The sequence below is a fragment of the Electrophorus electricus genome, chromosome 23, assembly GCF_041902795.1.
Source record: "Electrophorus electricus isolate QZ-2024a chromosome 23, ASM4190279v1, whole genome shotgun sequence".
NCBI classification, from domain to species: domain Eukaryota; kingdom Metazoa; phylum Chordata; class Actinopteri; order Gymnotiformes; family Gymnotidae; genus Electrophorus; species Electrophorus electricus.
The window spans coordinates 5208101-5269048 of record NC_137519.1 but is presented as its reverse complement, the minus strand read 5'-3'; the positions used below and the strand labels follow the sequence as shown (position 1 = coordinate 5269048).

Here is a 60948-nt window from a genome sequence, read left to right as displayed (position 1 = left end):
AATGCACATTGTGTGAATACTTGTTCTTAGTTTAAGAAAAAGTAGTAAACATTTTTACTTTTAAGTGAGTTTTTTTAAGTATCCACTTGTGCTCGTTTCGTTTGTGGTTTACATCATGTTATGGCCAAGTAAAAAAAGCCACTTTGCGGTTATACATTTAGCGAGAGGTTTATTGTCGAGGTAATCCAGACATCAAATGTCGAAGCCTTCGGGGCACTGTTTTTACTCTTAGGGCCGGGGGACGCTAGGACCCTGCGGTGTTCGCGGCTTTTCCCGCATCCATAGGATATGAGTCCTTGCGCCCAGTGAATAGAACGAGATACAGCGAACTGCACCTCACATTAACTGACGTTTAGTTTTTGCGTTCAGAGGGGACACTCTGTTAACTAGCACAAAAAATGGTAAGAAGTGAGAGGCACCGACGAGACGTGAAGGCTGAAGATGTGTTCTTGGACTCTGAAGCATCTGTGGATCCGCAAGATTTTGATGTGTCTAGTTGTCCTTTCAATGACGTCTTCAACTCCAGAGACTCTCCCATGGACCAGATAGGCACTTTTCTCAAAAATGTGCAAGTTTTGCTGGAGGCAGCGAGTTACCTGGAAAGCACTGAAAGGAAGGATGGAAGTAAGTAAATTGGTGCGCCGCAATGAGTTTTGTATTTCTGTGGTCCACTGAAGCAGTTTCATTGTCAACAGACAACAAAGGATCGAGTTCACCCGACGATCAGCTAAGAAGACAAGGAGCAAGCACTGTCACAGTATGCGCCTTGCGTGCTGTTAACTTGCCGTTAAGAGATCTAGTTTCTGATCACTCCAGGCTAACGCAGTTTATGGTATTTCTACTTTAAATTAATTTTTATAGATATAAAATATCCTACTCAATTGGGTAGCATTCATATATGTGACGCTTTGTGGAGGATTAATCTTATCAGCCCTTGGTCCGTAATTTAAATGCAGCTGGCTGGTTATTTAGGTGGAGGCTGACGGGCTGTTTTTTTCTAGGCATGCTGCTGCATTTTATCCTGCAACCTACTTCTTAGGCCGCCCTCGTCCCTCGCTGTTGCCCCGGTTCACTGGCTGTCCCGTCGGGCTGGCACACGTTCGTTTCCAAGTCTGAAGCCTATTGTGTTGTTCAATGATGCTACACTCCGAGTTTGGTCCCTCGTCACAGACTGATCAGCATTTGATAGCAGGCGATTAACTTATTGAGTAGCTAGCCAGCCATTTAGAGACGTCTGGTTGAGTCGGCTACATCTGATTGAGAGTTTGGCTTCAGAAATAGCAAGTGGTTATAAAGTTGGGCGGCAGTTATATTGTCTGTAGTTTACACTTCGGGGCCCCTTGGAAGCCTAAACTTTAATACACGTCAAACTTAAATGTTACAAACAAATATAAGTTGTATATATTTAAGGTATTTTAAGCTGTTAAATGAGTTTTAACCATGTAGTAACTATCTTGAGGTGTATATTATATGAGGTGCACAAATGGTTTATCCCACAGACTTTTCTATGTTGTTTCTTTTAAGAAACTTTAAAGTGAATAAAATGCGCGTCAATAGGCTACGCAAAGCTTTCAATAAAAGCACTGAATCATCTTTAGGTGGCTAAAAGAACTTCAAATTAAATTTCACATTAAAAACAATTACCAGTATTACATAAAGTAATTTATAAATAGGCCAAGTGAATGCTGTTGCCGATGCACGCTTTTAAAAGAGCCATAATCTTAATGAATCTATGTAGCATTGGATTCAAGTCCGAATCCCACAGACGACAGTCTATTTAATTTCGCTGTTTTATATTTTCTACTTCCCATGTTTGCTTCCTTGTACCGGGGGCGTGCTCACATGGCCTCCACATGAGAGCTGTTGGCTTCTCGGATTGGTCAAAGCTGACATTACTGGCACCGCCCAGTGGGACTCTCCTCTAATCAAATTTGTATGCAGATGTGATGTCATGTGTTGCTGGGCCTTTGGCTTGACTTGAACGTCACTATTAAAGTCTTCCAAATCGATGGGTTATGGGAGTTGAAGTGGTCATAAAAGAGTAAAGACAACGAATGTAAAAGAAACGAATTCTGTTAATCTTCTCTCCTCGTTTTAAATTGTACTTCAGTTGCGATGTTATATGCAATAGACGCAAAGCGTTAGATGTAATACTGAAAACTTTTGTTGACAAGTTACAATTACATTAACTTGCCCCAGGCCGACATGAGTCTGTAATTTACAGCCTTTTGCAAGTGCCGACGCCGTGCTTCCTTTACGCGTCTACCATTTATATTATCACTGTTTTGTTTTCGGAGAAGCATAAACGTTTGCGATGTAAGTAGAGTTTTGTAAGAAGAACTCCATATCCCATAAGTCTTTGTGTTGGGGCTCGCCTGTGCGCGTCTCCGCCTCTCAGCTGTGAGGCTAGGTAAACAAACTGGGGGAGGAGAGCACATAAGAAGCAAGGAATTTGCAGCCGCTGGGCTTTAGGGGCTTTTGTACAGTTTCTATTCATTTTATACAATTTTTAGTCGCTCATTTCCTAAGTACTTTTAATATTTTAATACTCCTATATTGATGAGGGATTTTTTTAAATTTGTTGGTCCTGACAATTTTCTGTAACTAGCTTGCTAGCTAACCTAACTAGCGCTGGGAAGAAAAATATTTCAGGTCGGCACTCGGTTGTCAGAGCCAGCAAATTTAATATAAAAAATAAATAAGTATTTTTACATTCTGGGAAATATCAAGTAATATATTGTCACAATTTCGCCTAACTTAAGCAATAGTTGTCACCTTGATACCATAAATCCATCTTAACGCTAGCCATTAAAACAGCATGACTGCGGTGCTAAATATCCAGAGATTGTTGGAAGCTGCCGAATATTTAGAGCGGAGAGAAAGAGGTGAGTGCTACTGGGTTTGTAGCTGTGAGTATAGCTAGCAAACGAATTTATTCGCATTGTCCAAATGCCACTTGTCACTTATAATGGTTTTAGAACTAAAAGAGAAACATGTATTTTGTTTATAAACTATGTGCTGTTTATGCATGTTATTTGTGTGATTTAACTTCGGTGAGGGTGTCAGTAGCCTAGAGATATAGCTGAGGTTTGGTAAGTAGATGGGTAACTAGTTATATTATCATTTCTCTTTCGCACAGAGTGCGAACACGGATATGCCTCGACGTTTCCGTCTATTCAAAACTCGAGCTACCAGAGACAAAGGAAACTCCGGAATAAAAAGTACAACAACAACCACAACAGGTAAGCAAATTTCTTAGTTTACCATTTTGTGCCAGCATTAGAGTGGGCCATACGTTTCTTGATGAAGGGTGAAGGATATCGCATTAACCCCCCGTTCTCTTCGACGTAAAAGCATTAATGTAAGCGATGACATCTGTCAGAACCTGCGGTTAACGAAATTAATCTTATTTAGCTATAACTTTGCTGTGCAGATATTTTCAAAACGGCTGCTAGACGTCAACTTGGCTTAATATTTCAATGACAAGTTGGATGGATTTAATAAATCCTGAGTGCCGTTTGTGAACAGATCGTGCAGGTGTTATGTTGGTCAGTTTGTCTTGGTGGAGGGGGGCGTTTGTACAGCTCGCTGCCATCAGCTGATTGTCAAACTGCACTGCTGCAGCATGGCGCTTAGGGACTACGCGAAATTCTTTTATTGTACAGTGCCGAAGAGTACTTGACTGGGGGATTTTTCTCTTCCCGTACTGCTAAGCCACCAAACCAGACCGTTTATTTTGACACTTCATACATTCACGTGACAGGATCATTACATGATATTCTATATTAATTCAATATAACTGTTTTTACCGCTACGGGTAGGATGAGAGTTTTGCACCTAACCCCACTCGACGTTTTATTTACAGCAAGCGTTGTTTTCTAGAACTACAAGGTGAATATACGAAATTATGTGACTGAAAATCGTTGTCCATGCTTAAAATAGGATTTTTGCTTGGTGAGGTGACAGTAAAACAACAACAATCATCGGTCACCCTGTCGAAAAAAAGAAGTGCTTAAAAGTCAATATAGCCAACATGTGCACGAGAATTTGTCATGCCTTTTTGAACAATACGTAGCCACGTACACTAACGTACGCCTCGGCTGAAGATAATCTTTCAATCTAACATGCGAACATGTTGGAGCACAGACTGGCAGTAGACTACTGCAGCCATTTCGTGCTAGCTTGCATCTTCCTCACTGGTTGCGCCGTGTTATATATGCGTGTTTGTGTGCAGGGAGGTTTTCCTAGATTCAGTTGTTTTGCCTTTCTCACTGTCAGACATCTTGATGGCTGATTTCAGTTCCGTATGAGTTGTTCACAAAATAGCCTGCATGTGCGTCTATGAGAGAGAGAGAGAGAGAGAGAGAGAGAGAGATAGAGAGAGAGAGAGAGTGAGTGAGTATGCAGACCTACAGTGTGCTATCTGATCTGTGGGCATACCTGTCAGAGTGTGCTGGAGGAACCTTCATTCACCCTGTCTTACCACAATAGAGCTGTAACTATATAGGTAAACAGAGCGATTATAATGATAACCCCATGATGATATCATTTACTGCAGTCATTCTGGAATTTGTTGTATTCAAATCTAGTTTAGTTTAATTCAGTCTTTTGCATTTACCCATTCAACCCACTCCCTAATCAAACTCCCTGTGTATCTTATGCACATTTTGCATTGCGGTATTAAAACATAAGATGGTTATTGTATGCTAATAATTAATAATTCATAGAACAGTACAGTACCTACAGGTCCAGTGTATATGCATGTTCCTCTGAAGGCGCCAGGCAACAACCCCCCTCCATCTTTTACGTGCATCCGCTCATATGGAAGCGCCAAGGCCATCAGGTCAGCTGTGGGAGGCCAGGAAAAAACAAACAAACAAAAATCAAACATGGCACACTATTAGTAGTTGTCAGTGTATTGACTGCGCGATGTGAACCCCCCAAATGCTGGGCCCATGCTGGGCTTATGTCTTCAGCCACCCAGGACGAGAGGCAGTCCGGACAGCCTCCTCGCCTTCTCAGCGTGGCTACACAAAGAAGCTGATTCGCTTCACATTTATTAACAACACGCTGGCTCGTGCTCCGAGCCAGAGATGTGGAGAGTGGAGGCTGGCCCACCCTGTCGCTCTGGAGTGAGGAGAAACCAACTGTCTCACACTTATACAGGGGACACGTTCTCGCTTTTCCTTCCCTCCTCTTTCTTCCCATCACTCGTGTGCTCGCTCTCGGCATCCTCACAGCAAGACGGACAAAGCGGGTCTGGTTGTGTGTGGAAGGGACTGTACAATGCATGCTAGCGGCATAGAGGTTTGGTTGGTGGGAGGAGGTCATGGGGGAGGTGGAGATGAATGAATACATCTGCGCTTGGCTTCAGCCACGCTGCCATTTGTACAACGGAGATCCTGTGCAGGCCCAGGATCAGCCTCTTTTAGCCCCTGTAGTCCCATTCCTTCTGTGGAGGAACAAATGCTGACTCTAGCTCAGATAATATTGTGCTTAGTCAGAGAAGGTTTTGCACATGTGGCTGGCCCAGAATAGTTAGCACTGTGCACAAGCCAGCCCAATGAGTGTATGGTAAACATCTGGGCTGAGTTTCCTAAAAGCATTGTAACACAAAGATGGTAGTGTGAGTATTATGCTGCAGACACTTTCACTTAGGATGATCTTAACCGTGTGCTGCTTGTGGAGAAACAGGTCCCAGATCTGTGTTTCACATGCTGCTCCTTCGACGCTGTTTAAAATGGTGTCTCTTGTTTCCACAGGTCTACGCACAACGAATTGGAGAAGAATCGGTGAGTAACAGCCATTGTCGCGTCACTCAAGTGCTCCGCGTAAGAGCCAGTGAGCAGGTTGCAGTGCTTCTTAATCTACTGCCTCACATGGGCCTTACAGGAAAGAAATCAGTAGACTTTCTACTCACAGGGAGCTCAAAACCAGACACCCAGGGTCACCCTACTCTTTAAGTTTCATAAAAAGCCCTCCATGAGTAAATCAGTTTACTTTCACTATGGATGGATGTTGGTATAAAGGACCAAGTTCAGCATAGGAAGCTGAAGGACTCGGTTTATCAGAGACACTGAGTTCCTGTTCAATAGCACAAACTGCATGTACTCCTCTGTGAGTGTGGGTGTACTTGTGCTTGTGTGTGTGAGGTGTGTCCAGAAACCTTTATCTGATTTGGGTTAGTGCACCATGGGGTTGGAAGGAGGAGGGGTACACAAATGCAGCATACAGCACTTCAAGGAAACTGGCAAAGCTGTCTAGACCAGGTGGAAACAACCAAGTGCATCTTACTGTCTCCAGACCACAAGTCTGTGAAGTGTCCCTGAGTCATGACCTGGAATTCCTTTCCAAGTGTGCACCCTTATTAGGTTAAGAAAGACAAAACTGATCCTAGATTTCCTGTCTGAGACATGCAAGAGCACTAGTAAGGTGAGGCCTCCCCTTGACCCTGGCGATTATCAGGTGCTGTACTGTACATACTTTCAGTTCAGCTGGTTCTTTCTCTCTTTCCACCAAGTCACATGGTACATTTCATAGTAAGACTTTCGCGTGATACTAGGCGTGTACATGTCTGTGTATGTGTGTGTGTGCACGTGTCTGCTCATCTACTTCATAGCCAACTGGTTTTGCAAGATAGGAGCCAGACGTGTGTGTGTGTGTGTGTGTGTGTGTGTGTGTGTGTGTGTGTGTGTGTGTGTGTGTGTGTCATCAGAACAGCAGCCCGGCGCTGGGTAGATGTGCTGATGTCATGATCGTCCTCGCAAAACACCGAAACCCTCACCCGCTTGGGCTGCTTCGGTCAGACAGGAAGTTGAATATGGTGCTATTGTTTCCTCCCACACATACCACTTCAGAGACAAGAACCTGACCTTTTCTTTAAAGTTTTGCCACATCCTCTGTGAGCCTTTCCTTGCTCCCAATGTGCACTGCATTTGTTTACCTCTCAGGCAGATTCAAATGAGCTGCACATTTGAATGAAACCAGGCTAAAATGCCGTGAGGGCCATGAAGTCACGAACCAATCATGTTTTTGTGGGTGAAGATTGAGTTTGGATTTGGGTTCTGTGTGGCCACTCAGCGAAGTCTGTGAGATGTTTTGGATTTTGGTTTGACATAATAGCACTGAAGTACAAAGTCAGCACCCATGGAGAGAGGAACAGGAAATGGTAGCACAGGAAGTGCACACAGCCCTTCCAGAAGCCAGCCAGCAGGTTTGGAGTGTTTAGAAGCCTTGCTGGTCAGGTGACATGCCCAGCACGGAGGATGAGTGTGTTTGCCCCGGAGCAAGCGCTTTTGGGACGTTTGACACGCGATGTCTGTGTAACTAGGGGGAGTTTCACAGATGAGAGTGGCATTGTTGCACCTTGGCGGGCCGACAGGCGGCCATTTTTGTGTGCGTCTGGGCCTGGAAGTGGCACGTGTGGCTGTGTGTGTGTTTGCGTCCATGTGCGTGTGTGTGAAGGGGAAGATTCCTGCTGGAACGGCTCATTTGAGGGCGCCAGGAGGATGAAAGGCCTTAAACCACATTCCGGTGCCTCACATGTCACCACATGCAAAGATCAAACGCACGCACCCGCTCCCAAACCAGTGTTTGAGCATCCTCACCTTCTGCATTCACAGTTCTGACTCACAGCTGCTTTCTCGGGTTAGATGCCTTAAATATAAACACCACACGGATTAGAGCTCAGCGATGCAATAAATAAATAAATAAATAAAATGTTAAAATTGTCACATGACTGTATCATGAATGTAGAACAGTATACTTCACGAGAGTAGTTTTAACTCGAATGAGGAAAATTCAGTTTATTTGTAGATGTGTGTTGTTCTACTTATTTTGGCTAATTTGCAAGATTTCTGCTGTTTAGCACTGAGCTTTCTGACTCCACGATGTCGCAGCCCAATCAGAGCGTATTGGAGAACGTTCTAGAACGTGGCGCGAAACCCTGCCCAATGGGAGTTTCTCAGAGTGCTGTGCTTCTGAGAGTTAGGGTTCCAGCTCCCAGTAAATGAGGTCCTAGTGCAGAAGCAGTTGGTGCTGAAAGTGTTTTGGTCCCAGGAGGGTTACAGAGTCAACAGCCTGGCACCAGTGCCCCTGATGCAGGCTCTATAACCTTAAAACCTCTGTCATTAACACGCACACTTCACAAAATGTTTTTCAGCGATCCGAAACATGTGCATGTATGTGCATGTTTATGTAAACGTACCAAAAAAATGCATGAAAGACAGCTTAAACTTTTGTGTGTAGACGTATACAAGTGCAGTACCACTGTGTGTGTGTGCGCACGTGTGCGTGTGTTGGTTTTGGTTGTTGTGATGTTGGGCTGGAGTTCTGTTCTGGCACACTTTCCAAGCGCCTGCAGTAGAACTGTGTGTGTGTGTGTGTGTGTGTGTGTGTGTGTGTGTGTGTGTGTGTGTGTGTGTGTGTGTGTGTGTGTGAGAGATGTTTCCCTTGGCTAGGAAAAGCAGCTTAAGGGGTTTGATCTTTACTTCAGCCAGATCTCCCTCACACACACAGCCCCTACTGCTTGTTCATGCTCTTAGCCACCAACCCAAAAGGGATACACACACACTGGAAAATGGTCTCCCAGGCCTGTGTCTCTCCCTGCAGCCTGGGACCAGGGTGAATCGGGCAGACGACACTGGAGAATCAGAGGTCGCTTCTGTGTAGCCTTGCCCTATATCCAATGTGGGTAAGGGAACACCTCGTCCCAGAGCCCCGCCCCCTCAGGATACGATTGCAGGGTCAGCAGCGCACCGGGGCAGGGCCAGAGACGGCAGCTATAGTACAGCTTCCCCCCGTGGTTCACTCGAGTTCCCCGAACACCCGACGCAAACAGTTAACACCACTGATGGGATGGGGCAGCACCTTGGGCTGGCTGGAGTCACTCGTTCCAAATCTAGGCCTAGTTTTTATGACCCTGAATGACAGCTCCAAGCCTCATGACCAAGGAAAAGAGTATTCAGCTAGCACAGCTAAATCTGACCAAAGGGCCTTAAATAGAGGAGCCTGCAAGGGGATTTATGGGCCAGAAACTAGTAAACAAAGGATATGGACACTACTGGAGCCTGAATGACACATTGTTGCAATCCGATCAACTGCATTTTCCAAGATGAAGCTCGTCCATATCAATCAAGTCCATTGATCAGTACTCATCACACACTGCTGGCTTGCCATGATCTTTGCGCTCGTGTGTGTGTGTGTGGGTGTGTTTGGCTGTCTGTTTGTGTGTTAGGGTTAGGTGTTTTTAATAGTAGACTCTCTTGACAGAGAGTTCAGAACCTGCTTATCTCTTATTCTGCGAGCATGCGTGCGTGTGCATGTGTGTGCATGTGTGTGATGCAGTCATTCTGCTGTTTATTAGGTGCTAAACCAGAAGCGTGCTGGTCTCAGGATCACTGTCTTCCAGAATTGGCCAGTAGAGACACGCACGCACGCACGCACACACACACACACACACACGTGATTCATGTTCTCCAAATTCACCATCATCCTCACTCACACACACATACACTGAGGGCATGTGACGTGTGTAGGTTTTGTTGGTCTGTACAGATGAAAGCTCAGCATGGGAATTAATTCATGTGTTACTGATGGTCCTGTATGGGCCACTCTCCATCACAGTGGGTACTGTATACACGTGTACACACACGCACATGCATGTTTGTTGCTCTTCCCGAGTTGCACAGTAACACCTAAGTATCATTTCTGAGACAGGTTTGAGTGCTGTCTAAGTAAGGATGCACCCAGCCATCTCGCCGGTCTGGACCTGCTGGCATGAGTAACATGTGACACATTGTGCGTGTCCATCTGTAAGGTTCACTGCTGTCTTGGGTGTGTGTGCGCCTGGCTGTGTATACAGACATCAAGAATGATTGTTCGTCTGTCAAAAGAACTACTTAATAGTAAATAACACAGCAGAAGCCCATTTTAAAATTCCTGTCTTGGAACTTCTCTCTCTCTCTCTCTCTCTCTCTCTCTCTGTCTTTCCAAATCACGTTTTTTCCTCATTTACTCTTTTTTGTTTGTCTTTCACCCTTTTCTCTCTTGCTCTCTGTGTATAATTCTGTGCTAAATTGAGTGTTCACAGCTTTTTGGCAGCTAACAGCTAAAGGCTTAGCGGACTCGTGCGTGTGTGTATGTGTGTGTGTGTGTGCGTGCGTGCGCGCGCGCGCATGCTGGTTTTGGTTGTTGTGATGTTGGGCTGGAGTTCCGTTCTGGCACAGTTTCCAAGCGCCTGCGGTACAACTGGGGTCGTTTGTGCGTGCGTGCGTGTGTGCACGCACCCGCCTGCCTGCCCGTGTTACAGGACAGGGTGGGGTTTAATCTGTGCATATCTGACCTCAGAAATATGTCCGACGTGTTACTCTCCCGTCGGGCACTGGAGATATCACTGAAGCGTGCGCACACACATTCTAAAAGGCTGCTCAGAGCGGTGTGTGAAGTATAGTGGATCAGCCAGACTGCTGTCCCTCCAGTCCAAACTCATGGTCTCCCTCATTGATCACCTCAGGATCAGCTCAGGAGGCCAAGCCTCATGACCTTCAGTGCCAAAGCCATCACATAAGAGGAAATGTTAGAAGACACACACACACACGTACAGCCTCACAAGCGGCAGGGGGTTTGCTTGCTAAGTGGTTGGAGTTGGGTGGTTGGAGCTGGGACAGTTGGAGCAGGCTCTGTTCCCTCCAGGCCTCTGTGCATTTTACATCTCCACCCTGCCATTAGCCACACCTGCCATACTGCATGCTGCCATGGGGAAGACACACACACATACTTACACACTCACACACAGAGCGAGAGAGAGACCCAGGGGAATAAATACAGAGGGGGAGAGAGGGGGGGGAATACGTACAGAGACAGAGAGAGACGGGGAGAGAGAGGAAGACAGAGAGCGACAGACACACACCAGAACTGAGGAGCACTCTGGAATCAAATGCTGGAATGCACTACATTGGAATGGACCATTCCTGTCCTCCAAGCGGGTGGGCTTGTTCTGTGCTCCTCGCGTGAGTTCAGCGCGTGTGAGGCCCGCACCTGAGAGTCATGAGGTGCTGCCTGCTTTCTCTTCAGCCGCAGATCAGCTGGCAGGAAGCAACTGCATCACCACGTCATTCAGCTGGTGTACTTGTGCGTGCGTGTGTGTGTGTGCGTGCGTGCGAGCGAGCGAGAGAGAGTTTTGCTGTGTGTCAGGCCTCCCACTTTGAGAGACTTCACACTACAGCGCATAGCAACAGAGAGGCACCTCTGCATGTGGGTGTTCCTCTACAACTAGGTCAGGGGAGGGGATCTCTCTGGGAACATACACACACACACACACACACACACACATGCAGTGGCTTGAGAATACATGCACTTCTTTGAATAGAAAACACGCCTTCATCTACTCCGCTTCCCTGAGCCCTGTGTTTGGACTCTTCTTCACTTCTCCACACACCCCATCTCCAGCAGATGTTCTTCCACCCAACATCAGGCTAATTTCTGGATTTTTAGGTTTGTTTATTGTCTTTCTTTCCCCTCTGCCACTCTGTCGGGCAGGGCCTATAGTGATCAAGAGGAGTCCACAGTCGTAGTCTAGGTGAAAAGGCACACCTGAAGAGTGCGACTCTATGGCCAGCTCAAACACACAAGAGGGCAAAACTCTGGATTTGTGTGTGTCAGTCAGAAAATTGATCTTTACTTGTCCTTATGGATCTTTATTGATCTTTATCAGGTCTCACAAAAACACCCAGACACAGCGTAGTAAAATTAGTTTCGTTTTTCCTGTGGGAAGATTTAGAGGAGCAATGGTAAAAGTAAAGGCTCATGAAGTAAGTGTTTGTGGATTCGTGCTTCATTGCATGGGCATCTATATGATCTGTATGCCTGCCTGTGTGCGTGCGTGTATGTGTGTGTATATATGTGAAATATATATAGTATGAAAAAGGAGATCCAGGTAATCTCAGTTCTATCAAGAGAAGTGAGTAGGCTGCAGCAGGAACACAGAGTAACAAAAGAAGCTCATAAGCCTCCTCTCTCCCTCTCTCTCTTTTCCACCTCTCACTCTCCTCTCCCTCTGTGCTCTCACTCTCTCCTCATTCTCCTCTCTCTCTCTCTCTCTCTCTCTCTCTCTCTTATCCTGCATCTATTCATGGTTCTCTGTCTTTAGGGTGAGAGAGTGAGTAAGAGAAGCCGTACAAATTCCCATGAAGATGAGAAACGGTTGAAAGCCAATGCATTATGACCACTGGGCCCCTAATTGACCTCAGAGGTTTGGACTGAGCCGCTTTCAATTGAACTTGCACACAGTGACTCCGGCTAGGTCCGTCAGTATTGCACCTTTTATGCTGTTAATAAGTCTCTCCTAAATCACTGTGTTTTTCTCCTTTCCCAGCTGAAGTAGTACACTATGAAGAACTTGATTTGTTGGAGTTGGGGTGGGGGGTCTCTTGTTTTTTGGGGTTTTTCTAGGTTCCCCAATATTGTTTTACTGGTCTTGTCAGCTAAAACTGTAGGACTTTTGCAAGTGTGTGTGTGTGTGTGTGTGTGTGTGTGTGTGTTGAGTCATTCAAAGGATGTGTGAAGAAACTCACAAGGGTGTGTGCGTGTGTGCGTGCGTGCGTGCGTGTGCGTGCGTGTGCGTGCGTGCGTGCGTAGTCAGTGGAAGGATATTTGAAGGCAGTAAGAAAAAGGACATTTTGCACAACTTTGAGTGAGAGAGTCATTTGAAGGATATAGGTTTTTCTGCCTTTACTCTTTTTCTGCATTGACTTGTTTCGAGGATGCATGAAGGTGTACTGCCTGTCTGAGAAAGGCCTGTTTAAACTGCGTGTGCGCATGATAGAGCGAGAGAGAGCGAGAGAGAGAGAGAACAAGTCCAAACATGACTGGGGAATGGGGTTGTCAGTTCAGGCTCCACCTCCCTCTGTAATATTCTAACATGTCTGTGTTTAACAAGTCCTGTGCTCTCTGCTCCCTCACAAAAAAAGCTACTGTCTGTTCTGTGTGACTGAACCACAGTTAAAGCTACTGTGTGATCTAACGCGAGTTGGCTTGAGCAGTTGAGGGTTAAGGGCCTTGCTCAGTGTCCACTTGGCAGTGGTGGGGCTTGAACCTACAATCTTCCAATTATAAATCAAGTACCTTAACTACTGAGCTACCACTGCACTGTCTCACCCAAAAGTATGCATTAAATTTGTCCAGGAATTGATTTGGTTCAGTGTTATTTTTACCACAATAGAGTTGTTTACCAAACTGAGTGGAGTAAAACAGGATAGATTGTGTATGTAAGCTCCAGGAAAATACATATCATAGCTTTAACACAACAGGGAGAACAGGAGCTTTTCTGAGCACTGAGAAGAATTCAGAACAGAGCACCACACATCACACACAAATACAGAAATACAGGCGTTTGCACCCACGACATCGTGGGTAGTTTCAACAGAACGTGTGTGTGTGTGTGTGTGTGTGTGTGTGTGTGTGTGTGTGTGTGTGTGTGTGTGTGTGTGTGTGTGTGTGTGTTTATGACAAACTGGTGGTTGTGTTGTGTAATCTCTCTACAGATGGCGTGTAGAGGAATGGAGCTATTCTTGGCTCTGACACACACACACACACACACACACACACACACAATTGTATTGATTGTTTGTTTGTATGTTTGAAGAGAACTGCTTAACTCTCACACTCGTGGAATTGACACTTAGATACCCCACACATGCACTTCAGCTGAGATGATCACGCCATTGATCGCAGAACAGGAAGATGGGCGGTCCTTTTTTCATCTCATGGTGTGAATGTTGTGTAACTCGGTGTGGTAGAGATCACCAGTGCAGCTTTGCTTCGTCCCCGCATTCTGTTGGTCGAGGTAACATGCCGCTATTGTTGCATCATGAATAGAAGTCTCGGTTACGGTCTCTGAGGTGGTTAAACCCCAGTTCTCATCTAGCACACCTTTCTGTGATATTCCAATGAACCAGAAGATCCTGACTGGCTGGTTTGCCTGTGTTTCATTTAGAAAGGAGCTAAAATTGTAGCAGGGTGGATCAGGACAGTGTTATCAGATAAGCCATATTAAAATCAGGATGACAGACCAAGACACGAGTATGATTTGTTAGTGCAATTTGACTAGTTATATAACCCAAGTCATTAGCTGACACTAGTGCTTGGCCTTTGGATCTTCTTAAAGTGCCTCCTGTTCTGTTATAATGAAACCACCATTTCGTCTCATTAGTCAGAGGATGTTTCAGTTTCTTGCCCAAGTTGTTATCCAGGGCGTGAACTCCAGGTTCTGCTCTTTAGGTTTGCATGCCCGTCACACCCAAATTCTGGCTGGGGTTGTTTCTCGGGGATTAATTAAGGGGAGTGTCCACCCTGGTGTGTCTGAGTTGGATGGACCTTGGCGTGTGAGCGTGTAAGTGGGCTGGCCGTCTGCGTGCCAGCACTGCTGACTGGGACAGGAACTCCTCTGTGATTGGGCAAAAAGGGTAATCGGGGTGTTGTGCGGCACTTGGGCGCATTGCTGGTTTCCGAGCCCTCACTGACATGTCTTAGCCATTTGGTGCACTCGGTTAGTCAGGCGGAGTGGGCAAGGGTTGGGGTTAAAGGTGGAAGTGTCTCCTGGGGCCTGGAATCACTAATGAATGACACTCAAGCTGCCCACGCACGCACACACACACCCCTTCAAGATGTACTGCCTGGTGTGACTCATGTTTGCGTGTGTAAGGTATGTGTAGGGTGCTTACAGTAGACATGCTTGTAAATACATGATGGCATGAAGGAATGTGTTTGTATGTGTGTGTGTTTAGTGTTAAAAGCATGCTGGATAAGGTGACATCCTTTTGTCATGGAAAGGTGTCTGTCTGTCTGACATCTGTGGTGTACATGGGTTTTTTTCTGTGCGTGTGTGTGCGTGCGTGTTGCTACATGGCCCTAAAGAATCAAATGACGTAGTGCTTGTTTGAGTCTTTGTGGTAGCACTGTTCTGGGGGTTATGGGGGCGTCTGGGGTTAGAATGACAAAGTTATCAGTGAGGAACACACTGGCTCGCCTGCCAAAAACATGCACTCAAACACACACACACACACACACACACACTCTCCCATGCACATCTCAGTGTGTCTGTGTGTGGGTGTATGTGAGAGAGGCTGTCCTGGTATCTATGCCCCATTTGTTACACTCAACTTTGATAAGACACAGTAAATCTTCCTCTATCTTTACTGGCGAGACTCTGTCTGTCTCTGTGTGTGTGTGTGTGTGTGTGTGTGTGTGTGTGAGTGCGTACACGTGCGTGCACGTGTGTGAGAGACAGTAGACACGTGGTCCTGATAAGAGACAATATAGTCGGCCCCGACCTGACAAGAGGGGTATAGATATGCACAGAGAGATAGAGCTCACTATCCCTCTTTATCTTTCTGTCTGTCTCTCTTTCACACACGGTCTTTACATATACTCCTCACTGCTCATCTCCAGTGCCTGATATGCTAGTGCCTAGGCATGTGTGTGTGTGTGTTTGTGTTTGATGAGTAACCCCCTGTGCATGTGTAAGGTTTGCCTGGATGTACGCCAGCAATAGCCCATGATAACAGGAGAGAGAATACTCTTCTATTAGCGCAGGACTTGTGATGGTGAATGTGAAGTGCATTGTGCCCCCGTGTGGAATAAGAAGAGACTGCAACTCTTTTTTAAAATTTTTTATTTATTTATTTATTTATTTATTTATTTATTTTTAAAGCTGCCCAGTCATTTTTATGAACTGCTGGTGTCTTGGTACTAAATACAGCGCTGCAGCATGTTGGCTGCTATGTCATTGTGTGTTTGTGTGTGTGTGTGTGTGTTGCAGACGAGCCCACCTGCGTCTGTGTCTGGAGCGATTGAAGGCTCTCATACCACTGGGACCAGACTGTAACCGCCACACTACACTGGGCCTGCTCAACAAGGCAAAAGCACATATAAAGGTAAAAACACAAAGCAAACACACACACACACACACACACACACACACACACACACACTACACTGGGCCTGCTCAACAAGGCAAAAGGTAAAAACACAAAAACAAGGCACACACACATGCATACACACACACAGTGCACAGGCCCTACTCCACATTGCCTTTTGGACTAAATTTACCCCAGATTTGAAGAAGCAAGAACTGCATCCATGAGCATGTTGGTGTTCAGAGCTGTGGAGGAGTGCCATGCACACATGGCCTGTTTTTAGCCTGTGCTGTATTGATTATTGATGAGTAGCTTGTGTGGGCCAGTGTTGTGTTGCAGTAGTGCCACGGAATGCTGCCCCTCTCTGTTCATGTTGGCCGGGTTAGTGTATCTTGATTCAAGCTGGGTTATGCCGTACTCTGCAATGGACACATTCACACACAAGCATACGCCCTCACTCACACGCACACACTAGTACATGCACGCACTGAACAAAAAAAATCATCATCTCATCACCACCATGCGCTCTCTCTCTCTCTCTCTCTCTCTCTCTCTCTCTCTCTCTCTCTCTCTCTCTCTCTCTCTCTCTCTCTCTCTCTCTCTCTCTCTCTCTCTCTCTCTCTCTCTCTCTCTCTCTCTCTCTGTTTGTCTATCCGTATGTGTAGAAACTAGAGGAGACTGACCGGAAGTCTCGGTACCAGTTGGAGAGTTTGGAGAGGAAGCAGAGGCACCTCCGCCGGCAGCTGGACTCCCTACGGTGTGCCCCGGGACTCGGAGAGCCCGAGCGGATACGCACAGACAGCGTGGGCTCCACCCTGGGCTCCGAACGCTCCGACCGTTCCGACTCCGACCAAGGTACGTACACACACGCACACATAAACACATACAGTGCACATGCATAGGCATACACACACACACACACACACACAAACACACACACTGAGACATGGAGGGATGCCCTGTATAGAAAGTCCTTGTTTGCTCACACTAGTCATCACTCTCGTGTCCCTAAAGCCCCATAACTGAAACACACCTCCAGCTGGTCAGCTAAAAGTCATTTTGCTGTTCATTACCAACAACTACATCTTTCCCTTCTCTCCCTCACACTTTTTCTCACACTCCTTTCATTCGTTCCCTCTTTCTCATCTGCTCTTTCCTCCTCCATTACCCCCCCCCCCCCGCGCCTTGCAGAGGAGATCGAGGTGGACGTAGAGAGTACCGAGTTCTCCCATGGAGAGCTGGACAGCATGAGCACAGCCAGCACCAGTGACCTGGATGATCACAGCAGCCTGCAGAGCCTGGCTAGTGATGAGGGCTACTCCTCCTGCAGCCTCAAGCTTGCCTTCAACTCCTAGACACACACACACACACACACACACACACACACACACACACACACACACACACACAGTCCCAGCAACAGCAGCTACTACCACCTCCCTCCCCCTCTCCGTGATCCACTCCGATACAATCAAGTCCCTGACACTCCCTGCCACCGCCCCCAACCAATCAGAACTTGTCGCATCATTCAGGTGACCAGAGCACAACCCGTCCTTTCATTAGAAAAGCGTTTTGATTGGCTGACTGATATTTCTGGATGTTTAAGAAGGTGTGAGTGAGCAAAGACTTGAAGAAGCTCAGAGATTTCTCACCTGAGATTATGATTTTGTCTTTATATAGAGTTTTTATAGATGGCCTGTAAGGATGTTTCAGCGCATCTGTTTGATACCAGACTGAATGATTTTACCAGTCGCAAACCTTTATAAACACATTGTTGGCCAGCATTTTACATTTCATTTGAACTTCGAATGAAAATTAAAGTTGCTGTAAGTTGATGTGATGCAGCTGTCTGGCTGTTTTTAAACGTGGTTATTAAAATCGTCTTTCTCTTACGGGTTAAAAAGGCTTGTGAACTGGTCACCTGCTGGAACTTTCAGTCGAAGCAATTGTTTGGACGGCTTCGATCCACGAAGCTCGTATCGTTTGAACATGTGCTGGAATGCTGGCCCTTACATATCAGGATCGGTGGCCCCGCTTTCTTACATCGTTCAATATCGTAAGGTCAGTGGTTACGAGGCATGAACTATGTCGACTGGTGCTAAACGAACCAACAACGTGGGCGAGAATGCCCTCATCAGCTGTCCGTCTCATCACCGATAAGGTTCAACAGTGGGAAACCAAAATCTAACGGCCTTTCCCGTCGGTAGTGAGAGGGACATTTCCTTTGTGTGTGTTCGAACCACGGAGACGTCCGTGTAACATTTTCCACACAGCAGCTATCAGGAGTGACTATGTACCCATAGAGCTGATCGTAGAACTGGCATGGTACCAGAACCATAGCACCCCAAATGTTCGAGTAGATGCCCCGCCCCGCTCCGCCCTGCCCCGCCCCCAGCAGTAATGAGCAATAACTCCTCCAGTTCCAGCTTTACCTTAGTCACACCCCCACCCCCTCCCCTCCTGAGGCACTTACAGTGTCCGTCCTAAAGAGGAAAATCCAACTTGCTTGTTTTTGTATATAATACATAAATAGTTTAATAAATTAAGACAAAAGGAAAAAAACAGAGTTTAAAAAGGTAGATACAAGTGGGTAGAAATATTGCCTCTGTGGCTGTTTGTCTTGTGTTTTTGTGCATTTTAAATTATATTTTTGGAAAGATGAATATCCTCTTCAGATGCTGTGGCAGAGTTGCGTGGACAGTATTACCATTATGTTCATTCTTGTTTGGGGGTTTTTTGTTTGTTTTTTGGTCCCCTGTTTATAATGTAATGTTTAACTGCCCGAACGTAAACGTTTGTAAAAACTCCTGATGCTCTGAAACACATCGAGTTTGAACAGGAAAATGATGCATGCACGGATGAACGGGACAAAAAACAAAACAACAGCAACCAAGCACCCCACAACATCATCATCATCAACAACAACAACAACAACAACAGCAACAGCAGCCAACATGCCCCAGCTGGGGTTGGGACCTGAACACAGACACTCGCCCGGCCGGGGCCGGGGACCCTGAGCACAGACGCGTTCTCGGCTGAGATGCGCTTTTATTTATTAGCTAGTTATCGTTTGTTATTTTTGTGTGCGTGTTTGCTTGTTTGAAGCTACGAGGCATTCCACTATTGTGCTGAGGGCATGACTGAGTGCCCATGGGTGTGGCTGTGAGCACATGGGTGGGGTTCTCTTTCAAGACAGTAACAAGAAGGATAAATAAATATGACTTTAAAAGGGCACTAAAACAAACGATGAGAACAGGAAACTGCAGGCAGACCTCTAAGGCATGCTCCTTCAGCCCTGCTGTCCAGGACATTGTGCTTGATTTCCGTCTTTTCTTTCATCTGGACTAGAATGAATGCTCTGACTTCTTTTAGTTTGGGTTTGGGGTTTTGTTAAGACATATTTATCTATCCTTGATATTGAATGACAAGGGAGGGGAAGTTTAAAAAAAAAAAATTATTATTTTTTTTTTTCCTTCTTTGAGTTTTGTGAATTTTCTAATGCTGTGATGGCATTCCTATCCTTCTCATGTAGCTGTTTATGTTGGAGGTGGAGTATGCAATGTAATCCAATTCTGTGTAATCTTAATTTGTTTTCTTTGATTCTGAGCTTGTCGTCCCAACTACAGCTGCTGTGCTCCATCTCTCTGTGCTGAACGTGGTTCCCAACATGCGCCACCAGGGGTAGCTACACCACAGCCGTGCCCCCCATGCAATTAGGCGAGACCACCTAGAACGCCACTGTGATTGGAAGAGAGGCAGAACCCCCCCCCGCGAGGGGATGTGTGTTTGTACACATGATGGTGTGAGGTGAACGTTCTGCATGGCGGTTGTGTGGGCTGCGTGGGGCTACACAGACTCATCCCTGCCTGTTAGAGAACTGATCATGAAGTGGTGCTGTTTTCCAACACAAGGCCAAACCACCAAACCACACACGAACACCATCTCTCTTTCTCTCTCACTTCTTCAGCCCCCACCCTGAGCATGTAACCTACCTTTTGCTTTGTTTCTTTACATGATGTTATTTTGTTCCTTGTGGTCCCCCCCCCCGCCCCTTTTCTTTTAATCTGCACTTACACCAAGGACCCATGGTGAGAACCAGAGCTTTCTAACATCACACCAAAGAAAACCACTTTTGTACCCCCGAGTGCCACTGCCTTTGCTGGCCTGTTAACGAACCATCACAGAACAGAAGTGCCGCCCAAACAGGCCATCCCATCTAATACACTCTATCACTGTACAGCAAGCCTGTCCTGGGCACTGCACTCTCTGGTGATTCCGGCCGTGGCCGCCAGGGGGCAGTGGTCTGAGGCCACATGCATCACTAATCTCGGTAGCACAGACCTAGGAACTTTCCAATCCTGCCCTTACAAGCACAGTGGTTAGGAAAGCCTGGTCCTAGTTTAGGGGTGTTATTCATAAATTTATTTTATTTTGTTAAAACTGATGTTTGTAGATATGGCACTTAACGACTAAAATAGGTGAGAAGAATGGACGAATCTGTTCTGGGATCAGCCCTTGATTTTTTTTGTTTTTGTTTTTAATATTTTTTGAGACTGGGGCCAAGGAATGACTCTCCCCTCTAGTGTTGGTGCACAAACTGGAGTATCAGAGGGCGGCAGAGCAAACGTTGCTTTAAGCACTTTGTAACCACGTCAACGTGGAGGCAACTAGGCCCAGAAGTCAGCTCCGAGAGGCTTGATGTCCACGCCCCCTATAGGCCGTGTGAGTGTACGCGTGGTGGTAAGGAGGCTCTGGGGAACAGGAGAAAGGGTCTGGTTTGCACAAAGCTCTTCTTGGGAGAAGCGAAGTCTTGCTAAACTTTGTGGCCATTCTTTGTAAACATGCACTCTGACTATAGATGTAAGTTGAACTGCAATACTTACAATAAACACCAACATTTGTCAAACCTGAAGACCAAAAAAAAAAAAAAGCCTGTCTGCTTCAATCATAATAATAATTTTGTCTTTGCTGCCCAGTCCTCTGATTTATTGTTGTCTAATTAGTGTAGTTATAATAGTATCCCAATAGGAGCAGCAAATTGGCCTGTCGGTGCGTAGAGGTCAGGTGCGTATACAGGTGATGCGTAGAGGTCAGGTGCGTATACAGGTGATGCGTAGAGGTTAGCAGCAGTATTGCATATTTCACTACTCGATGCATAAGATTGCACTCACCAGCCACTTTAATAAAACATTTATTGGGAACAGTTGGGAGTCTGTAGATGTCATCCAGCTCAGACAGTATCCAGTCATCAGAAGTTCTGTGGTCAGGTACAGGCCAACAGTAAATGATCAGACGGGCTACATCTTAGAAACATACACACACACACACACACACACACACACACACAAAAGCAAATAAACAAACTAAAATTATAACTTCATGTTTATTGACACATTGGAAGCACATGTAATGAGTTAAGCAATACATCAATACTGAGAGAGACTGTCCACCTTTAGATCCTCTGCCGTCCGTTATGGAATGTGCTCAGGCACAATTCCTGTAAAACAGCCTGAAAATGCACTGTACTGGAAGACAAGCCCACTGTCCCAGTAAGCATCTTGTAATCTGGAATTAAGTCATCGTCATATAGAATCTTTAATTCTGAGTCAACATTAAAGATGAGTCCAAAGTACCTTATACATACTTTACTGAATGATGACAAATCAGATTAAATAAAATAACATTAATATAAATTGAGTTCTAAAATGTGAAAGAAAACTAGGGAAAAGATACGTAGGACCTGCAGCCTATCTAAGTACATTTTACTTTGCAATTTAATACCCCCAGTAGAGCTTGCAATGTGGGCTTTCCTTTGCTTTCATCAAAGCAAAAAAACAACACTTCCTAACAACTTATGGCTACATTAGATGGTTTTATTTTGTAATAAACTACAGTGGCTTTAAACTTCACACCTTCTAAACATGATGCCATATTACCATTGTATAGGTTTCCTGGTCGGTTACTGAGGAAAGTTTGAAGAGTGTTAACGACACATTTGAAACCTTATTAACTCATAGGGCACTAATATAACCCCACCAGTAGATGACAGAACTGCACCATGGATTCAGATTAACAGTTCCTCTTTTTTTCCAGAACATATGTCACTTATCTAGGCATTAATTTTGCAGTGGAAATGCACAGACGGGCTTTGAATCTGTACGCTGTGTAGATGCTGACGCACGCCAGGTCCGCGACTGACCGAGTCGCTCCCTTCAGCGTTTTCTGTGGCTCATCCGGCAAAACACGAGACACGTTTTTGACTTCCAACGTATATAAAACATATATAAGAGATATATAAGGGATAAATTTGAGATATATGTAAGTAAAAGCTGTAGAGACGTTCAAAATTGTAGTGAATGTTCATTCCATGGGGTGATGTATATTTGCTTTGTCAGATGGATCTATTATCTGCAGATATGTACATGAAAAATATGCATCCTTAAATAACATTAAGAAAGTAGTTACACATTCTAGCCTGTATCAGAACTGCAGGGATGTCATATGTATCCTCACATTATTTAATAATAATATCAACAACAATAACAACAGCCAGGTTTGTCACTTGTGAGCTTGTATTCTTATTCATTATAGAAAACAAATGTAGCTGTAGCTCTTTCCGTCGCTAATAAATATGTATGTAGCTTTTCAGAAATGAATGCGAACCACACTGGAGTTTCCGTTTACTTAAAAGAAGCCCAACAATCACAGAAACCTCGGTGTATTCGTATTCAGATCATTTAGGCTGTAATTATTATGAATGGATTCCCTGCTTAGTCTCTCTCTCTCTCTCTCTCTCTCTAATTCGCACTTTGGTGCTCTTTGGGTCACGCAGGTCTAGACTGGCCCGTGCTGCGCTGTGCAGTGGTACGGGCTGCAATAGGTGGAGGTCCCTAGGCAGTCGAAATCTTGGTGCCCCCCCTAGCAAATGATCTCCTAATGTGTTTTTAATTTTACCAACCAATTTTAAAAAGCCAATTTTAATGTAAAGTTTTTGTTTCTTTCTTTGTTTCTTATATATATATATTTGAGAAAGCTTGATTGTAGTTCCCTTTCAAGATCAATGTGATTTGATTGTTGTCAAGGGGGCCCCTAAACGTTGTGGGAGCTGCAGGCTGGCTCCCTCTCTGCTTGTGTTGTAATCCAACACTGTAACAACACTGTAACAATGCAGAATAGCTCTAAATTGTGTCTCACTGTGAGATTTAATCTAAATTTATAAGCATTCTTCATGCCCCATTTTAATTATTTACTAACACACTTTATAAATGTTAAAACAAACATTAGACCTTTCCCATCACCAAGGGACAGGCTATCACACCATACAGCAAATCTCAAATGAGCTCATTTTTTGAGTCCCCCTCAATAATTCCTGCTCACACTACTCATATGTGTTAGGTTTGGCAGTGTGAGCGGTGTCCTCCCCAAAGTTTAAATGAAACCTACTAATTCAACCTGTACAGCACATCACTTCCTGTGGGCCGACACTGCTGTTTATATTGTTTACACCCAGCATTCTGTGATCTGGTATGTCAGCGAGCCGGCAGCTGTTTCTCCTCACTTTGTCTGGCATCTCGAGATGAGGCACAGGGCCAATTAGTGACTTCAGGCCAGGAAGGTTACTCTCCGCACTGTTGAAAACGCACAGAACGGAATGCAGATTGAGGGTCAGTCTGAGCATACCACTCCCCACCAAACATGCACCATGAGGGAAAAAAAGAATCACAAATCTCAGAACAGCCAGGTAAATGAATATCGATTCCAATACTATTTGGATGGCCTTAATTTGTACGTAACGTAAATTTACCACATGACGTCTGTAATGTTTGACCCGTTTGCTCCTTTTTGAAATCTTGAAAATTACAGATATGGGCGTGGCTACTAGATTTACACTCTTCCATCGTAAAATATTCCACACATAACATATATATACATATATACATATATACATATGGACATATATACAGCAGTTTCGCTGGTCACAACTGCTAAACATTATTCCTCCCTGAAATACTGATCAAACGTTTTATGAGCTAGATTTTATCTAAACTCTTCACTCACTTGTCTGTAGGTTAATCATATGAACATCTATGCAAAGTGCTGATATTTAACAAAAACAAATACGTCTAGTAATAATAACTTGGGTTCAAACATTAGCAGGCTTCATATGTAGTGAACGTTTAGGCCACTTACAGCTACCAAACGTGTCGCCGCTCATAAGTACGTGAGTATAATACAAATAAATATCGGAATACGTCACAAGTAAGTGCTCCCTAGAGCACTTCCTTTTCCTTTTTGTGGAAAACTCCTTTTCCACAGAACATGAATATTTCATATTTATTGACAGGAGAGGAAACATGTACCTCCAGCTTACCTGAGAAGGGCAGCAGATGGCCTCACCACAAACTCAGCTGCCCTGTATGAGCCCTCCTCGGGGGAAATTGTGGTAATCTCCAATATCGTTTTATGCAGCTTTACTACAGATTCTTTCAAAAGAAGCAGCTCCTTTGGACAGAGGCGATGCATTGATAACCTGCTTGGTTACTTTGACTGCTGAGGTTAATATGACTGCATGGTGGTGGAACTGTTATAGTGGACATAATAGACTTGACTGGACTGAGTTGCCCATGTCCATATTATTAATCCGAGTCAGCATGCTCAGTGTATTTATGTTATATATTTTATTGTATTATATATATTTTTTACTCCTCTTACTGCTGAGTGTGTTCTGGGTACAGAGTGTGTTTGAGACACTCGGCACTGACTGTGCTGCTGTATCAGCTGTTAAAGCAGCCTAAAGCTTACACACACACACACACACACACACACACACACACACATACACACACACAAGTCACCTTTGATACCTCCTCTAAGAGAGAGAGAGAGAGATACAGAACTGATGACATGGTGTAGCTCAGCATGTTTTCGTATTAATATATTTGAGTAATGGCAAATACCAAGATTCTATGTGTGTGTGTGTGTGTGTGTGTGTGTGTGTGTGTGTGTTTGTCTGGAATGAAGTAAAGTGTCCACTTCCTCTGTGCTATAGAAGGACAGATGGGTGACTATGACAAATCTCTCTCTCTCTCTCTCTCTCTCTCTCTCTCTCTCTCTCTCTCTCTCATTCTCTCTCTCTCCTTCATTCTCTCTCTGTCTCTCTCTCACTCGCTCTCTCTCTCATTAACAGCGCAAAGTGATACTTAAGTCAAGGCACATAATCTAAAAGACGTCAGCATTAATGATCTGCAATAACTGGCCCAGCGTCCACACACACACATACAAACTCACTCAAAGTGGGAAAACTGAATGAGAACAGTTAGGATGATGACTCTGAATCCTGCTTAGGAGGCTGACGTTTGCTGCCACTGTTCTGCTGACTCTATGTGTGTGTGTGTGTGTGTGTGTGTGTGTGTGTGTGTGTGTGTGCCTGTGCCGAGCTTTTGTAAATGGAGGTCACAGCTCTCTCTTGTTCCTACAGTGTGTCTGAGTGATCACCTGGGTTTTGAAGATTTTAAGTGTCCATTCATTCTTGAGAGAAACTGTGTGTGTGTGAGTGAGTGCGCTGATTCAGTCTGATTCACTGAATTACTAAGTGACAGCATCTACACCTGCTCCTGCCTACCAGCAGCTCACACACACACACACACACACACACACACACACACACACACACACACACACGTTACACTCTTGCTTTCCTTTTGTCTCTTTTGCACACATGCACACACATCTCATTTCTGTTTTTTTGTGTGTGTGTGTGTGTGTTGCTCAATAATTATGTTTTACTACAAATATTAAAATCCATTAGAGTCATTGTCTTGTTCTAAACATACACTCAACATAGTTAGAAAGACAGAGAGAGAGAGAGAGAGAGAGTGTGTGTGTGTGTGTGTGTGTGTATTGCTACATGGCCCCAAAGAAGCAAATGACGTAGTGCTTGTTTGAGTTTGTTCAACACGCTCTGGAATGTCAAAACAGTGTAAACACACACACACACACACACACACACACACACACACACACACACACACACATATCTGTGTAGTTCCCTCTGTCCATCTCTCTCTCATTTAATCTCTTCATCTCTCTCTTGTTCACTTGCTCATTCACTCTCTCCATCTCTCTCTTCGCTATGACAACCCCCCCCTTCTCTCATTCTGTCTCTCTCACACACACACAAACGCTCTCCTCTCTCTCACTCCATCATCCTCTGACCAACAGGAAATGCGGTGTGAGTCAGAGAGTGGGTCGGGTCTCTTGACGATGCTGTGTGAGGGACTTCATCCTCAATAATATTTCTTAATGCAAATGACATTTGCATAATTTACATACATAATTAATTGACAGCAGGCTCTGCAGCAGGTGAGAAGGAGTCAGCAGGGCCTGGAGATATTGTAATATTATGTTGTGGTGTTGCATGAAGTCCCACTGTTGTAAACGCGTGTGGCTGTGTGATGAGATATTGTCTTAGCCTAATGCGGTTTGCTGTTACACCACTTTAATATTGATTTGGGGTGTGGTACGATGTTGTGCAGCCGTGACATTGTGGCATTTTAGGATTGATTGTGGTTCAGCTTTTTTATTCGTTGTGCACACTTCTATTCACACTTCCTATTTCCTTTTATCTTGTAGACAACAGGCTTAAGAGTGCATGCGTGCGTGTGTGTGTGTGTGTTATAAGATTGCCCCCTTTTTTCTTTCAAACATTACGTTTGTTGTTTTTCTACAAAGAGTCACATACTGACAGGATCTGTAGACTGTAGCAATTACATAAACAAACCCAAACCAAACCGGGGCGTGACCTATAACTGTAAAGGAGAACAGAAGAGTGACAGTGTGGCATCTGTGCTAAATATACTGCTTAAAAACACAGAGAATAGAGAGAGAGAGAGAGAGAGAGAGAGAGAGAGAGAGAGAGAGAGAGAGAGAGAGAGAGAGAGAGAGAGAGAGAGAGAGAGAGAGAGAGAGAGAAATACATTCATAATTAAAAATGAAGATGAAAGTGAATCAGTGAATCTTAAGTGAATCTGAACTTCAAAAATGACTCTTTCCTCATGTGGTTCGGAGTGGGTCGTTCATGTTGGTTTGACGTTAGACTGCAGTATGTTTTACACTCAAACCATTCTGCTCTGCTGTTTCTCTCTACATGCACACAGCACACTCACACACTCACACTTCAGGAGGTGAGACAGGGCTGCTAATGGTGTTTGCGTCATCATTTTTTTTTTTAAGTTACTCGAGTGTTGATGAAAACTATGGCCTCACACTCCTTTACGCTTTCAGTGCAGACACACACGTAAGTTGTGTACCACCTGTATGTGTGAGTGTTGTATGTGTGTTAGTGCTCTGTGTGTGTGTGTGTGTGTGTGTGTGTGTGTGTGTGTGTGTGTGTGTGTGTGTGTGTGTGTGTGTGTGTGTGTGTGTGTGTGCATTGACTGCAGTTTTCACTAGCTGGATGGGTGATCACACACCAGCAGCATTATGAAAACAATGCAGACGTTCTCAAGGTTTGTTCAATCAGAGCTCTGTATCTCCACCTTCTAGACACAGACGCACACACACACACTTAGATAACAAAATAACAAAGCCTTAAAATCCCCCTCTGAACTCAATAGACAAGTCTCTCACACACATACACTACATGGTGGTGCACAGCTTGCGTGTTATTTGTGTAACTTTGTGTTAGAGCCTTTATTGTGTCAGGTAATGACAGTGCATAGGTGTAATAGTGAGTCACCAATCAGCCTCTGTGTGTGCGCGTGTGTGTGCGTGCGTGCGTGCGTGCGTGTGTGCGCGTGTGTGTGCGTGCGTGCGTGTGTGCGTGTGCGTGTGCGTGCGTGTGCGCGTGCGTGTGTGCGTGCGTGCGTGCGTGTGTGTGTGTGTGTGTGTGTTACAGTATAGTTATTGTTAAACAGTAGTGCCCTAGGTTTGATGGCGTGTGAGTGCAGTGGCTCTAGCTGTCCTCACTGCTACAATATCAAATACTGTTCATGATCACAACGCTGTTCTCTCTTTGCTCTAATCACAGTCCCCTGTATCTCTCTCTCTCACACACATGGTTGATGTATGCCTCATTTTTCATTCAGAACTTCTCTCTGTCCCTTTTTACTCCTTTTCCAGTGTGTGTGTGATAGACAGACACAAATTGTTTACTCATGCTTAGAGGACAGCCATCATTTAATGGTGTTTTACATAAAAGGCCTAGTTTGAAACATTCATAGCATATGTGTGCATGTTAGTATTTATATGTGTGTGTATTATTAGGTGCCTGTATATTTGTGTGAATGTGTTAATATGTGTGGATGTTAGTATATGTGTGTATTAGTATGAGAGTGTATGGTGTGTGTGTGTTTGTATATGTGCAATAGTATGAGTGTGTTGTGTAATTTTTGTACAGGTTATCTGTTTAAGTGGATTATTGATCTAAATATCAATATCTAAAACTGTATACAAAGAGTGATTATACAACTACAACAATGTGTGTGTGTGTGTGTGTGTGTGTGTGTGTGTGTGTGTGTGTGTGTGTGTGTGTGTTTGTGTGTGTCTGTCTGTGTCTGTGTTGTTGCTTGCAGTCAGAATCAGGCAGCTTCTCAGAGGATATAAATCAGATATAAATCATTTAAATTGGTTAAATTCAATTTATTTAAATAGATTGTATATAGCCTAGATTCTTAAATTAATCAGTGAATGTGTATGACACTTTAAATAACAAATACTGTATAAACTGGAGCCCTATTTCTGTCCAGTAAGCATTTTAAGCAAGTATTATAAGAAGGTTCACAATGGAAGATGTCAGTATTCTTTAATGCTGACTGCAATAAAATTGCAAATATTTACTCAATAGCCCCCTTTTCTAGCAATAGCCCCACCTCCCATACACCGTTAGATGATCCCACAGGGCCGAGCCCCTGGGCTCAAGGAGCAGAGAGTTTCAGTACTGTTATGAGTGCTCTAGTTCCGCTCTCCGTCAAACCTGAAACAGTTCCATACAGAACAGAAAGCGCGTGTGGAGGTGGGGGACGATGACTGAGCTCCCGATAACGCAGAAATAGTGTTTATCTCGGTGGACATCAACGTGTGACTTCAAGCATGGCTGCCCAAACACACACTCCGGCTATCTCTGCATCAGTTTGCCGTTAACCTTCTCAGTGTGGGAGAACAAAATGATACACGGCTCTGGAAAAATGAAGAGACCACTAAAAAATGATCGGTTTCTCTGAACTTACTATTTCTGGATATCGGTTTCAGTAAAAAAAAAAAAATTCCCATAAACTACTGACATTTCTCCCAAATACCAAATAAAAATATTGTAATTTGGAGCGTTTATTGGCAGAAAATGACAACTGGTCAAAATAAAAAAGATTCTTCAGGCTTTGAAGAATGCAAAGAAAATAAGTTCATATTAATATTTACAACACAGTATTTAGGAAGAGTTCAGAAATCTGTATTTGGTGGAGTAACCTTGAATTTCAGCATTCCTGCATCTTTGCATACTCTCCACCAGAGCCCCACGCTGTTCAACAAATAAGCTTTGATTCAGGTGATCACTTAATCAATACCTCATTAAGTAGAATGAGGTGTTGGAATTCAACACTAGAATGGAATGACTGCCAAACAAGAAGAGATCAAATTCTGCAATGGACTGATTGTTTTCCAGAGTGTGAACACACATACACATTGGTCTTCAGAACCTCAGCAATTCATCATGGCACAGATTCCACTATGTGTTGAGATCGTTCTGTGGGAATTTTGGCTCATGTTGATAAGACAGCTCCTCGCCAATTAGATGGAGGTGCTGATGTGCTCCAAACTGCCTCTTCTACCTGGTCCCAGAGATGCCCTATGGGAATAAGACCTGGGGACTGTGAAGGCCAGGAAAACGAGGAAAACTCACTGTCGTATTCCTGGAACCAATCCTGTGGTATGACGCATTTTTCCTCCTAAAAGTGTCCTTCTGCCATATGGTAAACAGAGTAAACAGCTGCCAGGAAGTGAACTGACCGAACTCGGTCAGCCGCAAAGCCCAGGGTTTGTCAAGAACATGTTCACTGCACCAAAACGTCACCTCCACCAGCCTGACTTGTTGACCCCTGACAGGAAAGGCTCATGAATTCATGCTGCTTGCGCCCAATTCTGACCCTCCCTTCCGCACAGTGTGACAGAAATCTGGGTTCATCTGACCAGACGATGTGATCCCGATTTTGCACCTTTTGACCCACTGGGATCTTTTTGTTTCCCTTAGACATCAGCAGCACTCGAACTGGTCATCTCCCCACTGCCCTAAGGAACGACAAGTTGGAGCTCCTGTGCTGTATGTAGCTGCAATTCACATGAATGTGCGCCACCTGTTTGTCAGAACGACTACTGTCTACTGACTACTGATTACTTCAATACATTTCAGCTGTTTAAAGTGGATTCAGATTTTTGACATATGCATGCAGATTAATAAACCTTAAAAAGTTCCTCAAAATTATGCTGGATTTTTTTGGGTTGTTGCTTTCTTTATGTGCACTACACACCTCCAGAACGTGCAGATCTTTGGACGCCACAGCAACTCCGTAGCACCTCGACACCGCTGAGGATGCTCCGTATACACGGCACGTACGCCCGGAGCGCTGAGGTCAGCTAAACGCGCCACCCGTCCGGACGGCGTCTGCCAGTCCTTCACATGGGGATTCTTTGCATTGCACAAGGATGTGGATTGTTTCAGGAGCCCAGCTCTCTCATAAACAGCCGCCGGCATGGGCCGTGAGCTGCTCCCATTTCCTGTCGGACAGGAAGTGCCAGGCCCCTGCTAGTCTTTGTCACTCAGGGAGACAGGAAGGGGAAAGAGCTCAGAGGAAATGGCTCCTGTGCAGATGCAGGACCAGCAACAGAGGGTCGATAAACACAAAATGCTCTCTAGTGTACTGTACAGGCCATCACTCATACAGAACAACACACACACTCATACATAATTATTCAACACATTTGCAGGCAAACTAAAGTTCACATTTCTCTGTTATCTCTATATTCCTCTGTCCCCTTTCATTTACATCTCCCTTCATCTTCGTCTCATTTTGTCTGTCTCTCTCCACTTTTTCTTATGGTTTTCTGTTCGTCACCTACACATGGAAAACTGGATGCTTTTGCTTTGCATTATTAAAAACATAAGTAGCCAACTGTTACGCTGCACAGTACCGAGCCTGCGAGGGAGTGAGGGTACTCGGGTCAGATTGCACCTGGAATCATCTACTTTGTTTAGCTGGTGGATCTGTTAAGTTAGCATGACCATAAGCAGCATCGTCAGCAGTGCACGCCCACTCTGAAACGTCTGTGAAACGCAACCATTTTACGGGCATCCGACTTTTACAGAGAGAGAGAGAATATGTGGTCACCTCAGTACATGCTGAGTTCAGTTGTTCCACCACATGTGTGTTCACAAACACACACACACACACACGCCAATGCCTCTGCTGATGTCTTCAGGGACCCGTAACAGAAACAGCCTGGCGAGTGTACTGGACAGGTTTGAGTCATTGTGTGTTTTTGTCAGTTTCGAGACTCGCTCTGGATCCTAGACGCAGGCCGGAACTGCGGTGTGTTGGGTTTGTGCGTCACAGTCCGTGAGGTAACCACCCTCTCAGATATACACTCCTACTATGTCAGCTGTGTGTGACTGCACTTTGTTTTGTTTCAAGTTGTATTTCTGTCCTTCTGAGGGGCAAGCTTGATTAACCATGTACAGTGAGGGTGTGTGTGTGTGTGTGTGATAGATCATTACCATCACATGGGTTGCGCTTGTGGTCTGCACAGGATGACCTCAAAAGTCTCAGATGCTGATGTCACCTACACATGCGCGCACACACACACACACACATACTACAATGGTTAGCCGAGCCAAGGTCATCAGCACTGGCATTCTAACAGCAGCTGCTGTTGCCAAATGTGTGTGTGTGTGTGTGTGTGTGTGTGTGTGTGTGTGTGTGTGCATTTGCATGTGAGTGATATATACACTGACACTTTAGATACTTTAAATACCATTTTAGATAAACCTGGATAATAGCATCTAGCCATTTAAAACATCTGTATTTTGGATTGGATCAGTTTTGTTGTTAGCTAAATTGAAGGCGGTTGCAAATTCAGTGGAAAATATTATTTTCTTTACAGTCCATTAACATCTTTTATAAAGCACCAGTTTGTATCAGTTTGGAGCAGTTTGGACCTGTTTTGTCAGCTCAATATGAAAGCCTAAAGTTTCATGTCCTTAATAATGTTGAGAAGCAGGAGTACACCGCACAGCGTTCGCAAAGCTGCTAGTCACACAGCTGCTGTGAGTCAAGTTTGCTATTTACTTATCCGAGAATTGACTCACCAGTTCTCACTGTGTTCAATACATTTCTAAAAGGGTTTTAGAGCCACAATCTCTCAGTCTTGGACTTGGTGCTGCTGACTATGGCAAGCCAGATGATAAAAAAAAATATTGGGAGTCTGGGATTTATATTCCCAGGTGGCAATGCAGAGAATGTGGTGAGGTCCCAAACTTTCAAATGCACTTTGGCCATCACGGCACTAGCTGTGTGTTCCTGTAGCTTATGTGTGCTGTGGTGTAGAGGAGGACCCAATTCTGACTCTGTGCTGCCCCAAATCACAGTGTGTAGTGCCCAGGTGTGTGTGCAGTGTGGAAGTGTGTGTAGTGCTGGGGTGTGTGTGTAGTGCTGGGATGTGTGTATAATGATGGGCTGTGTGTGTAGTGATAGGCTGTGTGTGCATTGCGGAGGTGTGTGTGTGTAATGCTGGGTTGTGTGTGCAGTGCAGGGTGTGTGCGTAGTGCTGGGATGTGTTCAGTGCGGGGTGGGTGTGCTCATATAGCTCTCATATAGACCAGACCAGACTAACTCATATAGACCATCCCTCTCCAAACCTGCAAGGGCTTCAAAGCCCCACATTTGGCTTTAAATATTGTCATTCTCTTTTATCCCTCCTGTTCCATGCATTACTTCCTCCCATTCATGTAACATTGTTCCTGTAACATTGCCTATGAAATATTTGTGTGGAGTGAAAGCAATTTCCACTGCATAGTGTCCTGGTACACACATCTTACTAAATCATAAAAAAAATATCACCCTGACCTATTTTTTAAGTGTTTTTTCTGGAGCAGCTGACTTCATATTAGTGATATGGATGCTGTTCCTGAAGGAGAACATTACCTCTTTACTCTGACTCCTCTGTACACACACACACACACACACACACGTGCACACACACACACCTCCACAGTTGAATCACCCAATGAGTCATATCAAGGACATGTGTTGTGTTGGTTGGGAGATATTCCCCGACCTCCTGATATCTGGAACCTGTCAGAAGTTGGGCAAAAAGGAGACACTAATAACTCTGATACATTGTGTGTGTGTGTGACAGAAGCAGAGATACAGGCATGTATGTATGTGCATGTATGTGTGTGTGCACGTGCAAATACATAAGTGTAGACATGCACATTTGTTGGGGTGTGTGTGTGTTTCTGACTGCATGTATGTATGTGCAAATACGTAGGTGTAGACGTGCAGAATTTTTGGTATGCCTGTACGTGTGTGGTGTGTGTGGTGTGTGTGTTTAGGAGTGACTGCGCATGCGTGTGTGTGTTCTGGCTGGGTTTAAGGCTCTAATAAAGGCACTGGGCTAGGGTGCTAAATTTAGCACCTCCCTGAGGTGGCGGGTAGAGTAAATGCCTCCACCTGAGGGATTTTTCATCATTCTTTACTTCTATGCCTCTCTCTCTCTCGCTCTCTCTCTCTCTCTCTATCTCTCACTCCCACTCTCTTCCACTGCACCTGTACATTTCTACATGTAGATGAAAGTCACACCACAAGAATAAAAATACAGCTTAAATAAATACAAACCAGTGAATCACCAAATATTTTTTACCTAGTCTTTCCTTCACTCCCTCTATTTCTCTCTCTCTCTCCTCCACTCGCTCTTTCTCTCCACAGTCTCCATCCTGCTCTTGCTCTCTTTTTTTTAAAGTGGGAAGCAGATATCAGGGATTTCGGCTACAGTGACTCACCACGCTTCTTTGTTATGTAACGAGCTGTTCGTTCTACCCCTCGCAGCAACGCTGCTGGCACTTACGGGACGTTCTTACCCTGCATTCAGACTTTCTGGGACCTCCCAAAAGAACGCCATCACTGGTGAGCGCTCACTACGGACATGGGCTTCCATTTCTGTGAGAGAATTTTACGCATGAGGTTGTTACGTTATTGATTGCATTTGTGTGTGTGTGTGTGTGTGTGTGTGTGTGTGTGTGTGTGTGTGTGTGTGTGTGTGAGTGTGTGTGTGTGTGAGTGTGTGTGTGTGTGAGTGTGTGTGTGTGTGAGTGTGTGTGTGTGTGTGTGTGAGTGTGTGTGTGTGTGTGAGTGTGTGTGTTGATCAGATCGCTTTTGTTATTTGTTACATGCATAAAAAGATCACAATACATCAAAGGTGCCTAAAATGTCCAAAGCCGTTTCCACTGTGGTGGACAGGTAGACGGAAAAATAAACCGAGAATGACCCAACAGCACCAGTTCACCAGTACCAGCTCAGTATGTCCTCCCAGCGTGTTCCCAGTGGCCTCATTCTGAAAATGAAATCTGCGCTATATTTCTGAACAGGTTCAGTAAGAGTTTGGGAGGCGCAGTGGTTTATGGCTTATTGTCTCAATTATTGAAGGATAATTTATGTTTCGACCAGCCAGAGGTAATGATGGGCTGTTTCCTGAGCGCTGGTGATGTCATCAGCGAAGCAGTGAACCAAAGTGATGTCAGTGTGGGGGAGGGAGAAGAGGACGAAGAGAGAGGATGAAGCCTCTTCCCCCCAGCGTGCGGGAGAAAATCCAACTTATTTGCTCCTCTTCTTCTCTCACTTTCTTCTTTTCTTCCTCCCTTTGTTTCTCTAACTTTCTCCCTCACCTGTGCATGAGTCACCCACGCAGCGAAACCCACCCAGCTGTTGCTAAGGGCAGCATGAGATGAATGTAGAGAATGACGGGGGGGGGGGGGTGGGGTGGGGAAGAGAGAGAGAGAGAGAGAGAGAGAGGGAGGGAGAGGGGAGAGAGAGAGAACGTGAGAGAGAGACTTGCTCTATGCTAGAGTCTATTGGTAGCATCAGAACAGTTGTGTATTAAGCAGTTATAGCCACATCATAAATTACAGTATCAAACAAAATGCCATACAAAGCGACTGGAAACATGAGCTTTGGCATGACGCGAGTGGAAACGTCGATGTGACTAATGCTGATGAAGTAGATGATGCCTGAAGGAACCACAGGTGGAGCTGTCATCAGACGTGCAGCGTCAGTCAGGCCATGACAATGGTGGCCCTCCTGACGCTGGACACAGGACAGGGGACTCTGCCCGAAATACACACATTCCAGCCAAGTTGGAAAGTACTGTGTGAATGTCACCTGTGAGAATGACGGTTTGTCACACTTCCACACACCACAGGTCACCAGAAAGGGGAAGGAATGAAACCCAGTCGCAGTCTCTCCGAAGAATAAGGAACTGAGAACCAGTTCGTCCAAAGGTCACTCAAACAGCACGTATATATATATATATATATATATATATATATATATATATATATATATATATATATATATATATATATATATATATATATATATACACACACACACACACACACACACTGAACATGGCACTTGTATATATACACACTCAACATAGCATGTTTTGTATGAATCCAATTTTCTTCTCCTTTTTCTGTGTGTTTGTGTGTGTGTGTGTGTGTGTGTGTGTGTGTGTGTGTGAGTGTGTTGGTGTTGTTTTATGTATAATTGTACAGCCAGCCTACTGAAAAGACCATTAGAAAGACATTTATTTTAGAAGCAGAGGTAGAGAGAGAGAAACACAGGGAACAGAGAGACCGAGCGATGGAGAGAGATGGAGGGAGAGAGATGGAGGTAGCGATAACTTGTGATTACTCATCTTAACCAGCCTGTCCTTTATCAGTTCCCCTCTCTCCAAATGCAGAAGCACTGAGACACACACACACACAAGCTTTAAACAAAGATACCCTGACCCTCAGTGACTATACTCAGATATAGTTCAAAACATTAATAGGGAATAGAACATTTTGAATGCAAATCACACACACGAGATATGAGAAAAAGGTTAGGTGTGTGTTGTGGTGTTGTGTCTGTGTGTGTGTCTGGTGGCAGTGTGATACAGAGATGATCAGCAAACAGACTGAAAGAGTCAGAGGAATGGGTGGTGTGACTCAAGACTTACTGAGGAGAGGTGTGTGTGTGTGTGTGTGTGTGTGTGTGTGTGTGTGTGTGTGTGTGTTTGTATTCTGTCAAAGTCAGCCATTCTCAAATAACTGTCATAAACACAACAGCCTACACCATGGAAATGCACTTGCTGAATAACCCTGTTTGTTTAAATAACACTTGACACTTTCAACTTTTTGCATGTTTTTTTGGATGAAATATGACTGTTGATAGTTTCCAGTCATTGGACATCCAAACATTTGTTAGTTACTGGAACAATGCTACTGGAAAACACTTCTGTGCTGTAATATCATCCAAATGTTTTAAAATATTGTAATGCCACTTCTACTCTCTCTCAACCCATATGTGTTTATATGTGTGTACATGTGTATATGCACGTGTGTGTTGAGTGTAAAGCGTCCTTGGGTACTGGGAAAGGCGCTATATAAGTGTAACTAATAATAATGTGTGTGTACATCTGTGTGTGTGTGTGTGTGTGTGTGTGTGTGTGGGTGGGTGTGTGAGTGAGTGTGTGTGTGTGTGTGTGTGTGTGTGTGTGTGTGTGTGTGTGTGTGTGTGTGTGTGTGTGTGTGTGTGTGTGTGTGTGTGTGTGTGAGTGAGTGTGCATGTGTGTGTGGGTACATGGCTGTGTTTATGGCACTTCCCGTCATTCATCACTTCTCATCGTCAGGGTCGTCATCGTGATGCCTCATCATTTTCTGACCATGTTTCATGGCGACTCAGATCAGGTCATGGGGAGATTGGCTCCACTGTTGCTGACTGCCAAACCTTTCAAGCCTTTCAAACTTCATGTTTACATAGAGGCCCATTCATTTGTTTATTTATTTACTTATTTAATATTTTGCCTGTTTAGTCCTGGTGGCTTATTGGTGCAGTTGGACTCATACTGAGTCATTTAAACACTTCTACTTATGGAGGGTGATGACACTAGTATATGCAATGGCATTGCATCTTTTGTAGAATACTGGCTACATTGTACTCTTGAGGTGGATTGATGGATGGATGGATGAATCCATAGACAAACAGACTTTATTGATCCCAGAGGGGAATAATTTTGAAGTTATGGTACCCTTGTTTTCCAGTGAGTGCAATAAGATGAAGGCTCCTGCTCCAGGTGAGGTTGGAACACAGCCTGGGCATATCTACATAAACACAGATAGAGAAATAACCGACCGCTTGCTGACCAACTGCACTGGATCGTCTGTAAGCTGAACCAGTCCTGAGAGAGAGGGAGACTGTGTCATCCCACCATCAACACCATAGCCATGGGTGGTATAGAGCACAACTGGGATCCAAACCTTAAATGGCCCTCACAGAGAATAAGCTGTGATGTAATGGAGATGTGGTGTGTGTGCATGTGCATGCATAAGTGTGTGCATGTGTTAAGCAATGTTTTGGTAAGTGTGGAATTTCTGTCAGGAATCCAGGAAGCACCTGTCTGTACCATTCCAGCATACAGCTCATCTGGCTCCATTGTGTGAGTTTCTTTATTTTAAACTTTTACATTCACCTCAGGAAGTCAGTCTATATGTGTGTGCGCACACCCACCCACACACACACACACACACACCCACCCACCCACACACACACACACACACACACACACCAGAGAAAAATATAGCGGGTAACAATAGCATGGCGGGGGAAATCCAGAACTTGCAGAAAGCCTGGAGCTCCTGCTCCTGAAGGATGTGTCTTCACTCACACCTGGAGGTCAGGTGCACTGACACCTCAGCAAATCAGGGGTGTAAACCACACAGTCCATTTCCACTAATTAGAAAACAGAAACAGGGGACCATTTAGGTTTAATGGCCCGGATCTTCTTAAGTACCTCTGGCACAGGGATTCAGTCCTTAAATATCCATTTGAGCCACTGCTTCCGTTTGGGAATCACACACGAATGCTGTGGCCTTCCTGTGAAGTGTACTTAGAAACAGGATTCGTGGGTTATGAAGTGTACTCTACACCAGGATTCATGCGTTACAAGGGGCCAGTGGAAGGTCTGGAGTGTAGCCCAAGGGCTTTGTTTAGTCTAATTGAAGGCAACCATTGATGGAAACCAAATGTTGACCTGCCCTGCAGCGTATTGCAGGGAGCAAGGCACATGTTGTTTTAATGGGTGTGCACGATAATGGGCACCCGTAGTGTTGTTCCCGACCAGTCTTCAATACGGCACCAAAACTTTAACTGTGAGGGCAGCTAAATCCAGTGTAAATACACACACGCACACACATAAAGAGATAAATGTCCTGTACACAGTGAAGTCTGAGAGAACTTCCTATGAACGTCATATGACTACTGCTACATCTATTTGTGATTCTCTCAGTGCAAATGCAGACCTACTAAACTTCCAAACACTTGAATGCATCCTGTTAACTGATACCACTCCAAAGCACAGACCCACACACACACTCACATACTTTTTAAATACCCACCACACTCAGCTCAGTCAGGCACCCTTAACAGATCATCTGTAGTGTATTTAGAAAAGAGAGGAAGAGAAACTGTGTAAGGTGAGCTCTCGTTTAGCGCTCAGGTCAGTTCTGAGCATGCTCATTGAAAGTGTGAGAGTCTGTGTTACCCCCAGAGCTCTGTGATGTCATCAGGAGTGAGATTACACGGGCCATATGGCCGACTGCCTGTTGCTCTAATCCACTAACAACCTGCTCTTCCTGTTACACACACACAGTCACACATACATACACACACATTAACACTTGGCAATGGCACCCACATATATATGCAAACACATACAAGTTCACACACATTAACATTAATGCATTTACATGGCACACACACACACACACACACACACACACACTTTCTTTATTCAAATGAAGAATGCGCACTTATAGGTCACTGCCATTTGGAGCTAATAGAATTTACCCCGTAAGCGCCCACAGGTTTCAGTCTGCATACGGTACCCTATATCCACTTATGCACTTTCACGAAAGCTCGTGCGACTACGATGACGTTTAGACGCATCAGGTGTTTAAGGAATTACGACAGAGATAGGGGTCATTTGGGGAAGCGCAGCTGAACTTTATAGCAATCTGGTTACCTTCAGGCCAGCACTGCCGTGAAACGATTCATTATTCATAAACTGACGTATGATTGAGTATTTATGTCTGCAAACCCTGCAGCCAAGTTCGCTGGAGTTTCGGGGGGCGGCGGCATCACGTGAACGACAATGCTAAAATCCTTAAAGGGAATTTTGTCCAGGTTCTGGGGAATGGGAAACCTTCCACACTCCATAGGCTACGTACGCTAAAGCGACTAACACTGAACTGAGGACCGGTCGTTTCACCCAGTCCAGCCCCAGCTCCGCTCAGTCAACACTGGCGTGGGCGGGCCGGTGACGCGTCGTCGGTGTCCATATTTGGCTCGTGATGTCACGAGCCGGAGGTTCCATTCATATAAAACCGAACCCTCGGAATCCCCTTAGAGGAAATGTAGGCTCACGCGCGGCAGGGCTAGCAGGCTCACAACAGCCCTGAAACCTTTTTTTTCCTGAAATCGAGATCAGTCCGTTAGTTTTCGGTCTTGCATCTCTGCACAAGCAATATGAAGGTCGCGAGTATAGACTGTCGTCGGTTGAGGAAGATTATTAGAAAGGAGTGTGGAAACTGTCTCATTGTGGACTGCCGACCCTATTTTTCTTTCTCGAGCTCTAACATCACGGGTTCGCTCAATGTAAACTTGAATTCCGTGGTGGTCCGGAGGTCCCGCGGTGGTCCCGTGCCCTTGCAGTTCGTGATACCGGATGAAAAGTCTTTGTTTCGTCTTCGGCAAGGGAGCATCTCCGCTGTTGTGGCTCTGGATGACCGGACCCCCCATTTTCAAAAGCTGAAACAGGACAGCATTGCTCAAATAGTAATAAATAGCCTCTCGCATCTGGCGAGTTGCGCCAACATCTGCTTCCTAAAAGGTGAGTTGTCATGGAAACGTTAAGTCAGCAGTTTAGTGTTATTTCGTTTAAATATATATATAAGTAGCCCAATATTCAACTCTTTTCTCTGTGATCTCTTTTGCATTGTTTAGCTCAGATGCGTTGCCTGCTGTTTATGTTGGTGAGAATAATTCTGTAGACCATGATAGAGTCTCTCTTTATTAAATGAATACGCCTAGTCTAATAAATAATAACATCTTTGACATTAAAGAGAAGTATATGTTTCCGAATCAAAGTCTACACAACAAATTAGGCCACTGAAATTGGTCAGAGAAGTCGACTATTTCCATCCAGGGTTTCTTTATGGCAACTGTTAAAAATACTGTTCTTTGGAGTTCAAAAGAAATTAAATGTATTAGTCCCAGTCAGTCACATTTGTTCAGTCATGCCCCGTTGAAGTAGCCTCCATCGTGAGCCATGCATTTTTCAGGTCCTGGAAAAAGATTCTGTGTGCGTCAAAGGACGGATGAGTCAGAAGGCGAGAAGATTCAGAACGGACATTGTAGTAGCAAATTATTAGACTTACAGTCGACAGCAGTTTATTTAGACGAAATGTTCGTGTGTGCGGGCTGTTTGTGGAATAACCTAGGAATTCCATGGCTGCGTAGTCCCCCAGATCTGGCCAGCAAAAACCCAGTGTGCAAATAACACCTACCATTAGATCACCGACTAGCACTGTAATTTAATTTAACACCAGGTGTTAATATCACCTTGGTATTTTGCTCTGTGTCAGGAACTTTGAGACGGGGAAAGAAGGGACAGTGCAATAGTTAAACAGTCTGGGCTGTGTGACTCTCAGATAAGACTTCCCAAATCATGACTAAAATGTTCTCGATAAAAAAAATAATAATAATAAAAAAAAAAAAAAAAAGCGCGCCGACTCAACAATCCTTGAAAGCAGATGTGTTTGAATACACGTCGTCTTGTCTTCACAGGAGGCTATGAGAACTTCCATTCCAACTACCCTGAGCTTTGCACGGAGAGTAAACCGACGGAGCAGAGTGCGGCCGAGCCGGAGCGCCACAGCGGCGGCCCCGGTGAGAGAGCGGGCGCGCGCCAGAAGCGCGAGCAGGTACGCGGGGAGACACCGAAGCCGATACACCCACTTCAGCATTTAGACCCAGATCCGATTAAGCCGCTTCCTCTCGATTCCGATGGAATCTTTGTGGTTTCATCAGCCCCGCCCACCAGCCACGGACAGAAATGTCACCAACAGAGTTTTTAAAAATGGGCAAACACGATTGAACAGTGAAATGGTTTCAACGTTGTATCGAGCTACAACATCTGTGATTTTAATATAGCCTATAGCTGACAAAGATGTTATGGCAGTAGTTATGTGAAGTAGCCCGCCTGCCCTAGTCATCTTTGTCTGAACAGTCATGTGTTATTTCAAAGGTTCCCAGCCGACATTAGACATCTTTTTATCCGTGACCTTTGGTCTGAAATAGGCTGTTTTTTTTATTTTATTTTAAATGTTTAGCCTATATAAAACTGTCAGACTTCGTATTTCAGCCCCGAAACACTCACTGCTGTATAGGACACACCGAGCGTTTTCACCTGACGGTGTGTATGTGCGCAGGGTAAACCGGTGGAGCTGCTTCCGTTCTTGTACTTGGGCAGCGCGTCTCACGCCTGCAGGGAGGAACACCTCAGCGACCTCCACATCACGGCGCTTCTGAACGTGTCGCGCCGGGACTCGCAGCCCGCCGAGGGACAGTACCGCTATAAATGGATCCCGGTGGAGGATAGCCACACCGCCGACATCAGTTCTCACTTTCAGGAGGCCATAGACTTCATCGGTAAGCGCCGCGCTCATTTTTCCAACCCAAGTGCACAGACCTGTCATTGCTGTCGACTGCATTTCTGTAGTATATTGATAGTTTGTTTTTTGTTTGTTTTTTTGTTTTTGATTTTTGAACATTTGGAAAGCCTATCACTTCGAATTTCAGGCGCATTCGTTAAACGTAAAACAAATGGATAAATATCAGTCACCCAAACTCGTAGGCTACCCATAGCCTATACAAAGGTTAGCCAACATACAAAACGCGTGTGTTGCAAAACATATCCATAGATATGTGTGGGGCTATAACAGTTTTAATTTGCAAATATTCACAATTGAGTCGAGCCGTTCAAAGCTTTCTCCTTAAGACGGGGGAAGTTGCAAAGGGGGAAAACCAAGGCGTGCCGGTTTGAGTCATTAATACAGGAACCTGATTATAACGGGCGTGACCGGTGTGTCACTGGACGAGTCAGGGCCAGGCATTGAGTTTCTGTGTGTGTGGGTGTGTATGATGAGCTGGGCGTGACAGGGGCGTCCTTAGAAGTGTCTGTTGACAGTTGTTGTGGAGATGCGAGTGTTTATGGAATCACCTGCGGGGTGTGTGAGTCATATTTAAAAAAAACCAAAACAAAACATAAACAGCAATTGGATAAGCACTAAGAGAAAGATGTTTGCGAGACTATTTTTAGACTGTAACGCACTTCAGATCCTAGAAGCCTAACCTGATTGTTAAACTACTTCAGGTGAAGTGGTTTCCCGGATTAGTCTGCCATTCAGAAAAGGCCATGCCTTGTGTTTTTAACTGATTGCAGGTCGGCTCCTTTTGTTTCCAAAGTGTTCTTCAGTATGAACATTGTGCTCTTCTGGGCCTGGACCTGGGTCTTTTGAAATAATGATAGTATTAGCATCAGATAATATTTAGATGTATTAGCGTGTTATGGGATATGGTGACCTCCATGAACTCAGCCTCCACTGCACATGGTCACTGGGTTCGGAAGGATTCAATAGGACAGCTTTTATTTGATAAGAAGAGTAAATGGAGAGCTCTCTCTCTCTCTCTCTCTCTCTCTCTCTCTCTCTCTCTCTCTCGATTGCTGTTGAGTAACCTGGCTCTGGCAGGCTATTTAAGGGGACTGTGTTTTCTAAAGTGCACCTTCTTCCCTTCTCTCTCCTTCCAGACGAGGTGAGACGGGAGGGTGGTAAGGTGCTGGTGCACTGTGAGGCGGGCATCTCCCGCTCGCCGACCATCTGCATGGCTTACCTCATGAAGACCCGGCGGCTGCGTCTGGAGGAGGCCTTTGACGCTGTGCGCTGCCGCCGCGCCGTCATCTCGCCAAACTTCAGCTTCATGGGCCAGCTGCTGCAGTTTGAAGCCGAGGTGCTGTCGTCTGCGCCACCCTGTGCTCCGCCAGCCTCTGCCCCCTGCGAGCGGGGGACACCCTCCTTCCCCGCCGGAGTCGGTGGCCGTGGTGACGTGGGGGACCGAGACAACGGCGGCAGCAGGTTCTCGACCGACAAGAGCTTTGAGTCCTCCGTGTTCACCTTCCCTACCTCCTTCGTGTCACCGAGCCCCATGCAGGCACCGGTGCACCCGTTCACACTCAGTCCCATCACTGCTCTGCCTTAGTGGGGCCGCAAAGGCTACCCGTGTCCTCCGACTACTTGAAAGACAAAGAAAAGGAAAATATAAAATAAGATAAAGACGAGCAGAACAGGCAAGGGCACAGCAGGAAAGGAGAAAGGAAAAAAAGACTTTGGTTGTGATGTCATGACAGTATTTGAATCCAGCTAAAGAAGCATTATTTTTCGTTGATGTTGTTTGCCTTAGAATGAGTCACACCAAACGAGTACACTGCAATACAAGCCTTGGTTTAAGTGTGTGATGTCTGTCAATTCACATCGCCCAACGAGGCTTTTCAAATTAAATTATTGAATTTTTTTTAATTGTTTGCTTTTTTTATGAAATATGGATCTGTTAATAAATGTTTTACAAAAAGCTAAGATTTGTTTGTATTTATTTCTCTCCTAACCACATCATGGCACACATCACACACATTTATGCATGAGCCAGATAGGAAACGACTAATTCCCAAATCATTACTTGGATGTAAATATTTTCATTAGAATAAATGAAAAAAAAAGAATGAACTAAGTAGGCTAACTTTAAAATTAGTCTTGTTATTTATTTATTTTTACCCCAAGTCTAAAAAATGGTTAAGTGACAATGTTCTAGAAAACCTGGAATATTTTAACCTATTCACCAAACCTTTTACCATAAAAATTAACAATTTAAAAATTGTTAAATAAATAGCTCCATAGCTGGTATTCTATAAACCTTCATTTTGACTTTATTCATATGAAAGCAAACTAGCTAACTCAAAATAACCAAGATACAGTAGTGACTCCTGTGACCTTTACACTGAGGAGTATGATAATCTACTGTAGAAGTAATATCAAGCTTACAACTTAACTTCTGCACTGTAAAGGGTTTGCATGATATACACATTATCCTTGCTAATGAACATTTTGCTATTTGGTTCACTCCTAAGTTCAATTGTAATATTTAAAAGACTAATTATTATAAAGACTATTTATTAAAATGTTAATTTGTATGTGTTTTTTTGGGGGGGGGGGGGGTACGAGTCACATATTCGTACATTTCATTATTTTACCAAGTATACAATTTTAAAGTATGCTATAATAAAGTGAATACACAGATATCGGGTTACCAGTGCACGTCGCAATTCTCTCTTACAGGTCCAGTAAAACATTCCTCTCATATTGGCGCCTAAGTTGGAGACAGTAAGGGATGCACCACCATTCTGAAATAGGGGTACAAATAAATAAAGAAATTGGAATAAATTTTGCCATCATCGAAAGGATATTTACTTTTTAAAAACCATCCATTAAAATATAATTTAGTATTTCTGTACGCTATAGTATTAGTAAGTTTAATATATTTCAAACTATAAAAACAATCGATCATAACACAGTTCCCCCAATTAATCAAGTAAGTTCGTCCACTGTGCCCCGCCCCCGTCGCCATTTTCCTTGTTATTTCTGTTTCGTGAAGGCTGGAAAAAGAAAAAATTTGTTTCATGCTAAGAATCTGCGCTTATTACTGTCCACGTGTTTCTATTTATACCCTTCTTCCCTTTGTGGAGGAGGAGGGTGTTTAACATTTTAGTGGATATTTGCAGAAAATAACTGCAAAAGCAAACATGTACATTAAACAGGTAGGTGAATGAGTTGCTAACAGTCGGAAGGCGCAGGTTTGTAGCTTAGCTAGCGTAACTGAACTGTTAGAGCTAAGCTTGCTGTCCTAGCTAAAGAGCAGGCTAACCGCTGACCTACACTTACCGCTGTGCTAGACTGGTCTGTTGTTCTTTTTGCTGAAATAAATCAGATTTAATGATCAACTGAAATAAAAAGGACCGAAACGAATGGTCGTGTCAAGTTGTAGGGGGGTGCAGGTCTGACGTTAGCCTAGCTAAGATGTTCAGAATGCTAAGATAGATAGCGTTAGCAATTTCTTTACATTTTGTCAGTTCCTGAGGTAAAATTAACGCACCCAGTGGGTGTAACATTGGAGATAATACGTCTAATTAGTTAATTTGTTGTATGTAACGTTAGGTGCAGTACGGCCTGTGTTCTGTTGTTTAATGTTTAATACATTGGCTAGCTAAGTGGTTAGCTTGCATATTTCTAGTTTGATTCGCCTGTTAGCCATCGCTAGCAAGCTAATCAATTGGTTCCGTCACGATACTAGCTAACTAGCTAGATAATTTACATGTTAGTTAACCCATAGTGATCAGCTGAGAGACCAGCCTGAAAAAGTAACATTACGCTTTACTTGAGAGCAGAGGTTCAAGTCGGGTAGCTGTATCTGAATTTGCGCTCTTTCTAACTCGGATATGATGGGTTACCTTATACGTCACAGTGCTGAAAGGCAGAGATCTATCAAGCTACGGCTGGTAGCATCATTAGCTGCCTGCCAAAGCTGACTAACGCCGACCCAACATGGTGTGCTCCACCATTGATATGTTGCTAGCTAGCTAAATACTGGTACATTTTTAGCTTATAAAGGTAAGCCTGTTAAACTTAAGGGAAATTCAAAAGTTACATTGCTAATACATGCCTAACAAATTATTACCAGGTCATTATCCAGGGTTTCCGCAGTTACAGAGACCAGACTGTGGTCGACCCCTTCAGCCCAAAACATAATGTTATTGGTGAGTCTAGCATGTCAGAGTTGTCAAATTCTCCAGTGTCTTGAGTATTGCAGTGCTTGTAAGTCACTGTATGTATTATGGAACTGAATACAGGACAAATAACTGCTTGTGTTTTTTATACATTGGAGACATAAGCTTTTTGATTACATATTTAATTACAGCTAGTTTTCTTTCTCTGAAGTCAAATGGACACACACAAAAAACATGCTGCAGTTTCTCATGGCTCACACTGTATAATGTCGTTTCTTGCAGTGGGAAGAAATGGATCCGGAAAAAGTAACTTCTTTTATGGTATGTGCTGTGAAGGTCTGCTTCTGTGGTGTCCTTAAGATGCCTGCTTCTCGCTCAGCAGAGCTGCAGAAGCGTATATTTACCTTATGCATTTATGTCATTATGTACCTTATGTCATTTATATATATACCATATGTCATTAATGTAAACACTTCTGGACTTTAATGGCCTTGGTTTTAAGTGTGGATCTTTACAACTGTTTTTGATTGAGTGTGGACAGGCTTATAACACAGAGAATAAAAGTGTAATAGAACACTGGATTGTAGATTGTGGTTTGTTGTTGTTGGAATTGGTTTGTTGTTTTCTCAGTGAGATGGGCCCTGACATGGTTTGTTTGGTGTTTGCAGCCATCCAGTTTGTGCTGAGTGATGAGTTCAGTCACCTGCGCCCAGAGCAGCGTCTGGCCTTGCTTCATGTGAGTGACAAATGCTGGCTCAGCATTTGAACGTGGTCTAAGGACATGTCTTTCATTTGCACCAGAAACTGTATATTTTTTGCAGGATTGTATTATATTTTTTAAAAACTTCAAAGTGAAATTATAACTTGCCCAAAGAGCAGTAAAACATTACCATGCATCTGAGTGGGTGATTGATGTAACATTGCTTTCCACTGCATGTGGAAAGCACACTCTGTTAGTGTCAGTAGGTGCTACTAGAATACCTGACTAATAATAATATTAGTAGTAGAATATAAGTAATACTATAATAGTAGTAAAAGGCAATATAGTTTGAGTCCTGACATGCTTTAATACTGTTTTTTGGAGGAAAGTGGGAAGTTATTTTGCAGCACATGATTTATTTTAAAACAAAACAAATTGCAGAATATGCAGATTTTTTTTATGTTTGACTATTACTTCAAAAGCTTGCAGGTTCATCCTCAAAAAAGGTGGCCACTGCCATCATACCGCAGAGCAAGATGCTTGACTTGGGTCCTTTTGTAGGGCTTTGGTTGGGGTTGTTTTTGGCCTGTGCTTTGTCTGCCCACTGTTGTCGTGTGACTGTAACACCAGCTTATCACAGTCATGCCTTTGTTCTCAAGTATGAATTATGCATTTACCCTCGGCACATGTGCCAATGCCCACTCCTATATATATAGAAGGAAATGCGTCACTTGCTGTCCCCAGCACAAAAACCTCCAACGAGGCATGTGTGCCCCAGAGGGTGCATGAGTTTTGTGTTGTAGTATTACCATTTTTACATTTCTTTTGTGGCCTGTCTTTGAAGAGTCTGGTTTGACGTAATGGGTCTCTCTTGCATCTGCAGGAAGGCACTGGTCCCCGAGTCATTTCGGCTTTTGTGGAAATCATATTCGACAACTCTGACAACAGGCTGCCGGTAAAAAAGCCCCTTACCAGTAATCTTGGTTGTGTAATGTGCCTAGCTGGGAGGTGGGAGTGTCAGTGTGTTGCTTCCAACATGTTAAATAACATTGTCATGAGTCTTAACAACCTAAGCACTAACTTTACACTAATATTGTATAAAATGTTTTGTTAAAAGAGCTTTTGAACAGTTATGTCCTCATTTAGCCCTCATTTTGGACCACAGAAATTGTATAAGGCTCTCAAGAATCTAGTTTCACATTGTTATACTCTAATACTTAAAACAAAACAAAGAGCTATTTTTAAGATGTGTATATTATGGCTTGAACTGTACTGGTGTTGGTAATGTAATATGGGTTGGTAAGACTGTACTGGTAGATAGATAAATAGAACCTCGGCAAAAAAGTTGTTAATTCTCATCAGATTGACAAAGAGGAGGTATCGCTGCGACGTGTCATTGGAGCAAAAAAAGACCAGTATTTCCTTGACAAGAAAATGGTGACGTAAGTACCTCCTTTTCCACTTATTTATATATTTATTCATGCCTAGGATGTGGAGAGAAAGATGGGACTGACTTGCAGAGTGTGTTGAATTCTTATGTGTGTTTCAGTAAGAATGATGTAATGAACTTGCTGGAGAGTGCAGGTTTCTCCCGCAGCAACCCATACTACATTGTAAAGCAGGGAAAGGTAAGGGAGCATCTCACAAACATTTGCTTAGTTTAAATCACACTGGCTGGCTAATAAGGCTTGATCTGTGAATTCACTTTTTGATTTTGTAACTGCTCAGGATAACCTGGTGTGGTATTTTGTTTTAAAGTTATAGATTTTCGTTACCAGTGGAAAATTTTATTATAATCTACATTGCAACGTCTGAATATTTCTGTTAACCACTATCAGTCTTCTCCAAGTTCTGCCTTATTTAGCAAGTGACTAACTTTGGGCCTTCAGTTATTTCCCCATCAAGTTACTGTATAGCTTATTGTGAGTGCTTTGGTCTCACTTGTGCATTTCTGTTTGTGTGCATGTGAACAGATCAACCAGATGGCGACGGCCCCAGACTCCCAGCGTCTGAAGCTCTTGAGGGAAGTGGCAGGCACCAGGGTTTACGATGAGCGCAAGGAGGAGAGCATCTCCCTTATGAAGGAGACAGGTCACAGCCCCACACCGCACATAGCCAACAGCACTGTTCACCATTAACCCTCATGAGTTCAATTTCATGTTCAAGTTTGGTTTATTTGTCACATACATAGTCATACACAGTATAACACGCAGTGAAATGGTTGAGTGCTTTGTCCAAACCGAGGAAAAAGAAAAACAGGTGCATAGAGAGAGGGGAAATTTTTTTTATATATATATACAAAAATATATTAACAATGTATTTACAATATATGTATATTATGTTTATATACACAATATACAATGTATATATTGTGTGTGTGTGTGTGTGTGTATATATATATATATATATATATAGAGAGAGAGAGAGAGAGAGAATGAGCTGCCTTTAATGTACTTCTAGGTGTCGAGCCCTTATTTACACGAGTGTTACTTGGTTACACTGTAACTGTTATGCAGAGTACAAGTTTTATGCTAGAATTTTCAAACAAGGCAAGCTGCTCTACAGTGTTTTTATACAACAGTTGGATCAGAGCTTTTCACACCAAACTAGTGCAATGCCGACGCATTGCTAAGTAATGACTAGGTTTACCCTTTAGTTGTTTTATTTTCGTATGCAAAATGGGAAATTAATAGAAAGGGTGACTATATATAAAAAGATAACAGAGGGCTGGCCTGCACATTTGGTCAGACTCTGAAGTTCGGTTATGACAGACCCACATCAAGATTCCAGATCTGCCATTATTTGAAAACTTTTAGGTCGACTGCTTTGACGGGCCACTAGCGAAGTGAACCGGGCTTTTTGATACAAATAAGGGTCCAAAACGTGCGTCCTTTTTATCTCACTGCACAATGAATGGAAGTGTAACAGATTAATGTATAAAAAACACGGTAACCCTAATAAATAATTACATTTTATTTTTGAATTGTTAATACATTTTATTTTTAGTTTGTTGTGTGTTCACTTATTTTCACTTTGTATTTCAAACTCAGTTTACTAGTAGTGCTGTACAAACCATATGCCTCTAGGCGACTGATAGGCAGGCAATTTTTACTACTGCAATGTTATTTATTGTGGAACTACTTTTTGGTGGAAGGAATTGCTAATAGTAAAGCATATTTTACTACATTTTGGACATCTTTTTATTTTGCTACTTACGTTTTTAGAACTGTTGTATAAACGCAATATAACACTCAAGGTCATGTTATTATCTTTGGCTCATGCCTTGCGACCAAATCAGAGCCATGATGTTATTCACGATAATGCCCTCCCTCTCGTGCTCTCTTGCTTAAACAGAACAGCCCTGCACTTAGATATTCAGTGCTTACTTGGACATTTTCCCCTCAAATACACTGTTATTACCGATCCAGCATGGAGAGTGCTGTGTGGTGTCTTTTTATTTAATTTTTTATTTTTTAATAACATAACATAGATATGCCCTGCTGTAGGAGTACAGTGTCAGCCTCTCTTGGTAAAATAAGATTTGTGAAGTGTTGTGTAGAACCCTCTGAGTAGCATGCAAGACTGAGACAGTGTGATGGGTGCTAGAACTGCTTCTAGAGTTCAACTCTAATTGGGTTTTGACCCCAAATCATGTATATCCTCCTCTACCAACGGCACCACTTCTCTTCATCCTTGTGTAGTAATCTCTGTAAATGAATGCAGTGACTTTGCAAAAAAAGGCATGTTATCTATTTCATTTCTATTCCCTCTTAAAATGTTATTTTCTGAATGTTAAGTGTCTTGAGTGGGTGCAGGTGTAGCTGTGTGTGGAAGCTTCTTTTGAATGAGGTGCTGCATATGGTGCCGCTCATTTGCTCTCTTCTGTGCGTTTTCAGAGGGGAAGAGAGAGAAGATTAATGAGCTGTTGAAATACATCGAGGAACGTCTGCACACACTGGAGGACGAGAAGGAGGAGCTTGCGCAGTACCAGAAATGGGACAAGATGAGGAGGGCCCTGGAGTACACCATCTACAATCAGGAGCTCAACGAGACGCGCGCCAAACTCGATGAGGTACGCACACGGCAACGCGCTCTCCCACCCCACCCCCTCCAAGGTTTCATGCGAGAGATAAGATGGCTTTCCATGTAAGTAAGATGTTCGTACTCAAACTTGTTCTGAACGTGAAGTTTCTGCACTAGCAGGGTCATTGAACTTGATCCCCATGCTGGTGTCCCTGTGGAGGTGTCCCTCAGTAGCACAGCCTGAAATGTAGTCGATTTAACAGAATAAGCTAACGACTATACGCTAACATTACCCTTTCCATATAACTGAAGCACTTATAATGCTAGTTATACTAAGCCACTTCAGTTAATGTTTCAGAATTTATTTAACATGTTGTACCTTGTCAATACATATAATTATATTCATTGGCTAGCTGCATAAAACTGGTTAACAATAGTATAAAGTGCAGCCTGGAAACATATTTTGTGTGGCATAAGATTGTCAATCCTTACAGGTACTTAGCACGATAACTTTATTTCTCCCTGAAATATAGAGCTGTGGTCAATGTAATAACCAGATGATAATGAAGTTGTACTTCAGGGTTATACATTCTTTAAAAATGCAGCCTTTCATTTACAAGGCACATTAAGCGGATTAAAGTATTATTTGTCCAGTAATACATATGAATATTCATTACTCATACTGCATATGAATTGTCTTTTTTTTTTTTTTTTTTTGCTGCTTTAATATTTATACATACATACACACACACCATGTAAAACCAGGGCATGGAGATGGTGCTGTTTCAGATCTTCAGTGTTATGACAAATACACAACAATATAATATTCGTTAATAGCTACTGAATTGTCTCTACTAGCTGTCTACTAAGAGAGAGACATGTGGAGACAAATCAAGGCAGCTAAGAGACGCTCAGCAGGATGCCAGAGACAAAGTGGAGGTAAGGCCCGTATTGAATGTTCAGCTTCACCTGAGCACTTCGCACTTCCTGCTCATCATTTAGAGGAGTTCATGTGCGTCGTGCCAGCATCGTAGTCTTTAGTCTGGCAGGTAACTGTCGTGTTTGCAGTCTCCTCTGAACTTTTAAGTATAGCTTCAAGCAGGAACAGTCATTAGAATTGTATAGGTTTTGCTGAGGACAGGTTGTGTAACCCCAGATCCCCAACACCCCTCTGCCCTCCCTGATACCTTCATCTCAATTTGTCTCTCTGTGTCTCTCTCTCTCTCTCTCTCTCTCTCTCTCTCTCTCTCTCTCTCTAGGAGACGGAGCGTGTAGTGCGGGAGCTGAAGGCTCGGATCTCTGCGATGAAGGAGGAGAAGGAGCAGCTGAGTGCTGAGCGGCAGGAGCAGATCAAACAGAGAACTAAACTGGAGCTCAAAGCCAAAGACCTGCAGGACGAACTGGCAGGCAACAGCGAACAGAGGGTCAGCGCACACACATGGTGCACCTGCACATGTTCATGTGCATTATTATGATACATAGCAGAATGCATTTTACTCTGCAGTTACACCATATCTGCATCTCAGGATGTGTTGTACTCTGCAGCCTAGCTAAATAAATAAACACCTACCCAAAAAGGTTATACCCATCCACATCTCCAGCTCCATAACTTCTGTTTGTACATTACGTATTGAAGAGACTTACTGTGGATAAACCAGCTGTCACCAGTGTTATATAAAGCCTAGTAAGGTGGCCAATATCAGAAAAGGCATTGGCTGGCTACTGCTACCATTTTACAGACGTGCATGAGCATGGCTTAAAAAATTAACCAGCTCCTCTCTTCACGAGTCATTTTATGAGTCACTATGAGCTCACAAGTGTTTGTCAGCTGACCAGAAATAAGTACATGTTCATAGTTATATATTACGTTTGGGAAAATATTTGCAGTTGTGCCTTTTAACCTGTCGGTTTGAACATAACAGCCACCTTCTGACAAATCACATTTGGAGATTCAGTAACAATATCCAAGATGATTTGAAATCTTTTTACAAGCTGAAAGACTGGCAACCCACAAAATGCCATTATAGTGCATAATTTGATGCATGTATAAAGTCTTCTGTGGTGTTGTATTTTTTGATTGGTTTGTAAGCATATGTATTATGTACAGTGTTGCCAGTAAGACCAGGCACTTGTTCACTGCTAGTGTACTATATGTCTTTGTCTTTGCTGTAATGTATGTGCTTGTTGCACATTTGTTGGGCTGGGAAGAATCTGTGGCATAAAGTGCATTGTCTCTGGGGCGTGCTGGCAGGCAGCACTGAACAGAGGGACAACAGTGTCTCCGCCTGCGTCACAGACTACACACACACACACACACACACACACACACACACACACACACATTCTCACTGCATTGGGCTATGGTCCAGACACACAGCTTGAGTCTCTGCCTGTATGTGTGAAATACACACACTGGTCAAGCCTTCCTTATCTCATCCTGACTCAGTGCAGGATTAGCCCCACGTGTGTGTGTGTGTGTGTGAGGGGGGTGATGGGGTGAATAAAGTGCGTCATTTGCCCTTGTTTTCTACTGATCGTGATTCCAGTTTGACTCTGAGAGAGATCCTCACTCTCCATGGCACATGCGCTTAAAGCTAGTGCACACATGGCTCTGTGTTTGATGCTATTTAGGTCACTCTTCAAAAGCTAACACTTCTTTAAACTCACTTTGAAATTTTGAATGAAAAGTTCTTTCTCTCTCTCTCTCTCTCTCTCTCTCTCTCTCCACCCCCCCCCCCCCCCCCCCAGAAACGGCTACTGAAAGAGAGACAAAAACTATTGGAAAAGATTGAGGAGAAGCAGAAAGAGCTGCAGGAGACAGAACCAAAATTCAACACAGTGAAGGAGAAGGAGGAGAGAGGCATTGCCAGGTGACACCCAGTCTGCCTACACTGACTTCCACTTATAGTCATCAAAGAAATGTGCACCCTGATGCTGAGAAAATCAAATGGGTTGTATTGAGTACTTTAACAATAACTGAGTAATAATAACTTTAATGGCTGTTCTCTAAACATACAATTATTGCATATAAGCCTCCTTGTTTAAAACACAAACTAATTCTGAATGTAGAACTTTTCAAGCTCTTATGTCAGTTAAAAGCCCCTCCATGTACCTGTATTTCAGTTAGAAAACTTCTGCCTGTAAATGAAAAAGCCAGCTGCTCTCTGTGCAAACACAAGGGTGGGTCTAAATACAAATCCACCGATCAGAGGAGGACTGAATGGCCTGGGAGTCACACTGATCGCTCTTTCTTGTCTTGCATGTCCTGCCGTATGGCTCCCAGACTGGCCCAGGCCACCCAGGAACGGACAGACCTGTACGCCAAGCAGGGTCGTGGCAGCCAGTTCACCTCCAAGGAGGAGAGGGACAAGTGGATCAAGAAGGAGCTAAAGTCCCTGGACCAGGCCATCAACGACAAGAAACGTCAGATCGCTGCCATCCACAAAGACTTGGAGGACACGGAGGCCAACAAGGAGAGGAACCTGGAGCAGTATAATGTACGAAGCCGGACACGCTGGGGTGTGGGTGGTGGGGTGTTCTCTGTGGGGGAGAGGCCACTGGGATCCTGAAACACCATCAATGATTTGAAATGTGTAGAGCCCAGTATCTACAGTGGGTATAAAACATCTCTGAGTCAGAGTGCTGATGTGTTACTAGCTGTTCCTGACCACAAGGACCACTGCTGACTGGCTTTTATATGGCTGGTGGACTATTTTCAACACCGCAGAGATGCTGACATGGTGGTGGGTGTTGTGTTGGTGAGAGTGGCTCAGACACAGCAGGATTTGCTGGAGCTGGTGGATGTGTTGGTCTCGCCTGACTGTTCTGCCACCCATAAATATCCACCCAGCAGTGAGCCTGAGCTCTAATGAAGAGTTGAGGTTGGCCACCATTAATAATGCATGGAAACATACAGGGTGTAGTTTCCGAAGTGTTTCTAATAAAGTGTGTGGTATGGGTAGAGCAGAACTCCTTACTCCAGCACACATCATCATATGTGAATTGGCCAGAGAGCTTGGCTGAGAGTCCAGGGGATTTATCAAACAAACGTGAATGTCTTATTAAATTTGTTCAAAGTAATTTGCTCACTGTTTGCTCCCAGCTGAAGGCTTTGTGCTCTTGAGGGGAAAATTGGACACTTAATCCCCACTTTCCTCTATAGGCACTTCAATTGGACTGAATGCTACAGGAAACGTTAATTTGGACTTGTTGCATTTGGGAAAGTCTGCTTTGAACACAAGTACGATGTATGAATGATGGTTCCATGACATTGATGCTGTATAAGGAGTGAGGAGTGCACTAATGTCAGGGTTATCACATTTCTTCTGCCTTCTATTTCAGTTATTCAGATAAACAACAGTATTTGACCTCACAAACCTCCTATCTTTGAGTTGAAGAATTCCGCCCCACCCATCAAGCTGGATTACTGTGTTTTGCTTTGCTGCAGAAATTAGACCAGGACCTGAACGAGGTGAAGACACGTGTGGAGGAGCTGGATAAGAAATATTATGAGGTGAAGAACCGGAAGGACGAGCTCCAGAGTGAAAGAAAGTAAGTGCCACCGCACTGCATCACCCCAGTCTTTCCTCCACCCTCCGCCCGGTGCTGTTCCCAATCCCATTGTCCACTGATCCCCTGTCCCTCATATTCCAACTATCTCCATTCTGTCTGTCTTGCTCTATTGTGCTTCTCTCTCTCTCTTTTTTTTTTTTTTTTTCTTTTTCTCCCCTTTCTTGCTCCTCATGTGCTTTTCCCTGTTGAGGTGCTGTTAACAAGTCTCAAGGTGCAGACTGCCACTGTATACGAAGGCTTCAATGTATGCTTTAGCATGAGGCCCCAGTGCAGAGCCTGAGGCTTGTCTAGAGTCAAACCCAGGCGTGGTGTCCCTAAGCTGGTCTGAAGGGTGTGTCTGCTCCTACAGCTATCTGTGGCGGGAGGAGAATGCAGAGCAGCAGGCCCTAGCAGCCAAGAGAGAGGACCTGGAGAAGAAACAACAGTTACTGCGTGCAGCTACTGGAAAGGTTACACACACCCACACCCATATACGTACCCATGCTTCTGTGTTTCATAAACAGGTGCCTCCATGGTTGTCACTTATGTAATCTCCACTAGTATGTCAGTGCAGTCTGATCCCTGGTACAGTCCAGGAGCTCTCAGCAATACAGGGAGTATTCTCCTCTCTATTCAAGCACACTTGATTCTTCAGTTAATAACAAGAAGTACTTCATGCATGACAGAGCTGTGAAGTATCAGTGGCAAGGTGGATTATGGCTCCACTTCAGGGCTCAGGAGACAGCTGGAAGGACTGTTCTTTCCCTGCTGATCAGCCATGCATATCTGCTATGTTACAGCCTCCAAAAAGAGCAGGCACTGCTCAGCTTCTAACACTCTTAAATCATTATCATTTGAATGGCTAATTGGGTATTAAAGTAATGATTTAAAGGCATTGTCAGAGAACTCTGCCTGTTCGTAGTTGCCGTGAGTGTGTAATCACAGACATCCAGACACTGGGAAATTGCAGATGTAGTCCAGGCACTCTGCATATAGGGGTCACAGCATATTCCAGAAATGGCACCATTACTATTTCCGATTTGTGTGTGGTTTGCGTTCATAGGCCATCCTGAATGGTATCGACAGCATTAACAAGGTGCTGGAGCACTTCCGCCGCAAAGGTATCAACCAGCACGTCATCAATGGTTACCACGGCATCGTCATGAACAACTTTGAGTGTGAGCCCGCCTTCTACACCTGCGTAGAGGTGACCGCTGGAACCAGGTGGCTACCCTTATTGGCCATTTTATCAAAAACTCAGTGTGTTCAAATGAAAGCTTGATGGTGTTTCTTAGGATAATAGCCAATAGTAGTAGCAAAGGGTGACCTAGTTTCAGTCAGAAGTTAGACTCTTCAGATCCTTTGTTTACCTGGTAATGATGTTTAATGTTTCCACCGTATTGGTAGCTGCTAACTGCATTGTGTGTTTGCGTGTGTCAGGTTGTTTTACCATATAGTAGAGACTGATGAGGTAAGCACTAAGATTCTGATGGAGTTCAATAAGATGAACCTGCCTGGAGAGGTCACCTTCCTGCCGCTCAGCAAACTGGATGTCAGAGACACTGCATACCCTGAGACCAACGTAAGCATGATATGTGGATTACTGTTTCCTCTGTCTTTACAAGTATGTGTGTTTCCCTTTTTTAGGCATCAAATCATAAGGGTGAATTCTAATTTGGTTACCTTGTTGCATAAATAACGACTTTGGAAATCACCATATCATCATCAGCGCTACCTGAGCTCCTGACCAGTATTTCACATCCCTGTGATGACGTGCTAATTGCAGCACTAGACAGCAGAATGAGCTTTGGCTCTACTTAGAACTGCATTACCAGTAATCATGACCATTTTAAACTCCAGGCTTTATTAACTTGGGACTGTTATTGACCAAATCTCACGCTTGCAAGTCTTATAAAGTGTCTTAATACAGTCTTAATTTTTTTTTCTTTCTGCATCTCCCCCCCCCATTTCCCTAGGATGCCATCCCAATGATCAGCAAACTGCGCTATAGCCCAAATTTTGATAAGGCTTTCAAACATGTGTTTGGAAAGACCCTTATCTGCCGCAGTATGGAGGTCTCCACCCAGCTGGCCAGAGCCTTCACTATGGACTGTATCACTCTGGAGGGTGCGACATCCGCACCTCTACATCCAGCATACCACTCTCCTAGAGTCTCTAGCTATTTTACAGTTTTGCCTTTGACTGTGGATTGCTACAGCATTGGACTCATCAGTAACACAAACTGCTTGTCATCATTAGCTGTTTGTCTCTGTGGCTTTTAATACATTTTTAGAAAATTTGCAGTTCTGGACAGTCTTGTTCTGTTCATTAAAATGATAGTCCAGATATTAAATCCTCGGGCGGTCAGATTAGCTGTCATCTGTGAGTGGCTTTTCTTCTATTTGTTCTATAAAGAAAAGAAATTAAACTGATGGTATTCCTGTGAATGGGTGTTTTGTCCCATGATTGGGGGGGGGGATGTTTCTTACCATACTATTACTATAATCTCTCAGTATTTGTGGTTGTCTCTAATGCGCACGTGTGCATGTACGTGTGTGTAGGTGACCAAGTGAGCCACCGCGGTGCTCTGACGGGTGGTTACTACGACACCCGCAAATCTCGCCTGGAACTGCAGAAGGACATGCGTAAGGCGGAGGAGGAGCTCACCGAACTGGAGGCCAAACTCAATGAGAACCTGCGCAGGAATATTGAACATATCCTTCCCATCAGGTCTGTCATGGTAGCGTTGCAGGTCATAAGCCAAGGGTCTCCATCATTGTTCCCATATGTTCTCTCTCTCTCTCTCTCTCTCTCTCTCTCTCTCTCTCTCTCTCTCTCTCTCTCTCTCTCTCTCTCTCTCTCTCTCTCTCTCTCTCTCTCTCTCTCTCTCTCTCTCTCTCTCTCTCTCTCTCTCTCTCTCTCTCTCTCTCTCTCTCTCTCTCTCGTGTGTGTGTGTGTGTGATGAGGTTTCCAGATCATAGATACTCTTGCATCATTTGTGTATGACTACTTGTCTGTGCCAAGGTTACTGAAAAGCCGGAAGGGAAGTAAGCCGAGATCTCCTGAAGTTGTGGGGGTGTTCATCTGGTCAGCAGTGTTCTGCTAGTATGAGTGAAGTCTCTCAGCCCCAAAGCTGATTAATTGGACACAGGCCTGTAGAGGGCAGTTGCATGACTCATGTTAATAATGGAATGCTAAGGTGTGTGTGTGGGTGGCTAGTTAAAATCCTTGGGTGTGTAGATATGAAGGTTGGGGATGAAGTTATGATTATGTTTGTGTGTGTTTGTGTTTGTGTGGGTGAGAGCGCTTTGTAAGCATATGGACTTTGAAGGACAAGCTGGTGAAAGAGGGATGTGGGTATATAGGTGGGAAATATCTTTGGGCTTCAGGAAAGAAACTGCATACACAAGTGTGCACACACATGTATGTGTATAAATCTGTATGAACACCAAGGGGTAGAAGTAGAGGGAGTGTGTGTTTGCGTGGGCTGGTGGGTGGGTGGACAGAGCAGCTGATGACATGGTGCACTCCTAGGCTGAAGTGGTGAGTCACACGCAGGAGTGTGTGTGCTTTAACCTCCTGTGTTCATGCTCCAGCCGTCACTCTCAATTGCACCCCTCCCACGGGGGCTTTGTCTGTGCTATTCTTAGAGAGCCATTCCAGAAGCCACACAGTGACACAACCCTGCAGACGGAAGCATGGTCGGGCACAGAGACAGTGCGGCTATATTTAGGTCCCATCTGAAGAAGCTCCAGGAAGAAACTTTGGCACCTTGGCCTGTTAATAGGTGCAAGTAATGCACTGAGAGGAAAAAAATACAATTTTTGTGTGTGTGTGTGTGTGTGTGTGTGTGTGTGTGTGTAATATATATATGAGAGAGAGATACTATTGAGGTGCTAATCTGGCTGTTGGTGTGAATTTATGCAGCTGTTAAGGTGCGTGGAAATGTGAAGTGGGTTTTTATCGTGTTACTGTCGTGGGCATGTGCTTACGGTCGATTGCCTTAACAGTTCGTCACGAATTAATAATGAGATTGATCAGCTGATGAACCAGATGCAGCAGATTGAGACGCAGCAGAGGAAGTTTAAGGCTTCCAGAGACAGCATCCTGTCAGAGATGAAGATGCTGAAAGAGAAGAGACAGCAGTCTGAGAAGACCTTTATGCCAAAGGTAGTGCAACACACACAGATACATTGAGGACATAACCTTCATGCCAAAGATAGCACATACATTTATTTTTATGCATTTATCTTGTAAGTATGTGCAAAAACATGCAAAGAGGAAAAACTTGGTGTAATTTCCTTCACCCCTCGTCTCTATACCACATATCTTGCTTTCCCCCATTCTTTCTTCTCTCTCCCAGCAACGCAGTCTGCAGAGTCTGGAGGCGAGCCTTCATGCGATGGAGAGTACGCGGGAGTCTCTGAAAGCTGAGCTTGGCACGGACCTGCTGTCTCAGCTCAGCCTGGAGGACCAGCGTCGTGTCGATGACCTCAATGATGAGATCAGACAGCTTCAGCAGGTACACATTTACCTACTCTACAGCTAGCTCAACCCACCCTTTGTTCCTCTACGACCACGTTTATCCATCTACAATTAGCTACTCCCTCCCTAATTCAGCTACAGTAGTTCCCATTCAAGGTGTGGCCATTTTTTTAAAGTCCCAGTGATGAGACCAGAGCAGCTGCAGCAGGTCTACACACTGTGCCAAACCAAGTTACCCTCTCATAAATAAATAAGGTTACTTACTTTCATTGACCCCTCTATATTATGCTGAAGCCATTTGACTGTCAGCTGCTCGTGCATGCTCATGGAGTGTATGAGGTTGCTGGGCCAATCGTAGACAAGAAGATCAAGCAGATGTAAGGATTATGGGACTGGCAGTGAAATTGATCAGGTGTTACTGCAACCAAAAGCCTCTGTGTGCCCAGTGTATGGGGGTGTTTTTGTTGTATAGTGTGTGTAATCATGATCTCTTACTCCTGAAAGAGAGAGAGAGGCATCTCCCCACCACCATCACGTCATTTCTATAAAAGTCTTTGCTTTTTAATTAAATAAAGACTTTGTAATGACCTGCATACATTAAGGAGATCCTACAGAAGCCACTTGACATTGATTTCCCTAATTTCCTTTGCCCACAATCCAAACAAAGACTGTAAATCAGTCCAAGTGTCACTGCTGGCTCAAACCCTATTTCAGTGCCTACAGGCTGTTAAAGGACATATTCAACCCCAAAAATACAAACGTGGCTCACAGTAAATGGAAGCTAAAGACGGCTAGTTAAATGTGGTTACATCAGCAGAACATTAACCCATACCTACAAACATCATTAGTCCCATTTAGTGTGGCTTTCTTATGCATTAACAATAATTTAATGGTATCACTGATGTCTTCATTTGTGTTTTTCATTATTATACCATTACTTGTTGAAAAGGCACTTTGATCTTTGATGGCTTTTGCCTCTTGGTTTTCTCAATAATCTGCTTCTGATTTTTATTGCTATTGTTTGGGTGCTTTTTTTTTCTCACATGTGATGCAGTTTATCCTTCTTCCTGGATTGCA

The 60948-nt window shown here is 44.1% G+C and overlaps 3 protein-coding genes across 4 annotated transcripts in view; all 3 read left to right on the top strand.

Annotated features, from left to right (window-relative positions):
* Nucleotides 1–398: 398 nt before the first annotated feature.
* mxi1 (max interactor 1, dimerization protein) lies at nt 399–20826 on the top strand. 2 transcript variants are annotated; one of them, XM_027015397.3, is made up of 6 exons: nt 399–624; nt 3140–3242; nt 5763–5792; nt 15818–15932; nt 16580–16769; nt 17106–20826. In XM_027015397.3, exons 1-6 carry the CDS (start codon nt 399–401, stop codon nt 17267–17269), a joined length of 828 nt encoding a protein of 275 aa, XP_026871198.2. In that variant the 3' UTR covers nt 17270–20826. The 2 variants fall into 2 exon arrangements, with proteins under 2 accessions (XP_026871198.2, XP_026871199.2); XM_027015398.3 differs by lacking the exon at nt 399–624 and adding an exon at nt 2400–2885.
* An 18785-nt stretch (nt 20827–39611) lies between these two features.
* On the top strand, nt 39612–43911 carry dusp5 (dual specificity phosphatase 5). The gene is made up of 4 exons (XM_027015374.3): nt 39612–40109; nt 41066–41202; nt 41710–41929; nt 43089–43911. Exons 1-4 carry the CDS (start codon nt 39746–39748, stop codon nt 43535–43537), a joined length of 1170 nt encoding a protein of 389 aa, XP_026871175.2. The 5' UTR covers nt 39612–39745; the 3' UTR covers nt 43538–43911.
* A 1047-nt stretch (nt 43912–44958) lies between these two features.
* Nucleotides 44959–60948, top strand: part of smc3 (structural maintenance of chromosomes 3) — a 21147-nt gene continuing 5157 nt past the window's right edge. The window contains exons 1-21 of the mRNA XM_027015392.3: nt 44959–45146; nt 46067–46142; nt 46395–46433; nt 46781–46848; nt 47696–47767; nt 48175–48254; nt 48362–48440; nt 48786–48903; nt 50709–50884; nt 51694–51774; nt 52095–52259; nt 53584–53705; nt 54119–54332; nt 55283–55386; nt 55757–55856; nt 56450–56610; nt 56827–56968; nt 57363–57513; nt 57948–58100; nt 59405–59556; nt 59750–59908. Of these exons, the coding sequence (XP_026871193.1) occupies nt 45132–45146; nt 46067–46142; nt 46395–46433; nt 46781–46848; nt 47696–47767; nt 48175–48254; nt 48362–48440; nt 48786–48903; nt 50709–50884; nt 51694–51774; nt 52095–52259; nt 53584–53705; nt 54119–54332; nt 55283–55386; nt 55757–55856; nt 56450–56610; nt 56827–56968; nt 57363–57513; nt 57948–58100; nt 59405–59556; nt 59750–59908 (2427 nt within the window). The 5' untranslated portion in view covers nt 44959–45131. The remainder of the gene's footprint in view (nt 45147–46066; nt 46143–46394; nt 46434–46780; nt 46849–47695; nt 47768–48174; nt 48255–48361; nt 48441–48785; nt 48904–50708; nt 50885–51693; nt 51775–52094; nt 52260–53583; nt 53706–54118; nt 54333–55282; nt 55387–55756; nt 55857–56449; nt 56611–56826; nt 56969–57362; nt 57514–57947; nt 58101–59404; nt 59557–59749; nt 59909–60948) is intronic.

Bases quoted from the DNA above. Each gene is read 5' to 3' on its own strand.
- mxi1 (XM_027015397.3), top strand. From the start codon at position 399: ATGGTAAGAAGTGAGAGGCACCGACGAGACGTGAAGGCTGAAGATGTG. The intron at 3,243-5,762 runs GTAAGCAAATTT...TTGTTTCCACAG, and splicing joins TACAACAACAACCACAACAG to GTCTACGCACAACGAATTGG. The intron at 5,793-15,817 runs GTGAGTAACAGC...TGTGTGTTGCAG, and splicing joins AACGAATTGGAGAAGAATCG to ACGAGCCCACCTGCGTCTGT.
- dusp5 (XM_027015374.3), top strand. From the start codon at position 39,746: ATGAAGGTCGCGAGTATAGACTGTCGTCGGTTGAGGAAGATTATTAGA. The intron at 40,110-41,065 runs GTGAGTTGTCAT...TTGTCTTCACAG, and splicing joins CAACATCTGCTTCCTAAAAG to GAGGCTATGAGAACTTCCAT. The intron at 41,930-43,088 runs GTAAGCGCCGCG...CTCTCCTTCCAG, and splicing joins GGAGGCCATAGACTTCATCG to ACGAGGTGAGACGGGAGGGT.